The sequence below is a fragment of the Amblyraja radiata genome, chromosome 6 (genome assembly GCF_010909765.2).
Source record: "Amblyraja radiata isolate CabotCenter1 chromosome 6, sAmbRad1.1.pri, whole genome shotgun sequence".
NCBI classification, from domain to species: domain Eukaryota; kingdom Metazoa; phylum Chordata; class Chondrichthyes; order Rajiformes; family Rajidae; genus Amblyraja; species Amblyraja radiata.
Genome location: NC_045961.1, coordinates 12,265,561 through 12,337,649, shown reverse-complemented (window position 1 = coordinate 12,337,649; position 72,089 = coordinate 12,265,561).

Sequence of the window (72,089 nt, the reverse complement as noted above, 5' to 3'; positions counted from 1 at the left end):
GTGGCAGTTCACTCAGTCACCCCTCCTCCCATCAACCCCCCACTCTACTCCTTGCCATTCCCCTTACCCCCCATGCATTCAATCCATCTCCCCTCAACCTCCCCACATGCACTCTTATTGGCTCTCTGACAACACAGCCATTCCTGCCCATTAGGTACCCATTGTGAAGAAGAACACGTAGGCATTGCAAGTGGAAAAAGGATTTATTAAAGTTTACAATATGAATGACTTAAAATATAACAACAATTTAAATGTTAAAGATGAGACTTATTAAGTTATTTCTTGTTGTATTTCTTGTTGTGTTCTGCTGCTCACTGCTTCTTGATTACTCTTTCCTGTTGATTAGAGAAAAAGACAATTTTGATATAGGGAGATTGAGCAGTCAAATTTTAACAAACAAATCTGAGAATTTACCTTAAAATCCATATTTCAGTGCAGGCCTGCAAATCCAATCTCACAGCACTTGAAGCGTAGTGCAGGCCGCAAATCCAATCTCACAGCACTCCAAGCAGGGTGCAGGTAGCAAGACCAACCTCACAGCAAGCAGCGTGCAGGCAGCAAATCCAGCCTCACAGCACTCCAAGCAATGTGCAGGCACCAATTCCAACCTCACAGCACTCCGAGCAGAGTGCAGGCCAGAAAATCCAATTGCACAGCATTTCAAGCAGAGTGCACACACATGCACTCACACACACATGCACTCACACACTCATTCAGGAACAGCTTCTTCCTGACAGCCATCAGGCTATTAAACATAGGGAATAAGCTCTGAACTACAAAATACTATATTATTTGTACTATTTGTTATTTATTGAACACTCACACACACCCTCCACCTCACACACTCACACACTCACACCCTCCCCCTCACACGCACACACCCTTCACCTCACACTCACACACACAGTCCACCTCACCCCCAGACATACTTACACAGATGCACTCACACAGACACTCACACACAGACACTCACACACACCACACATCACAATCACACACACGCACACACACACACCACAATCACACTCACACTCACCACAACACACACAGAGACACACACACCCACAGACACCCACAGACACACACAAACACACACACCATATACGTATATGGCAGTAAACGTTTTTGAATACTATACCAGCTCAGCGCGGCATCTCCACTATGGGCCTTCCACAGTCAGCAACACTTCCGCATTCAGCACAACCTCTGCTCTCACCGGAAATTACGGCCGGAGCCTCCGAAGCTCTGAAGTAGGGATGCATCCTCGTGCCACCACAGCGCTTCCTGTTCCGAAGACGTCCAGCTCTGCAAAGTCAGGTCCGCAGGCTCCGCGACTGGAGGCCTCAGGTTGGTTCCGGCTGGAGGCCGCCGCCGGCTCCACAATGTTAGGCCCAATGACACCGGAGACCCGACAGGGAAAAAGTCGGGTCCCCGAACGGAATAATAATAATAATAATAATAATAACTTTATTTATAAAGCACTTTAAACAACTACAGTTGCCACAAAGTGCTGTACATGAGAAATCATGAACGAAAAGCTATTACAAACAATTAAAAATAGGTGACATTTCTTCTGAAGAAGGGTCTCAACCCAAAACGTGACCTATTCCTTTTCTCCAGAGATTCTGTCTCACCCGCTGAGTTACTCCAGCTTTTTGTGTCTATCTTCACGATAGATTTTAGTACAGTCACATGATATGTTTAATAAATTTCATCCAGACCAGGAGTAAAATCAAGCTCAGTTGGAAACGAATTGCCGCAACTTAGCAAAACAAGAAATCTCTCATATAAATGTTATCCATTGTTGTGGTCTTGTTTTATATTTGATCAAAGAAGATGGTTTGTAACAATGTTTGTTGTGGAAAATAAAGTCATGCAGGACAGAATCAGTTTGCATTGATGGTGCCGAAGTAGAGATGGTTAAAATCTTCTAATTCCAAGGCGTCAATATCACCAACAACTTCTCCTGGACCACCCATATTGAAGCAACAACCAAGAAAGCACAACAACGCCTCTACTTCCTAAGAAGTCTTAGGAAGTTTGGCATGTCCCCAGATGCACCATAGAATGCATTTTATCAGGATGCATCACAGTTTAGTTGGGAACAGCTCAATCCAAGACAGCAAGGAATTGCAACGAATTGTGGACACAGCCCAGTCCATCACACAAACCAACCTCCCTTCCATTGACTCCATTTATACCTCACGCTGCCTCGGCAAGACCAGCAGCATAATCAAGGTTGAGTCACACCCTGGCCACTCCCTCTTCTCCCCTCTCCCATCAGGAAAAATGGTACAGAAGTGTGAAAGCGCACACCTCCAGATTCAGGTACAGTTTCTTCCCAGCTGTTATCAGACAACTGAACCATCCTACCACAACCAGAGAGCAGTGTTGGACTACTATCTACCTCTTTGATTGGACCCCACTGGCTTTACCTTACACTAAATGCTATTCCCTTATCATATATCTATACATTATAAATGGATCGATTGTAATCATGTATTGTCTTTCTGCTGACTGTATATCATGCAAAAAAGAAATTTAGCTTCCATAATAGAGTTAACAGATTTTCTTCATAAATGCAGCGCCCCTTTAAAGGATAATCTGAAGTCTAATCATATAGAATAACTTCCAACCAGCATTAGGTGAGCTCAGCTGAAACTGACATTATCTGAACTCATGCAGAGAATTTGGTTCTTGCCTTTATTGGTACAGATTTGAGCCGATGGTCTCATTTGAGTCAACATTAATTTCACTGCAACGTTAGCCAGGTATATCTTCAAAGACAGATGTAAATGTCTGTTCTTTTCAAGCTCCACATTGTAATTCTTATCCTTCTGTATTAGTGGAGACTCTTTCATGAATGCTTGAAGCAATGCAGATAATTAACAAGAACATAGCAGTGATCGCAGTATTATTAACAGCATCTGTTACCATGATCATTATCAGTGTAAGAATACCACCGAATGCACCGTGTATATCGACTATGTTCTGCTACACTTTCAGCTTTGCAGGTACTAATGAAACAGAAGAAAAATCTTTCCTTGGAAGCTGCATATGAAGCTATAAATATAACTAGGTAATCAGAATCCATACAAGATTCAATTGGATCTTCAGCATTTCTGCAAGAAATACTATATTTAAAATGAACCTGTAATGAACCTGCTTGAGTGGATTGTCTGTCTGTTTCAGAATGTTTACTTTAGTTTAGTTTAGAGATACAGAGCGGAAACAGGCCCTTCGTCCCAACGTGTCCGCACCGACCAGCGATCTCCACAAACTAACGCTAACCGACACACACAGGGGACAATTTACAATTGTAGCAAGCCAATTAGCATACAAACCTGTGTGTCTTTGGAGTGTAGGAGGAAACCAGAGCTCCCGGAGAAAACCCACGCAGGTCAGGGGGAGAACGTACAAACTCCGTACTGAGAGCAACCGCAGTCAGGATCGAACCCAGATCTCAGGCACTGTTAGGCAGCAGTCTCTACCACTTTGTTATTTAAAAGCAAGGAAGATCAGACAAAATCCAAAGCAACTGGGAAAATGTAAGCTCATGCTCCATTTAAATGGACAAAGATAGATAGATAGATAGATAGATAGATAGATAGATAGATAGATAGATAGATAGATAGATAGATAGATAGATAGATAGATAGATAGATAGATAGATAGATAGATAGATAGATAGATAGATAGATAGATAGATAGATAGATAGATATAATTTAATTGCCACACAACCAAGGTCGGTGGAATTTGGGTTGCCAGCAGCGGTACAGTAATAAAGAACACAACCACAATAAAAAATTTACACAAACATCCACCACAGCATTCATCACTGTGGTGGAAGGCACAGAGCTTGTCCAGTCCTCCTCCAATTCCCCCCGTGGTCGGGACCACCACCCTCCACAGCCGTTGCTGCGGGCGTCCAGATGGTAAGGGACAAAGTCAAAGTCAAGGTGAGTCCAGGATCGGCTCTTCCCAACCAGAGACCGCGGCTTCAGGCTGGTGTAGGCCGCAGGCCGGCGGTCAAAGTTTTAAAGTGCCTGCCGTGCCGCAGCCGGAAGCACCACAGTCTGCAGGGCCGGCGGTCGAAGCTCCCCTCCAGGGGAGATGGTAAGTCCATGCCACACCCGCAGTAGAAGACGGCCGCGGGCCGGCGGTGGAAGCTTCTTCTTCCCCCCGGGTCCTCCACGAGGGATCCCGGGCTGTAGACGCCGCACCAGCTGGAGTTCTGCAGACTGCGGCTTCAGACTGCCGGCTGCCGGCTGCCGCGGGCCAGCGTAACGGAGCGCTCCCCTCCAGCGAGGTCTCACCCGCTCCGCGCCGAGAGTCCACGCTGCGCCCGCCGCTGAAGCTCCGGGCGCGTCTCCGGGAAAGTCCGCGCCGATCCTTGCTGTTAGGCCACGGGGAAGGCGACCTGAAAAAGTCGCCTCTCCATGGAAGAGGCGGCCGAAACGGTTTCCCCCTTACCCCCCCCCCCACACCACCCCCCACACATAACACACAAAGAAACATTAAAAACAGACTTTTAAACATACTAAAAAAATAAAAAAAGTTGGAAAAAAACGGACACGCTGCCGACAGGCTGCTGCCAGTGCAGCGCCCCCCTTATGAGTTATAGATTGGACTCAGTGTGAGTGAAGCCCTTGACAAAAAATGAGTAAAAAGGTTAGAAGCTATATTATGTAATGAATGGCGCAGGTCGTTTTAAACGTACCACCATTTGGATCATTTTGATATTCCACATAAGGAATCAAGAAATAGTACCTTTAAATAATTATCTACAATAAATTATTGGTATCAAAAAATTTCTGACATTTAAACACTGACCAATGGAGGGAACTGATGTCTACTTCTATATGGGCAGCCAGGTTTGTTGGATAGTCACAGTTTAATTAGTATTAAGGAAGAGGGGCCTACATCGTAGGAATGAAGTGAAAGGCTTACTGACATTATAAATATCAGTATGTGGCTATAAATGGCTGAGGTGCTTTGTGGGGGTTGTTTATTTTTTAATGTGTTGAAGGAGTCATTCCACTATTATAAAAATCTTTCATTGAAAGGTGCACAAACAGTTTAATCTCGTAGACCAATCGCTACAGACCATGATGTCTTGTACCCACTTGACTTTAGCAAACTTGACTTTAGTTACCACGTTGTGTACATCCATTTATAAACTTGTACGATAAGAATGAAGGGGCAGAGGTCAGTGATACCATCATCCCATCTGTTTGTGCATGACATGCATTGGCAGACTTGAAAGAAGAGAGACAAGGAGAGTCTGTCTGACAGAGACACTGCATACCATCTAAGTATCACAGATGTGAGTTAATAGTGTTCTCTGTATCACCTCCTGTGGATTTAGTTGGGCAGTAGAAGTTCCAGATTCTTCAGTTGTGCATATCTTTTTATTCCACTGTCAGAGTGAGTGTTGTTTCTGAAACAATAACCATGCCTCTTGCTCATCTTGTACAAAATATAGCCTGTAACTATCATGGTCTAATTGGGTGCTTGCAAAGAATGAACACAGACCTATGTCAGCAAACAAAAGAATTAGTCCAGAAAGCTTAACCCTATCGCCCATCAATTTCAATATGTCGGATAACTGCATACCTTGCCGTTCTGATTCATCTATTTGCTTACTCAAGAAGCAATTCTGTTCAGACTTCAGGGATCAGATCATTTAAACAGATTGAAACTCTGTGTGGAAATTATAAACCCTCCCTAAAGCCAAAGCTTTAAGAGAAGCATGTGACCCAAAACCAAAACTCAATTGCAGTTGCAAATTGCCTCAAATTTCACCTTTTCGTTAAAATGTTTGGTTGCTGTATCTAAAGTGTAAGCAGTTCAGTCTTTCAACTCCTTAATTGTCAGGAAAATCAAAATGCAGCTCATTGGAAGGCATGTAAGATAAGATAAGATAGAATTTATTTGCCACACAACCAGGGTCGGTGGAATTTGGGTTGTCAGCAGCGATACAATAATAAAGAACACACAACCACAATAAAAATATAACACAAACATCCACCACAGCATTCATCACTGTGGTGGAAGGCACAGAACATTTGGCCAGTCCTCCTCCATTTCCCCCCCGTGGTCAGGACCAGAATCCAGAGTCAGTCCAGGATCGGCTCTTCCACACCAGAGACCGCGGCTTTAGATTGTTGTAGGCCGCAGGCCGGCGGTCGAGATTTAAAGTCTCCGCCGCAGCCAGAAGCACCGTAGACTGCAGGGCCGGCGGTCGAAGCTCCCCTCCAGGGGTGATGGTAAGTCCATGCCGGCCCCACGGTAGAAGTCGGCCGCGGGCCGGCAGTGATGGCTTCTTGTTCCCCCGGGTCCCCCACGAGGGATCCCGGGCTGTAGACGCCGCACCAGCTGGAGCTCTGCAGACCGCGGCTTCAGGCTGCGACTTCAGGCTGCCGGCTGCCCCGGGCCAGCGAAACGGAGCGCTCCCCTCCAGCGAGCCCCAGCGAGGGCTCACCCGCTCCACATCGAGAGTCCACGCTGCGCCCGCCGCTGAAGCCCCGGGCGCGTCTCCGGGAAAGGCCGCGCCGATCCTTGATGTTAGGCCACGGGGGAGGCGACCTGGAAAAAGTCGCCTCTCCATGGAGGAGGCGACCGAAGCGGTTTCCCCCTCACCCCCCCACACCACCCCCCACACAAGACACACCAAGAAACACAAAACACAGAGTGTAATGTACTTGACGTGTAATCCTCTTCCTTTAATGGAGTATTAAAAACAACAGAAACTTCTCCACAACTTTCTTTATGCAGTCAAAAAACCTTCTTGTGATCTCACTGGGACATTATCAATTGAAAAGTTCAGACCAAGGACTAAAATACATAACAGGGTAGACTAAGGTCTTGTCACTGCCAGTTTTTACAAAGTGACACGGAGGTGGAAGACATTTGGGTTGGGGGAAGGAAATTCAAACATGGTGATGCAATTACATTTGGTGATGCTCAAGACATGAAGTAAGAGGATTGCAGATGCCTTCGCACAAGCTTGGAAGAAATTACCAAATTATGAGGGAGGAGAGACAGTGGGGAAGTTTGTATACATCGAGGAAGAGTGTAATGTACTTGACTGGGAGGGCAAGCGCAGACCGATGAACAGGATGGTGTAAGTAAGACCAGCTTCTTGGATGATCTTGCGTTTGCATGGGATGGAAACTGGTTGTTGTATTAATGGTGCTGGCGTAAGCGCAGTATGTAATGTGGCACTCGGGATGCTAATAGCTCACTACAGTGGTGGACAGTTGCTGGGGAGCAGGAACGAGTCAATTACAAGGAAATACAATAGTGTACCGTGACAATGACATTGAAATCTATAGAACTGAATTTCAGAAAGGGATTGCAATATAGTTCTTCCACTTTATTGCATATTTAGCGTTGGTAGTCAGCCATCAATATCTCCCTGCAAACATGTCTTCTGAGGTAAGCTGTTAGCAGATTCCTTGTGATTTTTTTCCCAGACATCTTTACAAATGGCAATACTGCCATCTACTACAATAGAGAAAGACTTGGATAGAGTGGATATGCAGAGGATGTTTCCACTATACCCTGAGGAGTCCCTTCTGTTCGATTCTGTTTGTAGTTTGTTTGGTTGTTTGTTTGTTAGTCTTTTTGCACAAAGTCCGCGAGCATTGCCATTTTTCATTTCACTGCACATCTCGTATGTGTATGTGACGAATAAACTTAACTTGACTTGACTTACATTGGGAGCGAAAGAGACACGTCCAGTCTGGCTCTGCCTCAACTGCCTCAGAACATTGGTCAGATGGAGCAAAGCCCTCATGCAGAAGTGGGGGTACAACAACAAATGTGGCTGCGGGGAGGCAACCCAAACTATGGAACACCTACATACCATATAACCATATAACCATATAACAATTACAGCACGGAAACAGGCCATCTCGGCCCTACAAGTCCGTGCCGAACAACTTTTTTCCCTTAGTCCCACCTGCCTGCACTCATACCATAACCCTCCATTCCCTTCTCATCCATATGCCTATCCATACCTGCCCCCTCCTCCCAGAGCCCTGCAAAGCAGAAGATCTCAAAGTCTTCAACCCATGTGCCAGAGCCTGTGTTATGCAGTGGCTTGGAAAAATGTAGCGACACGACAAGAGGCAGAAAGGAGAGTCTAGGACTAGAGGTCAAAACCTCAGAATTAAAGGATGTTCCTTTAGAAAAGCGATGAGGTTGAATTTCTTTAGTCAGAGGGTGGTGAATCTGTGGAATTCATTGCCACAGAAGGCTGTGGAGGCCAAATCAATGGATATTTTAAAGGTAGAGATAGATAGATTCTTGGTTAGTACGGGTGTCAGAAGTAACGGGGAGAAGGCAGGATAATGGGGTTAGGAAGGAGAGATAGATCAGCCATGATTGAATGGAGGAGTAGATTTGATGGGCCGAATGGCCTAATTCTGCTCCTATCAATAATGTCCTTATGACCTTATGACTGCTGTACTTCATTTCATCAGATGATTGCACTTTAATTAATGATTCTATATCGTAAATTCATCATAGCTTACATATTGTGGTTGCCATTAACTATCTGGGATTATTTCAACCATGTCTCTTCACATATCTGTCACTACATTTCTTCCATCATAGCTTTTCCATCATTTATGACATACATTTCTGTGGAGGGGTCAAGTTACATAACACTGGTCAACAAGTCAAGTCGAGTTTATTGTCGTATGCTTGAGTCCAATAAGGTGCAGGTACAATGAAAATCCTATTTGCAGCAGCAACATAGACACATAAGATTAGTGTTGTGTGTAGAATCTGTCCAAGAACCTGATAATTGTAGGGAAATCGCTGGTCCTGAACTTGGTGGTGTGTGACTTCAGGCTTCTGTACTTCCCACATGATGGAAGCAGTGAGAAGAGGGCATGGCCCAAATGGTGGGGATTGTTGATGCTGTCTTCTAGAGGTTCCTCACGTAAATACTTTCCATGATGGGGAGGGTTGTGCCCATGATGGACCAGGCCATGTACTTTACTCACTGCAGCCTCTTGCGTCCTGCATGTTGGCGTTTCAGTACCAGGTCATGATGCAACCAGTCAAGATACTTTCGACAGTACATCTGTTGAGCATTTCTGATCACCAGGTTATGATCAGTAGCAGTTAGCATTCCCCATAGTCACGGTCACATTTTTTAGTACCTGGCCTGACACTTACATTAAAGATTGAAAAATACCCATTGTAAATTTTGCTAAGAATGTTACAACAATAAAACAAAAAAAATGGATTATTCACACTGAAAATGTAAGAATGGACAGGATAATTCTCTCTTCATTGGAGCACCAAGTATAATTAGTTAGATGTGCAATACTCCAATATTTCTGTTACTGTGGACAATATTTCTGTCCACGTTCTTATTTCCAGCCTTCATTTCATATTAATACTAGATTTGGTTGCCTCTTTAATGTTGTCATTTGTGTAAAGCACATATATAGCTATATCCCACTAATTAATTAATTTCACCTGTTTTGCATATGAGATGGTTTCTTAGAGCAGCTTGTAGTTGAGCCTACCAGGTAAAAGGCAATTCTGAATTCAGTGCTACAGTTGATTGGATAGGGACACTAGCAGGAATGACGGTAGAACAGCAATGGCATGAATTTCTGGCAACTAATCGGTAGACACAGATTATTTTCATTTCAAAGAGAAAGAACGATTCTTACGGGAAAATAAAGGGCCTGTCCCACTTTCCCGAGCTGCTTACGTTTCTCCCGAGATTTCCTCTTTATTCAAACTCTGAGAATGTTCGTAACGGGCCCATAGGAGGCCGTAGGAGTTCGTAGATATACGGGGGAATTATGTTTCCCTAAGAGATCGATCACTTAGGGAGACATAGTTCTCCCGTGCCTTTCATCCTCAGTACATTTAAAACGCGGAGGTATGTGCTACTCACGTGCGGTCGACAATGCTTCAAGCCATCAGTGGCAACGGTCCGTAAAGGCAGCTGAAATCCTGCCTTTACACCGTGGACTGCGTGCATGTGTTGCGTTGCGCACTGCGCATGCGCAAGTTTCTTGGCGGGTTTTTCAAATAATTGAAAATGGCAGACCAATGCCGGAACTTAAAGAACTTCAACAGCGTAAAGGAACAGAAATAAATACAACATATAAAACAGCTTGGTACAACAGGAAACATTGAGAGAAGAATGGATTTTGTGTACAAATAATAGGGTAAGTAAATGTCTTTGAGCTATATGTTTTTAAATAGTTTATTAAGAGGTAGGACCTATTGAAGACAAATTACTTGATAAAAGTCGAGAGAACAATCTGCGCACGCGCGGTTTGCATGTTTTTTAAAAGCCAACTGACAGCTCGCCGGGGAGAGAATAATCTGCGCATGCGCGGTTTTCAAGATTTTTGAAAGCCACTGCCTACCCTGACTAATTACCCATGGCACGTGACTGGATGGGACTGAAGGCTGATAAATTCCCAGGGCCTGATGGTCTGCATCCCAGGGTACTCAAGGAGTTGGCTCTAGAAATTGTGGGCGCATTGGTGATCATTTTCCAATGTTCTATAGATTCAGGATCAGTTCCTGTGGATTGGAGGGTAGCTAATGTTATCGTACTTTTCAAGAAAGGAACGAGAGAGAAAACGGGGAATTATAGACCAGTTAGCCTGACATCGGTGGTGGGGAAGATGCTGGAGTCAATTATTAAAGAAGTAATAATGGGGCATTTGGATAGCAGTAAAATAATTGGTCCAAGTCAGCATGGATTTATGAAAGGGAAATTCTGCTTGACTAATCTTCTGTGATTTTTTGAGGATGTGACAAGTAAAATGGATGAAGGAGAGCCAGTGGATGTAGTGTATCTGGACTTTCAGAAAGCCTTTGATAAGGTCCCACACAGGAGATTACTGGGCAAAATTAGAGCACATGGTATTGGGGATAGGACATTGACATGGATAGAAAGTTGGTTGGCAGACAGGAAACAAAGAGGAGGCATAAACGGGTCCCTGTCAGAATGGCAGGCAGTGGCGAGTGGAGTGCCGCAAGGCTCGGTGCTGGGGCCGCAGCTACTGTATTTACAATATATATTAATGATTTAGATGATGAAATTAAAAGTAACACTAGCAGATTTGCAGATTACACAAAGCTGGGTGGCAGTGTGAACTGCGAAGAGGATGCTAGGGGTTTGCAGGGTGACTTGGACAGGTTGAGTGAGTGGGCATATGCATGGCAGATTCGGTATAATGTAGGTAAATGTGAGGTTATCCACTTTGGCGACAGAAACAAGGAGGCAGATTATTATCTCAATGGTGTCAGATTAGGAAAAAGGGAAGTGCAACGAGACCTGAGTGTCCGTGTACACCAGTCACTGAAAGTAAACATGGAGGTACAGCAGGCAGTGAAGAAAGCTAATGGCATGTTGGCCTTCATAACAAGAGGATTTGAGTATAGGAGTAAAGAGGTTCTTCTGCAGTTGTATAGGGCCCAGGTGAGACCACATCTGGAGTATTGTATGCAGTTTTGGTCTCCTAATTTGAGGAAGGACATCCTTGCTATTGAGGCACTGCAGTGTAGGTTTACAAGGTTAATCCACGGGATGGTAGGACTGTCATATGAGGAAAGATTGGGAAGACTGGGCTTGTATTCACTGGAATTTAGAACGATGAGAGGGGATCTTATAGAAACATATAACATTTTAAAAGGATTGGACAAGCTAGATGCAGGAAACATTTTCCCAATGTTGGGCGAGTCCAGAACCAGGGGCCACAGTCTTAGAATAAAGGGGAGGCCATTTGAAACTGAGATGAGAAAAAACCTTTTCACCCAGAGAGTTGTGAATTTGTGGAATTCTCTGCAACAGAAGGCAGTAGAGGCCAATTTGCTGGATGAATTTAAAAGAGAGTTAGATAGAGCTGTAGGGACTAACGGAATAAAGGGATATGGTGAGAAGGCAGGCACGGGTTACTGATTGTGGATGATTAGCCATGATCACAATGAATGGCGGTTATGGCTCGAAGCGCCAAATGGCCTCCTCCTGCACCTATTTTCTATGATTCCATGCTGTCTGAACCACTGAGTCACTCCAGCTTTTCGTGTCTATCAAAGGGACTTGGGAGCGCTGGTGCAGGATTCCCAAAAAGTTAATTTGCAAGTCGAATTGGTGGTAAGGAAGTCAAATGTAATGCATTTATTTTGTGAGGAAGACTAGAATATATAGACTGAGATGTAATGATGAGGATCTATAAAGGACTGGTCAAACTTCATTTGGACTGTGAGTGGTTTCATGACTCATACCTGAGGAAGGATGTGTTGGCTCTGGAAAGGGTCCAGAGAAGTTAACGAGAATGATCCCAGGAATGATTGGGTTAACAGATGAGGAATGTTTGATGGCACTGGGCCTGTACTTGCTGGAGTTTAGAAGGATGAGGGGACCTCATTGAAACGTGCCGAATAGTGAACGTCCTGAAGAGAGAGGAGAGGATTTTTCCACTAGTGAGAGAGTCTAGGACCAGAGGCCATGACCCTCTATGTAAAAGGCGATGTGGAGGTATTTCTTTAGTCAAAGGATGGTGATTTTGAGTAATTCATTGCCACATACAGCTGTGGGGACCAAATTTAATTGATATTTGTAAGGCAGAGGTAGAAAGATTCCTGATTAGCAAAGATGTCAGGGGTTATAGGGAGAAGGCAGAAGAATGGGGTTAAGAGGGATAGGTAGATCAGCCATGATTGAATGGTATAGTAGACTTGATGAGTCAAATGGCCTAATTCTGAACCTAGAATGTATGAACTTATGAACTTATTAATTTATTAGTGTGTTTGCTTTGGGCTTAATGGTAGTAAATTGACATTAACATTGCCAGTCCTAGACACTGGAATTCGTTGGAGTTAATGATACCCCAGGTAACAGATCTGCAATGGCTGGGTCGGCAAGGTATTCAGGAGAGTTACAAAAGCAGATTTCATACAAATACTAAAGCTGTAGCTGATCAATTCAATCACGTACAGTCTCAACCCCATGGTGCATGTTAGTTGCAGATGTCCTTATAAAGATTTCACAGCTCTGATTGTGCTGGCCTAGATTCCTTGGATGATTTTTGCAATGCTTTGCACATTTCACTGCCAAGTTAGCTCAGGCATTAATGTTGCTTGGTAGCAACTTGTTGTTGACCGTAGAAAGTTGTCAGAACAACAGTTTCAGGTTAATTGCATGGATGTACGTGGGTTTAACTGGAGTTGAATGTTAAGATGATGATGGATGTGTACATGAAGCATGAATGCAGCAAATGATAGGTATTTTGTTTTTCTTGCAGTCAAAAATGCAGAAGGGGTTGGCACTGTTAAACCTGGTTTAAGAGAAATGTTCTTAGTGACTGTGCTTAGACTGGAAGTAATAAACAGAATATGAGCTTTATTTGGACATATAAATGGGATGTTTATTGTTTGAAGTGTTTTTAAATTAAATGTATCTGTAATTTTCTTTTCAATCAATGTAAACTGCAATGTGAAATTTCACCTTATGATACAGCAGTTGGTTGATTTCAGATTAAATGAATCACATGGAGGAACTCAGTGGGTCAGACAGCATCACTGGAGAGAGGGAACAGGTGATGTTTTGGGTCAATACCATTCTTCAGAAATGTATAATACAGTCAAAGTCATAGAGTGATACAGTGTGGAAACAGGCCCTTTGTCGCAACTTGCCCACACCGGCCAACCTGCCCCATCTACGCTTGTCCCACCTGCCCGCATTTGGTCCATATCCCTCCAAACTTGTTCTATCCAAATACCTGTCTAACTGTTTTTTAAACGTTGGGATAGTCCCTGCCTCAACTACCTCCCCTAGCAGCTTGTTCCATACCTCCACCATCCTTTGTGTGAAAATGTTACCCCTCAGATGCCTATTAAATCTTTTCTCCTTCACCGTAAACCTATGTCCTCTGGTCCTCGATTCCCCAACTCTGGGCAAGAGACTCAGTGCATCTACCTGATCTATTCCTCTCATGATTTTGTACACCTCTGTAAGATCGCCCCTTATCCTCCTGCGCTTCAGGGAATAGAGTCCCAGCCTACTCAACCTCTCCCTATAGCTCAGACCCGCTAGTCCTGGCACCATCCCCGTAAATCTTCTCTGCCTTTCCAGTTTGAGAACATCTATCCTATAACATGGTGTCCAGAACTGAACACAATACTATAAATGCGGCCTCACCAACATCTCATACAACTGCAACATGACCTCCCAACTTCTATAATCTTTGGTTAATACTTCTGTAGCTTCACTGAAATAAAATAAAGTGCTTGAAAGAAGAGATTAATTCCTCCACAGTTACCTTGCACAAATTATGTTTGACTTTTTATTTTGCAGGTATAGTTCTTCATCAACATTAAATATTGTTAATACTCTGAGCCAAACTGTTCCGTTGTTGTTTATACATACGCAAAGAGATTGAAGCGCGCAAAGGCTTGCAACATATTGCTCTATATTTATAAAATTTAAGTTAAATTAAATTTGAATGATAAAAGAAGTTTGAAATTGTGACTAAATGAGTTTTGATGCTTGTTTAGATTCTTGATTATAAGATTAGATGTGGTCCAGGATGTGGAAAAAGCATTTGTTTTAAAAAGATCTTCCAAATGTCTTCTTTATAATCTGGAATAGAGTACATTTTAGGTTCAGAATGTTTGGTTCATAATGTCATAAGTGATAGGAAAAGAATTAGGCCATTCAGCCCATCAAGTCTACACCACCATTCAATCACGGTTGATCTATCTTTCAAGTTCAAGTGAGTTTATTGTCATGTGTCCCTGTATAGGACAATGAAATCCTTGCTTTGCTTAAGCACACAGAAAATAGTAGGCATTAACTACAAAACAGATAAATGTGTCCATATACCATGATATAAATATATACACACATGAATAAATAAACTGATAAAGTGCAAATAGCAGAAAGTGGTTATTAATAATCAGAGTTTTGTCCGAGCCAGGTTTAATAGCCTGATGGCTGTGGGGAAGTAGCTATTCCTGAACCTGGTTGTTGCAGTCTTCAGGCTCCTGTACCTTCTACCTGAAGGTAGCAGGGAGATGAGTGTGTGGCCAGGATGGTGTGGGTCTTTGATGATACTGCCAGCCTTTTTGAGGCAGCGACTGCGATAAATCCCCTCGATGGAAGGGTCCCTATCTCAACCCCACTCTCCTGCCTTCTCCCCATAACCCCTGACACCCGTACTAATCAAGAATCTAGAATCTGAAGAAGGAGTTCGACCCGAAACGTTGCCTATTTCCTTCGCTCCATAGATGCTGCCTTACCCGCTGAGTTTCTCCAGCATTTTTGTCTACCTTTGATTTTCCAGCATCTGCAGTTCCTTCTTAAACAATAATCTATCTATCTCTCCTTTAAAAAATATCCATAAGCTTGGCCTCCACAGCCTTTTGTAGCAAAGAATTCCACAGATTCACCACCCTCTGACTAAACAAATTCCTCCTAAACTAATGTCCTTTAATTCTGAGGCTATGACCTCTGGTCCTAGACTCTCCCACTAGTGAAAACATCCTCTCCACACCCACTCTAATTTATGGGAGTTTGCTTTTTTTGTCAAGCAGAATATGAGAGCACCTTTGTTTGTGCTTACTTGATTCATCTGATGCACAGTCGCTTGCCCAGAGTAAATTAATCGAGGACCAGAGGACATAGGTTTAAGGTGAAGGGGAAAAATTTAATAGGAATCAGGGGGGTATCTTTTTCACACAAAGGGCAGTGAGTGTATGGAACAAGTTGAGGCAGGGACTATCCCAACATTTACGAAACAGTTAGACAGATACATGGATAAGACAGGTTTGGAGGGATATGGACCAAACGCAGGCAGGTGGGACCAGTGTAGCTGGGACATGTTAGCCATGTGGGCAAATTGGGCCAAAGGGCCTGTTTCCACACTGTCTATGACTCTCTATCTGGTTGGGTTGTAATTCATGGGTTGCAATGTCATCTTATTTGAATCCTCTTTTGGCAATTGAGTGCATAACTTGAGCAATACATACAATGCAATGGATAAAATAACATTTCAATAACTCTGAAGATGGTTCTAAAATAATTAACATGTGAATTGCCGCAGGCCTAAGTCTTAATTGGTTACATGTTCTTGTATAATAAGATCAACAAAAATCAGTCTTGAAAAAGAAAATGTCAAAATCAGATGTGGTGTGTAAACATTCATCAAATTATAACTGTACACACCCACCCACAAACATCCACCTCCCCTCCATCCCTCTTCCCACTGACAATCACCGCTCCTCCAACAATACCCACTAAGCTGTACATGTCTAAATTACTTAAATACTAATATGTGGAAAATAGTAAATGGATTATCAAATCACATTTCCTCATCACAAATTAAAAACGGACTTAAATACATAAATCACTGATGTAACTGATTTCCATGCATTTGCAGGACGCATTTAAGCTTTTTTTTCAGAGGCAAACTAAGTTTAAAGATAAATGATCTTCCATTAAATCATATGTTAAGGCCATTAATGGGCCTGTCCCACTTAAGCGATTTTTTCAGCGACTGCCGGCACCCGTCACAGTTGCAGCAGGTCGCCGAAAACTTTCAACATGTTGAAAATCCAGCGGCGTCCAGAAAAAGGTACGACTCTTTGGACGACTACTCATGACATGTCACAGGGTGACGCCTGTATGGTCATGAGTAGTCGCACAAAGAGTCGTACCTTTTTCTGGTCGCCGCTGGATTTTCAACATGTTGAAATTTTTCGGCGACCTGCTGCGACTAGGACGGGTGCCGGCAAGTCGCCGAAAAAAATCGCAGTCTTGGCGAGTTTATTTTCTGAGCTATTTACTTGTGAATGAACATGAGCTTTGTGCGATCACCAACAAATGAAAGGCCGTTGTGGAAGTAGAAGGTGTGGGACTGCAAGCTTCTGTACCCTATAAGTTAGTAAGATCATAAGGAGCAGAATTAGACCATTCAATCATTACTGATCTATCTTTCCCTCTCAACTCCATTCTCCTGCCATCTACCCATAACCCCTGACACCCGTACTAATCAAGAATCTGTCAATCTCCACCTAAAAAATCTCCATTGACTTGGCCCCCACAGTCGTCAGTGGGAATGAATTCCACAGATTAACCACCCTCTGATTAAAGAAATTCCTTTCTAAAGGTACGTCCTTTTATTCTGAGGCTATGGCCTCTGGTCCTAGACTCACCCACAAGTGGAAACATCCTCTCCCCATCCACTCTATCCATGCCTATCATTGACACAAGTGCACCATAGGGCTATATGTTAACCCCCTGCCCTGCTGGTTTTATACCCATGATTGTGTGGCTAAACACAGCTTCAATGCCACACACAAATTCACCAATGACACCACTCTTGTTTTACAAGTTGATATACAGGTGGGGATGGGTCAGACTACAGGAATCACCACAACAAACACCTCTCACTCAATAGAATGCCTTTTTTATTGTCATTCAAACAAACAAAAGTTTGAACGCAATTTTGTTCCCTGCAGTCATAACAGCAAAAAACACCAAAACACACAATTAACACAGTTTCACATAAACATCCATCACAGTGAATCTCCAAACACCTCCTCACTGTGATGGAAGACAAGAGTCTTATCTCATCCTTGTTCTTCTCCCGCGGTCAGGCAGTCAAACTGCTGCATTGAGGTGATCGAGGTTCTTGATGTTAAAGCCCCCGGTGGGTGATGGTAAGTCCCGCGGCTGATTAAGCCGCGCCGGGCGATGAAAAGTCCTGTGACGGTCCGATTCAAACCCCGCAATTCGGGGCGGGTGAAGTTGCCGTTGCAAAATGAATCAAAAACACACTTCTAACAAGACAAAAAAAAACACAAAAAGACAAAGGGACTGCAGGCGAGTTGCAGCTGCTTAGGCAGCGCCGCCACTTCCTGACAAAACAAAAAAACAAATCTTTGACTTCAGGGAGGGGGGAATCGAGAGGCTGCATGTCACTTTTCATTGTTGTGTCAGTGATGGAGACATTCACCAGTTTCAAACTGCCGGGTGTTAACATCTATGTTAACCTCTCCTGGACACAGCACATTGATGAAATGACAGAGAATGTGCGACAGCACCTATACTTTCTCGGAAGTTTGGAGTATTCGGCATGCAGCAAATACTCCAAAACATGTCCACAGTAGATAATATCCTGACTGGTTGCATCATGAATGCAGAGAGCAGAGGATTCAGAGCAGAGGATTCAGACCAAATATAGAACACAAAATGCTGGAGTAACTCAGCAGTACAGGCAGAATTTCTGGAGAAAAGGAATGGGATGCTGCCTGAGTTACTCAAGCATTTTGTGACTATCTTCGGTGTAAACCAGCATCTGCAGTTCCTTCCTACACAGTGGATTCTGCCCGGTCCATCATGGGGAGGTCCATCGAGCATGGGGTTGAGAGGGAAAGATAGACCAGCCATCATTGCGATGTAAAGCGCCTTGAGTATTAGAAAGGCGCTATATAAATCCCATCCATTATTATTATTATTATTGAATGATGGAATAGACATGATGTGCCGAATTGCCTTAGTCTGTACCGGAAACATGAATTTATGATCAGTGAGGTCATTTCTGAGGTAGGTGTTTAGTTTTGGTTAGTTTAGAGAGATACAGCATGGAGTAGGCCCTTCACCCCACCGAGTCCATACTGACCAACAATCACCTGTTTCCTAGTTCTAACCTGCATTCTAAGGACAATTTACAGAAGCTAATTAACCTACAAACCTACACGTCTTTGGAATGTGGGAGGAAACCATGGCACCTGTAGAAAACCCACACGGTCACAGGGAGAATGTACAAACTCCATACAAACAGGACCCGCAGTCAGAGTGAAACCAAGGTCTCCGGTGCTGTAAGGTAGCAACTCTACCGCTGCACCACTGTGCCACCCAGCTTTTTCTAACATTGTGGTTTTGCTTTACGCCATTAAGGTGGAGGTAAGTAGTACCAGACGGTCATCGTTGAGGTAAGTCACCATGTTCATCTTGGGTACTAGGACAAGCCTGCCCTTTTGAAGCATATGGGAACCTTAGCCTACAGTTGCGAGCAGTTGAAGATGTTCTTGAACACTCAAGTTACTTGGGCCACACCCGTCTTCAGCAGTTGACTAGGTGTACAGTCTCAGCTGGACACATTTCATGGGTTCATCCCTTGAAGGATGCCCTGGCATCAGCTTCAGAGTTGGGGGATCACAGATCACAGAGTCACCACAGGGGGCTGTGGGGGCTCACAAAGATGTGTCATTGTTCTCCTCTTCAAAGTGTACATTGAGCTCACCTGGATGTGGGACGCCACGGTGGAGTTGTTGCCTTACAGCGCGAGAGACCCGGGTTCGATCCTGACTACGGGTGCTGTCTGTAAGGAGTTTGTACGTTCTCCCCGTGACCTGCATGGGTTTTCTCCGAGATCTTCAGTTTCCTCCCACACTACAAAGAGTACAGATTAGTAGGTTAATTGGCTTGCTATAATTGTAAAAATGTAAAATTGTCCCTAGTGTGCGTAAAGCAGTGTTAATGTGTGGGGATTGCTGGTCGGCACGGACTCGTTGGGCCGAAGGGCCTGTCTCCCTGATGCTTCCAGGTGCTGTAGTTGTATTCCAGAAGGGTTGGGTCTGCCGAGCCTGCTGGCTGATCATAAGATCACTAGTGCATTAAAACAGATTAAACCCCGTTAACTACTCTGTAGTTCTGGCTCCAGATTTCAACTTTAACAGATGAAAATGTGAGAACACAAGTAAGCTCCTGCATGATGCCTGCAAAATGTCACCTCTTCTCTGGCACCATCTTGAACAAAATAAATTAATCAAAGGAGACCAAAGGATGGTCCAATCTGGACCACCTATTTTGTATATGTAATGATTCAAGACGATAGATGGTTGTCCCTTTGACCCCATTGACTCAGATTTATCAGGAATCCATGATGCTGCTCTCTGTCAACTGCTATCCTAATAACAAGGTCATTCACTCTTACCCCTTCTCTGGATCTGAAGAAGGGTCTCAACCCGTAACGCGAGTCCGAAGAAGAGTCTCGACCCGAAACGTCACCCATTCCTATCCAGAGATGCTGTCTGTCCCGTTGAGTTACTTGAGCATTTTGTGTCTCCATCCCAATCAGAGGGCTTGAACATCGGGCCATCCATAGCGGCGACTACGGAGGGTCAGGGCTCTGACCACAGGTGAACAAGGGAGGAGGAGGAGGACTGTCTGAACTGTATTGCCCCCCACCACAGTGAAGAATGCTGTGGTAGGTGTCTGTGTTGAATTATGTTGTGTATTGTGTGTCCTTTTTTAATTGTAACGCTGCATGGTAAATTACATATCACTGCACCTTATGGTGCATGTGACAAATAAATTTGAACTTGAACTATCTTCTGGATTTCACCTCTTTTCTTCCAGCTTGGAACAAGACGTGATACATTTAAATATCATTAAACCTTTGTTAGAAATAAAATTATTTGTTATCTCTCGGATACATTTTTACTACCTTGTACAAAGTTAAATTACATTACTTTCTGCTTTATATCACCGTGTGCTGCTGTATCACAATGTATACATTATCTTTCCTATTACATTGCACTCAATGTGTAAGTTCACACTTCATGATATAATTCAGTCAGAATTATTTCAATCTATAATTATATAGCCCCATTTTTTTCAAATTTTCAGTTATCAATACGTAAATGAGTCGGGCTATAAATAGTTTGTAATTATATTATTGGACATGGAAACCAAAAGGTTTCAATGCTGTTTGATCAAGTAAGAGAACACAAATGTAAATCGTACTTGGTAAAAAATTCTAAATTTGTTTTCTTGGATCTGGGAATAAATAGTGTACATGCGAAGTAACTTTACTATTATCTTGAAGATAGATACAAAATGCTGGAGTAACTGAGCGGGACAGGCTGCATCTCTGGATAGAAGGAATGGTTGACGTTTCGGGTCGAGACCCTTCTTCAACCACCCATTCCTTCTCTCCAGAGATGCTGCCTGTCCCGCTGAGTTACTCCAGCATTTTGTGTCTATCTGCGGTGTAAACCAGCATCTACAGTTCCTTCCTACATATTTACTATTATCTTTTCAAGGTGACACAATTTTTAAAAGAATTCAAGTAACTCTGCCATTTCCCTTCACATAGATCATTGATTTCCCAGCAAGACTCAACACAGAAGACACACTACAGGTAGGTAGAATTGTGTTGTATTTGTATTCACCAAATACAATGATACTTTGCCTGAAGTGTCCCTGAAGTGGAACATATAAGCAACGTGTAATGGCCAGGGATATTTAGTCACTAAAGTGGAACTGGCAATGTGTAGGATGGAACTGCAGATGCTGGTTTAAACCAAAGATAGACACAAAATGTTGGAGTAACTCAGCGGGACAGGCAGCATCTATGGAGAGAAGGAATGGGTGACGTTCGGATCGAGACCCGACTTCAGATTTTATAAATGTTGTTAAAACATGGTCGCAGAGTTGGAGGGAACGAGGAATCACGGAGGGGGATCAGCGAGAGAGGATGTTGCTGAACTCTCATCGGAGAGAGGAGAACTTCTTCAACGTAGACATACCTTGAGGAGATTTCACAGTGGAGCAGACAAAATGTGTAAGAAGGAACTGCAGATGCTGTTTAAACCAAAGGAAGCACAATCTAACATATTTATATGTTATAACTTCCATTGCCTGATGAATCAGTGTTCCTCCATACTACATAAAACATATGAGAAGCACAGAAGATAGACACAAAAATGCTGAAGTAACTCAGCGGGACAAGCAGCAACTCTGGATAGAAGGAATGGGTGATGTTTTGGGTCTAGACCTTCTTCAGGCCATTGTTAAATGGTTAGAGGGCATTTAGGTTAATTTACATTTGTAGGTTGAATGGCGAGTCTGATTCGCTTTAGGTAATGGGATCTGAGGTTTGCCGCAACACAGATTTCAGGGCAGAGATCTCAGCTGCTGGAACTGCTGAGAGACTGCAATGTACTGATGTCATGAGAATTAGGTTTTGAATTGTTAGGCGCAGGTGCAAGGGTTTATTCTAAAATTAAATCCATGCAGCAATCCCTCAGGAGCGAACGCTGTCAGGTAAATGAGTCTTGCAAAAGAGGCTAATTAATACATTTAAGCACTTACCATTTCCTGTGACATAGGCCAAAACAAAAGCCTACATAAAAGTGTTGGAGCCAGCATTTCCTTGCAGATTGCAATCATTGGACTTGATTTTAAAGTCAGATATTTTATACTTTAAAATCCCAAACCAATCATTAATTTATCTCCATTGCACCACTGATTTTTTTTTTAAACAAATGGAGGAACAAAAGAAATTACAGCACAGAATGAGCCTGGATTAAGCAGATTGATCGATAACAACAAACGGTATCTTCAGTCGGAAGAAGGGTCTCGACCCAAAATGTCACCCAATCCTTCTCTCCAGAGATGCTGCCTGTCCCGTTGAGTTACTCCAGCTTTTTGTGTTTATTTTCAGATGTAAGCAAGACACAGTTATTTCAAAATGGGGATGAAGAATCTGAATAGCTGAATACATGCTCCTTTGGGCATTAGCAAATGCCAGGTCCTCACTTTTCCCCCTCATTAGACAGATATGTGTTGCAGATTGCTACCCCTAGGATGCAACTGATAGCACGTTATCATTAATGTAAACATGTCTGTAATGACAGGATCACTATTATCACCATCAAGAACCTACTGGTCAGATGCTGACATCTGACAATCGGCTCAGACCCAACACCTGGGGTTTGTCAATGTCAAAGCTGATGCACTTGCACTCAATCTAATTATCAACATCGCTGAGCCTCACGTTGTACAAAATACAGGTGCACTCCCATTGCAAAGCCAATTTAGGAAAAATATGTGTGAGCAGCATTACAATGAAGGAAAGGCACCTGAACTCTCAGGAACTTTGAGCTAGCTTTGTTACTTTAAATTCAAGTTTATTTCTATTTTCATTTAAATCACACAGATCCACATATGCACATTTCTATTTTCATTCATCACATATATCCACATATGCACAGAGTCTCTTGTCCAGAGTAGGTGAATCGAGGACCAGAGGACATAGGTTTAGGGTGAAGGGGAGGAGATTTAATAGGAATCTAAGGAGTAATCTTTTAACACAAAGGGTGGTGGGAGTATGGAACGAGCTTCCATTGTTGGGACTGGGACTATCCCATCATTTAAGAAACAGATAGACAGGTAAATGGATAGGACAGGTATGGAGGGATATGGACCAAATGTGGGCAGGTGGGAAAAGTGTAGCTGGGATATGTTGTCCGGTGTGGGCAAGTTGGGCTGAAGGGCTTGTTTCCGCACTGTATCATTCTCTCGCTCTACACTGAAACTAAAGTTATAAATAATTTGGAGCTGACTTTGGATCTATAGAGTTGTAAAGGACAGAAACATGTCCTTCAGAACACGTTGGCTTCCTGAGTTATTTGCCTGCATTTGGCCTGTATCAATCTAAACCTCTCCATTCCGTATATACATCATCTCAGTGTGTAAAACTTGTCCTCATATCAACTCTAAATCTTTTCCCTTTTATCTTAAATCCTGCAGTTTTAAACTTTCTTACCCTGTAAAAAAGACTGACAATGCATCGTATGTATCAATGCCCTTGTGATTTTATAAACCTCTATCAGACACTATTTACCATGCACAAAGTTAAGATGACTATCATAGGTTCATAGGAACAGAATTAGACCATTCGGCTCATCAAGCCTACTCTGCCATTCAACATGGCTGATCTATCTTTTCATTTCCTGTTTTCTCCCCATAACCACTGACACTCGTACTAATAAAGGAGTGGAAACAACTTTTAAGAAGACAGAGAAACACGTCTGTGAAGCTCGGCGGACATTTAACATTACCGGTCGGTTATCCTTGGTTCTGAAAACTACTGCTTACATTTTTTTTCCCAATGAGCCAATGAAATTCACCGGTCAGCACCGGCTACAACCTACGAGAACCTACGAGAACCTTCGACCTCCTGGCAACCCACTCGGACCTCGTGGCAACCCACCTACGGCTCGCAAATTCTCTCTAATCTCCATGGTGGCTTCATGCTAGTCGCCGCTAATTTTTCAACACATTGAAAAATTCACGGCGACCATAATGAAGCCGCGACTAGTTCCCAGAATGTGGGAACTACTCATGACCATGAAGGCGACTCCCCGGCAAACACCCGCGAACATGTGGCGACCATTGGCGACTGCATAGTCTCCTGCAGTCGCCTAAAAAGTCACCTAAGTGGGACAGCCTATAACTCAACGGGACAGGCAGCTTCTCTGGACAGAAGGAATGGGTGTTGTTTAGGGATGAGGCAACAGAAGATATATTTTTGCAATGGACAGAGTCAAGTGATCACAACCAATTTATCGAATCAAAGTTATATTGGATTACCGCAGCCATGAATGGTGTTGAATAACATAGTAGGATGAGGCTACTCTAAAGGCAACATCTCAGTCACGGTGGAGATGAACAGCAAGTGAAAGATACAACTCGCCTTTCTTGAGATCCCCACTATTACTGAAGGCAGTCCTCAGCAGATTTGATTCATTCCAGATGATATGAAGGATTACCTGAGAACATCAGATCAAACAAATCATTTAGGATCAGATATATGGGCTGAAAAGATGAAGTACGAAGGGAAGCTGGCCAGGAATATAAAGAAGGACAGTAAAAGCTGCTTTAGATATGTTAAGGGAAAAAGAGTAGCAAAGTCAAATGGGGGTCCCTTGAAGGCAGACACGGATGAAATTATTATGGGCAACAAGGAAATGGCAGAAGAGATTAGGTACTTCGGATCTGTCTTCACTAAGGAAGACACAAACAATCTCCCAGATGTACTGGAGGACAGAGGATTTAAGGGGGTAGAGGAACTGAAAGAAATTTTCATTAGGCGAGAAATAGTATTGGGTAGGCTAATGGGACTGAAGGATGATAAATCCCCTGGGCCTGATGGACTGCAACCCAGGGTCCTCAGGGAGGTAGCTCTAGACATAGTGGACGCATTGGTGATCATTTTCCAATGTTCAATAGATTCAAGATCAGGTCCTGTGGATTGGAGGATAGCTAATGTTATCCCACTTTTCCAGAAAGGAGCGAGAGAGAAAACGGGGAATTACAGACAGTTGGCCTGACTTCGGTTGTGGGAAAGATGCTGGAGTCAATTAAGATGCTGGGACATTTGGATAGCAGTAAAAGGATTAGTCCAAGTCAACATGGATTTATGAAAGGGAAATCATGCTTGACTAATCTTCTGGAATTTTTTGAGGATGTGACAAGTATAATGGATGAAGGGGTGCCAGTGGATGTAGTGTATCTAGACTTTCAGAAAGCCTTTGATAAGGTCCCGCACGGGAGACTGATGACTAAAATTAGAGCACATGGTATTGGGGGTAGGGTGGTGACATGGATAGAAAATAGGTTGGCAGACCAGAAGCAAAGAGTAGGAGTGAATGGGTCCTTTTCAGAATGGCAGGCAGTGGCGAGTGGAGTGCCGCAGGGCTCGGTGTTGGGGCCGCAACTGTTTACCATATATATTAATGATTTGGAAGAGAGAATTAGGAGCAACACTAGCAAGTTTGTGGATGACACAAAGCTGAGTGGCAGTGTGAACTGTGAAGAGGATGTTAGGAGGTTGCAGGGTGACCTGGACAGGTTGAGTGAGAGATGCAGTATAATATAGATAAATGTGAGGTTATCCACTTTGGCGGCAAAAACAAGGGGGCAGATTATTATCTCAATGGGGTTAGGTTAGGTAAGGGGGAGGTGCAACGATACCTGGGCGTCCTTGTACACTGGTCACTGAAAGTTGGCTTACAGGTGCAACAGGTAGTGAAGAAAGCTAATGGAATGTTGGCCTTCATAACAAGAGGATTTCAGTATAGGACTAAAGAGGTTCTTCTGCAGTTGTATAGGGCTCTAGTGAGACCACATCTGGAGTATTGTGTACAGTTTTGGTCTCCTAATTTGAGTAGGGGCATCCTTGTGATTGAGGCTGTGCAGCGTAGGTTCACGAGATTGATCCCTAGGATGGCGGGACTGTCATATGAGTAAAGATTGAAAAGACTAGGCTTGTATTCACTGAAGTTTAGAAGGATGAGGGGGATCTTATAGAAACATATACAATTATAAAGGACTGGACAAGCTAGATGCAGGAAAAATGTTCCCAATGTTGGGCGAGTCCAGAACCAGGGGCCACAGTCTTAGAATAAAGGGGAGGTCATTTAAGACAGAGATGAGAAAAAACGTTCACCCAGAGAGTTGTGAATTTATCGAATTCCCTGCCATAGAGGGCAGTGGAGGCCAAGTCACTGGATGGATTTAAGAGAGAGTTAGATAGAGCTCTAGGGGCTAGTGGGGTCAAGGGATATGGGGAGAAGGCAGGCACGGGTTATTGATACGGGACGATCAGCCATGATCACAATGAATGGCGGTGCTGACTCGAAAGGCCGAATGGCTTCCTCCTGCATCTATGTTTCTATGTTTCTATGTTTCTCTATCCTCTGTTGTCATAACAAAAACAATCTCCAGAACAACCAAAGTTTCATTCCAGTCACAAACGGGCATCTACCCTACAATTGCCTGGCTATGTCCTCCACATGAACAACAGTGTAACTCTTTTGTAGGGTAAATAATAGTGACCAATTGTAGGAGCAAAATGGAAAGGCCACGTGGAGTTGGTGTTTGAAGAAGGGCCTGTCTATGCATGCGTCTAGCGTGACCAAACGGAAGCAGAGTTCAAGCTGAGTTTGCGCTAAGTTCGCGGAAAGTACGCGCAAAGTTCGTGCGTGACGTAATTTTCGTCAAACTCACCAATCAGCTGGGAAGGAGGCGGGCCGACTGAATTTGGGCGTCGCACGGCGTCGGGAGGCGATGTTATCACGCAGCGGCACGCCGGGCGGTGACGTCATCGCGCAACGCCACGCGCTAGGCGTACGTCGTCAAGACGCTGCGTACGGCATCGAGATGCTGCGTACGGCGTCGAGACGCTGCATACGCCCGTCAAGACGTTGCGTACGGCCTCAATGCGGCTGCGGGCCGACAGGCCGTTGACGCGCGGAATTTTCAAACAATGTAAGATTTTTGGAGCCCCGCGCGATGTCGGGACCAGCCCCGCACAACTCCATACGCCTCTGCCGATCGAAGTGGGACCGGCCCCGCAAGGCCATACGCCTCAAGCGACCACGTTTTGTCATGCTAGACGCATGCAATCGCATGCTGGTGGGACAGGCCCTTTATGGTCGATTTGTTAAACTGGAGCTAACCTGTCAAGCGTGACTTTGCTAAATTTTTTATATTCTCAGATGACAAGATTACTCAGAAACTTGACTTCACACTGAACCTAGATTTTGCACAGAGATTTGATTTAACAATAAAACAAAGTCTTAATTGCAGAATGGAACTCAGAAAGACTTGACAGAATGGAACTCAATGAATTTAGAATTGTGACTTCAGACAATCAGAATGAGACGATTATCCACAAATTCATTAACAGTAGATCCATATTTCTGCTACAATGATGTGTGCAGCATAATCAATTAAATTCATGTTCGGCCTTTGTCAGCAGTTTCTTGTCACCACATTAGCACAATCCACATCCCTATTTATTAATTATTAGCCCTCACTATTGTTTACCCTACAAAAAACTCCATTCTAGGTAATTCTCACTCTAGCACACATGCATAATCCTCAGCAAAGGTAAAGATGACATATTTGAATGCCAAATAGTGCACACACATCAATGACCTGCTTTGTTGTTGTTACTTAACAATGATCTATTCAACATTTTGCTTGACCTCCATGCCCATTGCCTATTTTCACACCTTACACTTCCTTATCTATGTCTCTCCCTCTCCCCTGACATCAATCTGAAGAAGGGTCTCGACACGAAACGTCACCCATTTCTTCTCTCCAGAGATGCTGCCTGTCCAACTGAGTTACTCCAGCATTTTGTGTCCACCTGCTCACTAATGTTGGTTTGGATTTTACCAGGGTCACTCTGCTCCAGATCTCATCACAGCCTTGGTCTCACATGAGGTAGAGAAGGTATAAAAGCTATAGAAGTGTGAAAACGCACACCTCCAGATTGAGGGACAGTTTCTTCCCAGCTGTTATCAGGCAACTGAATCATCCTACCACAACCAGAGAGCAGTGCTGAACTACTATCTACCTCATTGGTGACCCTCGGACTATCCTTGATCGGATTTGCTGGCTTTACCTTGCACTAAACGTTATTCCCTTATCATGTATCTGTACACTGTGTAAATGGCTTGATTGTAACCATGTATTGTCTTTCTGCTGACTGGATAGCACGTAGCAGAAGCTTTTCATGTGACAATAAACTATACAATAAACAATAAACAATGATGAAAGAGATAAGGTGAGGTAACTTCAATATGAGATATGGTGGGAAAATCATACGTGATATGTCTGATGGTTTCAAACTACACCAAAGTGCAGGCATTCAATCTGCGGTAGGTCCGGAATGCACACTGGGACTGAATCTGTACCTACTGGCAAATGTGAGTGTTGCTCTCTGAAACTCTTGAAGTGAAAATAGTAATTTTGCTTTTGTCAATTGGTTACTCACATTCTTTAAGCCAGTGAAACAAAATGGCATGCTTCGTAAAGACAAATTAAGCAGGATGGAATTACCAAAGACCGCAAAGAACGTTAATCAAAGTTCTTTCGAATGAAACCAGGCTCATGATTGAAATTAGTATGGGTACTTTAGCAACAGATTTGGATAACCAAGGACCACTTACAATACTTGCCTCTGAATCAAAAGACAAAGTAATTCAGATTAAAAATGTTATGTACATTAGTATATTAAATGTGTTTTCCTCAATTTCAATTTAATCACGTGGAAATTAATGGAAACGCATTCAATATAATATTGTGAATGTAATAATGTGAAGTTGCAGCTTATGCTACATAGATTGTCGAAATTTCCCAGCAACAGAAAGATTGACATTTTGAAGAATATCTGAAATATTTGCTATGCTAACCTTATGCGGTATTTAAGCTCTTCTTGGGAATCTTGTTTACACTCAAATGTCATAAGGTCATAAGTGATAGGAGCAGAATTAGGCCATTTGGCCTATCATGTATAGTGAAAGTGATCCGCCATTCAATCATGGTTGATCTATCTCTCACTCCTAACCCCATTCTCCTGCCTTCTCCCCATATCCCCTGACACTCATACTAATCAAGAATCTATCTATCTCTGCCTTAAAAATATCAATTGACTTGGCTTCCACGGCCTTCTGTGGCAAAGAATTCCACAGATTCACCACCCTCTGACTAAAGAAAGAAATCCTCATCTTCCTTAAAAGGAACGTCCTTTAATTTTGAGGCTATGACATCTAGACCTAGACTCTCCCATTAGTGGAAACATCCTCTCCACTTCCTCTCTTTCTAAGCTTTTCATATTCGGTACATTTCAATGAGGTCCCCCCTCATTCTTCTAAACTCCAGTGAGTACAGGCCCAGTGCCGGCAAATGCTCACCATATGTTAACCCACTCATTCCTGGGATCATTCTTGCAAACCTCCTCTCGACCCTCTTCAGAGCCAGCACATGCTTCCTCAGATATGGTGCCCAAAATTGCTCACAATACTCCAAATGTGGCCTTATCAGAGCCTTATAGATTATCAGCTTTGTATTCTAGTCCACTTGAGATGAATGTCCTGCTCCCATGTAAAGTATTCCACTTTTTAATTTATTTTTCATCGTCTTTCTATATTATTTTTCTTGTAATACTCGGATATCATTCCATAACTATACGAAAATATCTCTTTTAATCTCTTCCTTTCCTTATCTTGCATACATATTGAAATTAAAGCTTCTTATAGAAACATAGAAACATAGAAAATAGGTGCAGGAGGAGGCCATTCGGCACTTCGAGCCAGCACCGCCATTCATTGTGATCATGTTTGATCGTCCCCTATCAATAACCCATGCCTGCATTCTCCCCATATACCTTGACTCCACTAGCCCCTAGAGATCTATCTAACCCTCTCTTAAATCCATCCAGTGACTTGGCCTCCACTGCCCTCTGTGGCAGGGAATTCCATAAATTCACAACTCTCTGGGTGAAAAAGTTTTATCTCACCTCAGTCTTAAATGACCTCCCCTTTATTCTAAGACTGTGGCCCTTGGTTCTGGACTCGCCCAACATTGGGAACATTTTTCCTGCATCTAGCTTGTCCAGTTCTTTTATAATTTTATATGTTTCTATAAGATATCCCCTGATCCTTCTAAACTCCAGTGAATACAAGCCTAGTCTTTTCAATCTTTCCTCATATGACAGTCCTGCCATCCCAGGGATCAATCTCGTGAACCTATGCTGCACTGCCTCAATCACAAGGATGTCCTTCCTCAAATTTGGAGTCCAAAACTGTACACAATACTCCAGATGTGGTCTCACCAGAGCCCTATACAACTGCAGAAGAACCTCTTTACTCCTATACTGAAATCCTCTTGTTTTCTATCTTTGTTAAAACCATAAGTAGATATAAAATATAGTCACATCTTTATTTCGTTACTCATTTGAAATGCATATGTGGCTTGGCTTCCCTTGTCATTATTTGATAAATATCTACCTGAATGCACCCTGGCAATTGCAGGAGGTCCCTCCCAAGAGGTCAAATCCATCAATCCACCAAACCCTAAGTTTACTGGAGAAGATAGAAGAGTTATACACAAAAAGCTGGAGTAACACAGCAGGACAGGCAGCATCTCTGGAGAGAAGGAATGGGTGACGTTTCAAGTCGAAACCAGTCCTTCTCTCCAGAGATGCTGCCTGTCTCATTGAGCTACTCCAGCTTTTTGTGTCTTTCTTCAGTTTAAACCAGCATCTGTAATTCCTTCCTACACAAGATAGAAGAGTTGTTTCTTGCACTATGTATGTAGGTCTTCTTCCAATTATATATATATACTAGACTAAGTGGGACCCGTTGGGTCCCAGCATCACACAGGAGGGCTGGTCATCCAACGCAATATTCCACCTCTCCACCAATTCTAATATTGGTGGCCAGTTGGGGGGGGGGGGGGGGGCTTTCTGGAGCGCTAGTATGGGTGTTGTGGGCTGAAGGGACTGGTTTCCAGATGCTAATATGCAATTTGTGCGCCAAATGGATTCTTGGGCTGGCGTCTCAGTCAATCAAGCCTGTTGTGCTGGCAACTCACTCACTCATGGCTGGTGGGCTGGTAGTTGACTCACGGCTAATCCTTGAAATTCTATTTCAAGCAGGGTATAAGGCCACCAAATTCAAGTGCAGTTTCTTACCACTTCTAGCAGGGTGCAAGGCCACCAAATTCAAGTGCAGTTTCATACCATTTGAAGTAGGGTGCAAAGCCACTATAGACAGCGAGTCGTGACCTCTCCCTCCTCCATCTTGCAGAGACTGAGCCACACCCAAATTTCCGGGTTTTATAACCCCTCCCCCCCCTCCCCCCACCGGAAAAGGTGTGGCTTTCATGGAGTGATTGACAGGAGAGAGATTCTCAACATTTTTTGCAGTAAGTAGTGCCTTTCAACTTCATGCCACCATTTGCAGTAAGTGGTGTCTTTCAACTTCAAGCCACACCCAAGCTACCATTTGCAGTAAGTAGTGCCTTTCAACTTCAAGCCAAAGCTCCCAAGCCACCATTTGCAGTAAGTGGTGTCTTTCAACTTCAAGCCACACCCAAGCCACACCCAAGCCATCATTTGCAGTAAGTGGTGTATTTCAACTTCAAGCCACACCCAAGCCACCTGGTGCAGTAAGTAGTGCCTTTCAACTTCAAGCCAAAGCAACCAAGCCACCATTTGCAGTAATAGTGCCTTTCAACTTCAAACCAAAGCACCCAAGCCACCATTTGCAGTATGTAATGCCTTTCAACTTCATGCCACCATTTGCAGTAAGTGGTGTATTTCAACTTCAAGCCACACCCAAGCTACCATTTGCAGTAAGTAGTGCCTTTCAACTTCAAGCCAAAGCAACCGAGCCACCATTTGCAGTAAGTAGTGCCTTTCAACTTCATACCACCATTTGCAGTGCCTATCAACTTAATGCAAAAGCACCCAAGCTGCAATTTGCAGTAAAGTAGTGCCTTTCAACTTAAAGCCAAAGCACCCAAGCCACCTTTTGCAGTAAGTAGTGCCTTTCAACTTCAAGCCACAATTTGCAGTAAGTAGTGCCTTTCAACTTCAAGCCACAATTTGCAGTGTCTTTCAACTTCAAGCCAATGCACCCACGCCCCCATTTGCAGTAAGTAATGCATTTTAACTTCAAGCCATTGCACCCAAGGAGCGCTAGTATGAACCATTTTAGAACCAATAGACATTTTATTTGCAAGCTTTAGAACCAATATACATTTTTTGCAAGCTTTAGAACCAATAGTCTTTTTTGTTGTTGCAAGCTTTAGAACCAATAGTCATTTTTCTGCAAGCTTTAGAACCAATATACAATTTTTGCAAGCTTTAGAACCAATAGTCATTTTTTGCAAGCTTTAGAACCAATAGTCATTTTTTTGCAAGCTTTAGAACCAATAGACACTTTTTGCAAGCTTTAGAACCAATAGTCATTTTTTGCAAGCTTTAGAACCAATAGAGACACCCTTTGCAAGCTTTAGAACCAATAGAGACACATTTTGAAAGCTTTAGAACCAATAGACATTTTTTTGCAAGCTTTAGAAACCAATAGACTTTTTTTGCAACCTTTAGAACCAATAGACTTTGTTTTTGCAAGCTTTAGAACCAATAGTCTTTTTTTGCAAGCTTTAGAACCAATAGTCTTTTTTTTTGCAAGCTTTAGAACCAATAGACATTTATTGCAAGCTTTAGAACCAATAGTCATTTTTTGCAAGCATTTTAGAACCAATAGACATTTTTTGCAAGCTTTAGAACCAATAGAGACACTTTTTGCAAGCTTTAGAACCAATAGTCATTTTTCTGCGAGCTTTAGAACCAATAGAGACACTTTTTGCAAGCTTTAGAACCAATAGTCTTTTTTTTTTTTTGCAAGCTTGAGAACCAATAGAGACACTTTTTGCAACCTTTAGAACCAATAGACATTTTTTGCAAGCTTTAGAACCAATAGACACTTTTTTTGCAAGCTTTAGAGCACGCTTTAGAACCAATAGACACTTTTTTTGCAAGCTTTAGAACCAATAGACACTTTTTTTGCAAGCTTTAGAACCAATAGACATTTTTTTGCAAGGTTTAGAACCAATAGATACTTTTTTTGCAAGTTTTAGAACCAATAGACACATTCTGCAAGCATTTTAGAACCACTAAGGGCATTTACGTTTGAGTAGACATGTGTTCAATGTTATTCACAGCTCAGAGAAACGTGACCCTCTGCCTTCCTCCATCTTGAAGAGACTGTGTGGCACACCACTTCCTGGTTTTATAGTCCCTCCCCCCTGCCGCCAGCGGGGGCAGCAGAGAGAATGGGGAATTTTGTAAAAACATTAATATCTCTGTCATTTTTAATCGACGGGAAAAATCCTTGGTACACATGCGGCGGAGGGGGGCTCTGAGCAAGGTGGCCAAAAATGACGGCCGTAGGTGGTGGCGTTCTCTCGGAAATCGCAGCACAGGTGGCCAAAACCGGTCAAGAACAGACTTTTAGTAATATAGATATATATTTTTTTCACTTACATTTTTATTGATTTTTAAGAGATATATACAAAACAGTGCAACACCATCACCATAAATAAAACAAAATAAGAAAAACAGCAATCAAAATAAAAAAATAAGTAGATAGGGGGGAAAAAAAGAACTAAATAAATAAAAGATTGGAATAAGACCGTGTGGTTCACTTACCAAATTAAAAAAAGAAAAAAAATATTGCATTGATTAGTTATCTGGAGATAATTAAATATTCATACAAACATACCATCTAGTTCTATATAACGCAATCTTCCCATATCTAGCTCGGCATTTATCTAATTAGTGTCATGGCTCAAATAAATGGTCCATTTTCCCCAGATCTTCTCAAATGAATTCTCCTTGACTCTCAAGGAATATGTCAATTTCTCCATATTAATGATGTCTCGCACAATTTCTAACCACTGTTCCTGTTTTGGACTTTTTCATTAAGCCACTATCTGGTAATGGCCTTCTTGCTTGCTGCAAGCAAAACTTTAATCAAATATTCATCTTCTATTTTTACAACATCTTTAATACGCCCGAGATACATCACAGGGCAGGTATTTGGGATTTTATAACCCAAGGTATTTTTTACAGCTGCATTAACATTTTTCCAGTATGGCCTTATCTTTACACAGTTCCAGAAAATATGCGAGTGGTCTGCCTCCGTCTATTATATATATTTCTACTTTGCCTTTTAGGTACAGAGTTCCAGACTATCGGCATGGCAATGATAAAGGAACAGTGACAACTCCTTTCACATGGTGTATGAATTGGAGAGAACATTTTGAAGAGGTGTGCTTGTTCTTCCAACTGAATGAGTGCAATGAAGTGCTCTTCACACAGTCTTGGTAGACACAGGCACTGTTGTTAAAAAACAATGTGTTCACCTATTATGGAGAAAATAAATGTTTAGTGCGACAGATGGTTGATCAAGTGGTTTCTTTGTGCTGAAAGGGACTGAACTTCTTTGAAATGCAATTATTCCTAGACAGTCTTGAGGAGTGTAATTATGATCTCTTGGTTTTATACTCAATCTCTATTAACTGTTGGAGGAAACAAAACATTTTATTTAATACACACATTTAATCTTCCTGCTCCCAAAATGTATTATCCTTTTTCTCATTGCACCTGCCATTTGTCTGCCATTCTCCTGCCCTGTTTATGTCCTTCGGTAATTTTTCGCATGTGTTTACGTTTTGGTTAACAAAACTCGTTCACTGACTTAAAAGGTAGGTGGGTTGTTACACAACTAATCTGTCCAATGAAGCTCAAAGAGATGGTTTTATTGAGTCGGGACCGCTGTCTGTGAGGCTTGCCAGCTAACAGCACGTGTCAGAAGTTTGGGCATCATTCCCAAAGTAATATTTATGCATTGGAAAATTGCATGCACTCTGCTCCAGAATATTCATTATGCACAGCCAGCTGGGGAACATTTCCCTTACCTGCTCTGCAAACTGATGAAGCTGACCTTCCCATGGAATTATCAAACTTTAATTTGGGATGAAATGATTTTCAATAAAACAACCACTGTTGCAACCTGCATGGATTTGTTAAATACAGGTGGTATGATAAACTTGGTTGGTTTCTCCAACAGAATATTTCAATTGTTGTTTTGTCTGTGGATAAAGCTAAATAATAGGACAGCACAGTGGCCCAGCAGCAGAGTTGCTGCCTTACAGCGTTCGCAGCGCCGGAGACCCGGGTTCGATCCTGACCACAGGTGCTGCCTGTCGCCGTTTGTACATTCTCCCCGTGACCACGTGGGTTTTCTCCGACATCTTCGGCCTCCTCACACACTCCAAAGACCTACAGGTTTGTAGGTTAATTGGCGTGGAGTAAGCGTAAATTGTCCCTACTGTGTGTAGGATAGTGCTATTGTGCAGGGATCACTGGTCGGTGCAGACTCGGTGGGCCTGTTTCTGCGCTGTTTCTCTAAACGAAATAAAGAATTTAGTGATAAAATAATGATCCATTTGTACTGTTTAAGCAATAGTCCATTTTCTTGGATATATGACAATCTTTTCATCCATTTCCATTATGTGGCATCACTAGCAAGGCTTGCAATTATTACCAATACTGACCTCTCTAAGAAGATGATAGTATTGTACGAGTTTGGCTTGATTGCATTTGGTATTATCTGACTTGATTTGGATAACATGCAAAGCAAAGCTTTTCACTCTTCCTCTGTATACGTGACAATAATGAACCAAAACCTCCTTGGAGTGCAACAGTTCTTCGAATGAAGATAATCCCGGAATTCACCTTAAATGATTAGATGGGAAATTCCAGGATTAGGACTCAGTAAAATGAAGGAATATACTTCCATGCTAGGATGGTATGTTACTTGCAGGGGCACCCCAACACACATATTTTCCCCAATCACATATTTGTTGTTATGTCCAACTCATCTGCTTCTCATAAATATTGAAGTAATGTAATTATTTGGTATTAATCATGGGGATGAGGTTCATCGTCAAATTTGCACCAAGCTTTCTACCGGCCTTGGATCAAATGTTTCCCAGGAGCTTCATTAGCACAGTGGTGGACCCACATTGACAGCCAATATCTCAGCTGCACTGGTGCTGCTGTCGAAGCAGACCCATGTCAAGAAACTACAGATTGTTCAAAGGCTTCCAAGCAATCACATAACACTCTCATACAATCCCTGCACATTGCTATGCAAGCGCAGTCATTAGTCTGTAAATCAATGTTTCAAGTGGCATGCCCAACATCATAGTGGTACAATATTTAAGAAAGAACTGCAGATGCTGGAACAATCGAAGGTATATACAAAATGCTGGAAAAACTCAGCGGGTGAGGAGGCATCTCTGGAGAGAAGGAATAGGCGACGTTTCAGTCAGTCTGAAGAAGGGTCTCAACCCAAAACGTTGCCTATTCCTTCTCTCCCGCTGAGTTTCTCCAGCATTTTATGTCTACCGTCATAGTGGTGCAGCATTTATACCCCATACTGCCTCTGCAGGACCAGCAGCATAACCAAGGATGAGTCACACCCTGGCCACTCCCTCTTCTCCCCTCTCCCATCAGGCAAAATATACAGAAGTGTGAAAACGCACAGCACCAGATTCAGGGACAGTTTCTTCCCAGCTGTTATCAGGCAACTGAATCATCCTACCTCAACCAGAGACCAGTGCTGAACAACTAGCTAGCTACCTCTTTGATCACCATCAGACTATTCTTGATCTGACTTTGCTGGCTTTACCTTGCACTAAACATTATTCCCTTATCATGTATCTATACACTGTAAATAGATCGATTGTAATCATGTATTGTCTTTCTGCTGACTGGGTAGCACGCAACATAGGTTTTTCACTCTACCTCGGTACATGTGACAATAAACTAAACTGAACTGAAACAAGTTGTTCCCCAAAGGTAACGAGGGTGGCCGACTAGCGTTCCTGAGATTCGGGTGGTTGTATGGGTGGGGGCAGCATCACAGTCGTCACGGCACTGACTCTCTGCAGAGCAAGCAACTGCTCCCCGCCAGGATGTCCACTTTACAAATGACACCACACCATGAGTAACATGTACAGTTTTGGTATTTTTATCTAACTCGGGGTACTTCTACATTAGAGACATTTCAGTAAAAGTCCACATGGTTAATGAGTGAGAATAGAGATGAATGGGGTGAGGGCAGGTTAAGCAGGAATGTTCCTGCCTCAGCGTGTAGAAAAAATGAGAAGTGATTTGATAAGATACCAGCTCTTAATGCAAGAACATGGTACCAAGGGGCATCGTATCAGAAGAAAGAGCCTCCTATTTAAGGCAGATGTGGAAAGGAATTTCCTTCCTCAGATTGCTGGGCCTTTCAAACACTCTAATTTAGAGGGTTGGGGAGAGGGATATGTATCAGTGGATATGTTCCTGATTGAAATGGACAACCTTTTGAACTCCAGGGAGTCAAAGGTTAAGAGGGACAGGCAGCTTGGGGTTTGTGAGGCAATAAAGTATGTCATAATTCTGTTCCAATATCGCATGTCCTTACCAGAGCACACGACTGCGACTCTGTACTAGCTAGCTGCATCATTCAAGCATAGTTGGTACAGTACAAAGTCTGTTCTTCCAGGCCCAGTGCTGCTCAGGTGGAGCCACCCCTCTCAGGCCACTGGAATACCAAGGTGTCTGAGTTTTCTGCTGGATTGGGGCAAATGAGAGATGGGTTCTAGGGGAAAGGCAAGTGTGATAAGTCAACTTCGCATTCAATTTGGCAAATTTTGATTTATAAAATCGAATAAAATGTCATATAGCATTATATAGATATACATATAGCTTTTATTTTTCAATGATTCAATGGTACTTTATTTATCACATATACTGAGGTACATTGAAATTCATGTTTGTATATAATTCAGTACAAGTATCACTACACATGAGCACTTAGATACATCCTAGATAAGCAACACAGATACAGTACAAGTGTACAGCAGTAGTATACTGAGACAGTGTACAGAGTCGCCAGTTTGGTGCCATTTTCAAGTCCCACTTGTTGTAAGTGCAGGGATTTTGATCTGACCATGAAGGTCTGTTGTCCTGGCGGCGTTGCAGGATCAGCCTGGCCAAGTGTAGCCGTGGTGTCCTCCGCCGCTGCTCCACCGCTGTAGACGTGCATCTTGGAGTGGCGTCCGGTCCAGCCGAGCCTCAGGCTGCTGCAGGACCTCCAACGGCCCACTCCCCCGTCGAGACAGTACACTCCCTCCCGCAGATGGCCTGCTTACCAGCCCTCTCACCAGCCCCCTTCACTCTGGGTGAGCGAACCAACCCTCCTGAGCAGGTCCGCAGCGAGTGACTCCCTGGCGGGTGAGCTGGGCCTAGGGTTGCCAACTGTCCCATATCAGCCGGGACATCCCGTATATTGGGCTAAATTGGTTTGTCCCATACGGGACCACACTTGTACTGTATTTGATTGCTTCTACTCGGGTTGAGGGGACTGTTGGGATGGAGCGCTGAGTTCTTCCCCGCCTCACCCATCCCGACGTAGTGCAGCCGATGGGGTGCAGTGGCAGCGCCTTGCCTGTGGTGGCCTCGTCGGTCAGCAGCCCGGCCAGCTGTCCGACCTTCGGATCTTTGCTTACCGCCGACACCACCACCCCTCCTTCTCATGGCCGATCATCGGTTCATGAGTTGTCCCAGGTGCCTCAGCTCCTCAGCTGGTCCGCCGGATGGGCTTTGTGTGCAGTCCAGCACCTGGGCCAAATGTGAACCACATTTACTGCACTCCATGGAGAAGCTTTATTGTTTAATTGTTTAATTAATTGTTTAATTTACTATCGGAGTTTGGCAAGACAGAATGCTGTGTTGTTGGCTCCCTTTAAGCAGAGGATGCGAGTAGCATCATTTATGTTGCATCAAATGACAGCTATGAGATGCTGAAGTTATCTCCAGCTCTGCTTTGGAAGGATCATGATGTTTAAAATGCATTGACCTAAATAAGTACCATAAATGCAGTTGTTACCTGGCATCGAGATTCCAATTGCCATTGCAAAGGCTGGTGGCTGATTTCAACATAGTTGAACCTCCTGAAAATATTATGTCTGACACCTTGAAGATACACCTGACATGAAGAGCTGGAGTAACTCAGCGGTTCAGGCAACATCCCTGGAGAAAAGGAATAGGTGACATTTCGGGTCGAGACCCCTCTTCTTCGCTTGATGTATTCATGACTATTCATGATGTACTACATCAGCCTGAAGCCACTGACTATGGCGCTTCTGGTTGGCACGACGTCCAGAGCCTGGGATCCCTCGTTGGGGACCCCGGGGGAGAAGAGCTCAAACCGCCGGCCCGCGGCCTACGACTAACCGCGGGAGCGGCGGGGACTTACCATCCGGAGCGGGATCCCTCGCCGGGGATCCCTGGAGAGAAGCTCCGACCGCCAGCCCTGCGGTCTGCAGTGCTTCTGGTTGCGGCGCGGCGGGGACTTTAGATCTTCGACAGCCGGCCTGCAGCCTACACCATCTTGAAGCCGCGGTCTCCGGTGGGGGAAGCACCGATTCAGGACTTACCTGGACTTACCTTGTCTGCACATCTGGACGCCCGAGCGGCGACTGGGGAGGGTTGTGGTCCCACCACGGAGGAAAATGGAGGAGGACTGGCCAAACATTGTGCCTTCCACCACAGTGATGAATGCTGTGGTGGATGTTTGTGTTAAATTTTTATTGTGTATTGTGCGTTCTTTTTTTATTGTACCACTGCTGGCAAATTCATTTCACTGCACTTTATGTGCAAGTGACGAATAAAACTTGACTTCACTTGAAGGGAGGATTAGATTGAGCTCTTAGGGCTAGCGGAATCAAGGGGTATGGAAAGAAAGCCAGAACGGGGTACTGAACTTGGATGACCAGCCATAATAATAATGGATGGGATTTATATAGCGCCTTTCTAATACTCAAGGCGCTTTACATTGCATTATTCATTCACTCCTCAGTCACACTCGGTGGTGGTAAGCTACTTCTGTAGCCACAGCTGCCCTGGGGCAGACTGATGGAAGCGTGGCTGCCAATCTGCACCTACGGCCCCTCCGACCACAACCAATCACTCACACACATTCACACACAGGCAAAGGTGGGTGAAGTGTCTTGCCCAAGGACACAACGACAGTATGCACTCCAAGCGGGATTTGAACCGGCTACCTTCCGGTTGCCAGCCGAACACTTAGCCCATTGTGCCATCTGTCGTCCCAATGATCATATTGAATGGCGGTGCTGGCTCGTGGGGCTGAATGGCCTACATTTTGCACCTATTTTCTATGTTTCTATGTTTCAGACCGGCTTACACCTTGGTCCTCACTAAGTGTCAGACTGGAGAATGACCCTCTGGATATCTTGTCAAATACTGTTGCTGCTGAGATAGCTTCTTCTCCTTATCTTTCTCTCCAACAACCTGTGGCGTGCACCTTCCGCTCATTTATCCAATCATGCTCCACTTCAAAAGGAATACCTACCAGTACAGTCCCACCTGGTAGCAGCTGCTTTTCGAAGCACGTTTCGGCCCATCAAGTCTACTCCGCCATTCAATCATGGCTGTTCTCTCTCTCCCTCCTAACCTGGTTCTCCTGTCTTCTCCCCATAACCCCTGACACCTGTCAGATACTTGGTTAGTACAAGGGTCAGGGGTTATGGGGCGAAGGCAGGAGAATGGGGTTAAGAGGGAAAGATAGATCAGCCATGATTGAAAGGCGGGGTAGACTTGATGGGCCGAATGGTCTAATCCTGCTCACATCACATTTGAATATATGAATTTATGAACTTAATCCCGTTATTTATTCACCCCATAATCTCAAATTCCTCCAGATTCAACCATTCTCCAGCAAACTAGAGGCAATTTATAGTGGCAAATTAAACTACCAACCTACACATCTTTGAAATATTGGAAGAAAAAGGACCACACAAAGGAAACTAGTGGTCTCAGGGAGAGTGTGCAAATACCACACAGACAGGGTCCAAGGTCAGGGTCAAAACTGGTTGTCGGGTGACTTCCTCAGGATTTGACGGACTGAATGAGCACTCCAGCAACTGTGTTATAAGGAAAATTTGGGCAGGCTAGAATTTTATTCCTTGGAGCATAGGAGAGTGAGGGGTAATCTTACAGAGGTTTTCAAAATCATGAGGGGCATAGATAGTGGCGAGGAATTAAATTCAGAGAGGTTTCAGGTGAGAGGGGAAAGGTTTAATTGGAACTTGAGAGGCAACATTTCACATGGAGAATGGTAAGTATGTGGAACAAGCTGCTGGACGAAGTGGCATTTACTAGACATTTGGAGTTGTACATGGATAGGAAAGTGTGATATGGACCAAATACAGGAAATTGGGAGATAGACACAAAAAGCTGGAGTAACTCAGCGGGACAGGCAGCATCTCTGGAGAGAAGGAATGGGTGACGTTTCGGGTCGAGACCCTTCTTCAGCCTGAAGAAGTTACTCCAGCATTTTAAATCTTCGGTTTAAGCCAGCATCTGCAGTTACTACCTCCAGCAAAACGGGGTTAGCTTCGATAAGCACTTGGTCAACATGCATGAGTTGGACTGAAGGGCCTGTTTCTGTGCTGTATGACTCTGTGACTCTATAAAAATATAATCAGTTAGAATGCAGTCCAAGTTCAAGACACTGTTACAATATTGAAACCTGACCACGATATGGAGAAACAGCATTGATCTTAAAAAAATAAATGTCAACAGTAGTATAAAGGTTTGCTGAACTATGTCATGGATGGATCCTAAGTGAATCCATTGATGCCGAGTCCACACAGACTACACGTTTTCTCTGATGGTTCTTCATGTTGTCAGGAAGATTTTCTCTTTCTTTGTTTCTAGCGTCTGCAAAATGGTGGGTGTGGTGCTGCATGAGTGCTCTGATTCTGGCCGGCTTGCCCATTATAGCCACCTGAGTGTATGATCATGTCTCCATTGCGCCCATCCTTGCAATAGGTCCGCTTCTCATATTTCGCTTGGGCAGCTTGCAACCCAGTGGTATGATTATTGATTTCTCTAACTTCAAGTAATCCTTGCATCCCCCCTCTCTCTCCATACCTCCCCCACCCAAGACGTACCAGCTTCAAAGTCGTCTTGTTGAGTCTCATTGTCTGTAACTAATTTTCACCTAGCACACAGTTAACAATGGCCTGGTTCCTTTATTATTGTTACTTTTTTGCATATCTTTCAATCATTTGTACTGTAGCTCTCTACATCACAGATTAAATCTCTCCTTTCCCTTTCCCCTGACTCTCAGCCTGAAGAAGGGTCTCGACCTGAAACGTCACCCATTCCTTTTCTCCAAAGATGCTGCCTGACCTGCTGAGTTACTCCAACTTTTTGTGTCTATCTTGTTTAAACCAGCAACTGCAGTTCCTTCTTGCATAATACACTTGCTACGCTTAGTAGTCATTCTTTTACGAATTCCACATTGTGAATTTTCACCACACCATGCAGATACTAGAATGTTGCCTGGGTTTCAACAACTAAGTTACAGAGAAAGGTTGAATAAGTTAGGTCTTTATTCTCTGGAGCGCAGAAGGTTAAGGGGGGACATGATAGAGGTCTTTAAAATGATGAGAGGGATAGACAGAGTTGATGTGGATCAGCTTTTCCCTTTGAGAAAAGGGAAGATTCAAACAAGAGGACATGACTTCAGAATTAAGGGACAGAAGTTTAGGGGTAACATGAGGGGGAACTTATTTACTCAGAGAGTGGTAGCGGTGTGGAATGAGCTTCCAGTGGAAGTGGTGGAGGCAGGTTCGTTGGTATCATTTAAAAATAAATTGGATAGGCATATGGATGAGAAGGGAATGGAGGGTTATGGTATGAGTGCAGGCAGGTGGGACTAAGGGAAAAAGGTTGTTCGGCACGGACTTGTAGGGCCGAGATGGCCTGTTTCCGTGCTGTAATTGTTATATGGTTATATGGTTATATGGTTATAAATTAGTATTTCTTATATAAATCTTGGATTTACGATTGTTCAATTATTTTAGTTTAGTTTGGAGATACAATACGGAAACAAGGTCTTCGGCCCACAGTCTGACCAGTGATCCCCACACATTAACACTATCCTACGCACACTGGCGACAACTTTACGTTTACATCAAGCAAATTAACCGACAAACCTGTACATCTTTGGAGTGTGCGAGGAAACCGAAGACCTTGGAGAAAACCCACGAGGTTATGGGGAGAAGGGACAAACTCCGTACAGACAGACGGCAATTATGTGCACAACCACTCCAAAGGTTCTGGAATATGCCTGTGTCCATAGTTCTTTGGAATTCATTCATGTCAGAAAGTCCCTTACTCCTGCTACCTGGCAAGAACCAACTGCTCACCAGCATTTTGGGACATGTCCATTTGCATAGTAATCCCTATCCCCTTGTGTTTTACAATTTATCTGATATTAATAATAATAATGGATGGGATTTATATAGCGCCTTTCTAATACTCAAGGCGCGTTACATCGCATTATTCATTCACTCCTCAGTCACACTCGGTGGTGGTAAGCTACTTCTGTAGCCACAGCTGCCCTGGGGCAGACTGACGGAAGCGTGGCTGCCATTCTGCGCCTACGGCCCCTCCAACCACCACCAATCACTCACACACATTCACACACATTCACACACAGGCAAAGGTGGGTGAAGTGTCTTGCCCAAGGACACAACGACAGTATGCACTCCAAGCGGGATTCGAACCGGCTACCTTCCGGTTGCCAGCCGAACACTTAGCCCATTGTGCCATCTGTCAACCCAATATTCTGACGTTCCAACGTTTACTTCAGGAAGTGGACACATACCCCTGTTTGCATTGACGGAGCCAAAATAGAGATTTTGTTCAATTTAGTTTAGTTTAGTTTAGAGATTCAGCTCAGAAACAGACCCTGCAACACATTGGGTCCGCTCCGACCAGCGATCTACACATACTAAAACTATCCTCCACACGAGGGACAATTTTTACAATTACCAAGCCAATTAACCTACATTACTTGTGTACGTACTTGGAGTGTGGGAGGAACCGAAGACCTTGGAGAAAACCCACGCAGGTCACGGGGAGAACGTACAAACTCTGTACAGACAGCGCCCGTAGTCGGGATCGAACCTGGGTCTCCGGTGCTGAAAGTGCCGTAAGGCGGCAACTTTACCGCTGCGCCACCATGACTGCCCTGGTTGAAAATGTCAAATTCCTAGGAGCCAATATCCCCAACAACTTCTCCTCGACCACCCGTATTGAAGCAATGAACAAGAACAATGAACAATGAACAATTTCCGGTAGGCGGCGCGACTCTCGTCAGCAGCGGCCTCTGCAGTCCGTCTGTGTTTTTATTATTTTATGTCTATGTTTTTATGTATTTTCTGTTGGGGTATGTGTGTGGGGGGGGTGGGGGTGGTGTGGGGGGGACGGGGTAACTTTTAAATCTCTCCCTGCACGGGAGACCCGACCTTTTCTTTGTCGGGTCTCCGTTGTCGTTGGGGCTGCAACGAGGAGCGGCCTCCAACAGGAAGACCGGGGGCTGTGGTGCCGACTACTCACCTCACCGTCGCGGAGCTGGCCGAGTCCAGAGTTGGTGGAGCTGTGGTGGACGCTGCTGCGGCCCGACCACCGGAGATTCGGTGGCTGCAACTGCGGGTTTGGCGGGCGGCACCGGGAGCCCGCGGGTCCCTGGAGGGAGTCCGCTTTTCCGGGCTCCCGCAACGGCGACTTCTCCCGCCCGAGTTGCGGGGTTGAAGAGCACCTGGAGCGGGGCCTTACAGCACCGCCCCGCGTGGCTTGGAATGGTCGCGGGATTGCGAGCGCGCGCCGGGGGCTCTAACACCAAGACCCGGTGCGCGACCTTGCATCACCCGGCGTGGCTTTAATGGCCATGGGACAATTCGCCATCGCCCGCCGGGGGCTTTGACTTTGACTCTGACATCGGGGGGGGGGGGGAGAGTGCAGTGGAGAGAAAAGTTTTTTTGGCCTTCCATCACAGCAATGTGATGGATGTTTATGTAAATTATGTTGTGTCTTGGGTCTATTTGTTTGTAATGTATGGCTGCAGAAACGGCATTTCGTTTGGACCTCAAGGGGTCCAAATGACAATAAATTGAATTGTATTGTATTGTATTGTATTGTATTGTAAGAAAGCACAACAGTGCCTCTACTTCCTCAGAAGATTTAGGAAGTTCAGCATGTCCCCTACAACTCTCTGCTGACTGGATAGCACACACCAAGAGCTTTTCACTACACCTCGGTTCACGTGACAATAAACTAAGCTAAACTAAATTAAACTGTTATGATCTCAGCTGTGTTTGATATTTTACCTTCGACTGTCACTCCAAAAGATATAAGGATATTTCATATAGTATTGCAAAGTTCTACAGAAATGTAAGGAAAATCAAAAATGCATAAAAGGCGTGGATCCAATCTCTAAAAATGGAATGTTAGAACCTTTGTTAATACAAAATCCATCAAAATCCATTGTCATTATCATGGGGCAGTAGAGATGACTCTTGTACACAATAATTTATAAATTGGCAGAAGAAAGTTAAGGCACTTTTTATAAATGGTATTATGACAATAGACAATAGGTGCAGGAGTAGGCCATTCGGCTTTTCGAGCCAGCACCGCCATTCAATGTGATCATGGCTGATCATCCCCAATCAGTACCCCGTCCCTGCCTTCTCCCAATATCCCCTGACTCCGCTATCTTTAAGAGTCCTATCTAGCTCTCTGTTGAAAGTATCCAGAGAACCGGCCTCCACCACCCTCTGAGGCAGAGAATTCCACAGACTCACAACTCTCTGTGAGAAAAAGTGTTTCCTCGTCTCCGTTCTAAATGGCTTACCCCTTACTCTTAAACTGTGGCCCCTGGTTCTGGACTCCCCCAACATCGGGAACATGTTTCCTGCCTCTAGTGTGTCCAAACCCTTAACAATCTTATATGTTTCAATAAGATCCCCTCTTGGTTCTTGGTTTCTTGGTCCTCCAAAATATTCCAAATGGAATTTAAACTGGAGGTACTTCTCTCATACTTCTAAACTCCAGTGTACAAGCCCAGCTGCTCCATTCTCTCAGCATATGACAGTCCCGTCATCCCAGGAATTAACCTTGTAAACCTATGCTGCACTCCCTCGATAGCAAGAATGTCCTTCCTCAAATTAGGGGACCAAAACTGCACACAATGCTTCAGATACGGTCTCACTAGGGCCCTGTACGACTGCAGAAGGACCTCTTTGCTCCTACACTCGACTCCTCTTGTTATAAAGGACAACATGCCATTCGCTTTCTTCACTGCCTGCTGTACCTGCATGCTTACTTTCATAGACTGATGAACAAGGACCCCCAGATCCCATTGTACTTCCCCTTTTCCCAACTTGACGCCATTTAGATAGTAATCTGCCTTCCTGTTTTTGATACCAAAGTGGATAACCTCACAATTATCCATATTAAACTGCATCTGCCCACTCCCCCAACCTGTCCAAGTCACCCTGCATTCTCATAGCATCCTCCTCACAGTTCACACTGTCACCCTGCTTAGTGTCATCTGTAACTTTGCTAATTTGCTTTGAATCCCTTCATCCAAATCATTCGATTTCAAATATCCGATTTTTTCCTAAATTCTGAGTTTGTTTTGCAAGTACTTCCGAATAAACCTGTGTTGAGTTCGCTAAGAGCGATTAGTGTATTAAATTTGGCTGCATTATTCAAAGCAACCCACAACAGTAAAGTACTTTTAACTTGGACAAGTCAACATGCTGCCCTGCTGAACCTTGACATCACGTTAGTATCCTTTACGACCGAGGGTGAAACCTGCATAATACCATCCTGGGTAATATGTGTGCCAATTGCTATGCATGGAAGTGGAAGTTTGCAACCTGTCGAAATACAAGGAGATAGGGAAAGCTAATAAGTAGGGCTGACCAGAAAGGGAAAGAAAACATAAATTCTCTCTTAGGTCATGAAATTATCAATGGTAATTTTGCCTACTCCATCCTTGCTGACTGTAATGTCAATTTCTTAACTTTCCAATGTCCAACTTTTGATTGCTCGGAGATGTAGAAGAGATATCGCTTACGCACTCACAGATAGTAGAAACAAATCTTCCAGTCGTTATTTCTTGATTAATTGGTCCTTTATTAAAGTAGTACAAACAAAGAAGTGATTCATATCAAGTATTTCTTATTCCAATATAAATTGTAACTTTTCGTTCTTACTATTACTGTTTCATCCATGTCATGTTGTGTGGCGTTGTGTGGTAAAAACTGTTGTCTCTTCCATCCATCAAGGATAAACTGACTGCCCACTCTCTGTGGCTACGCCAACTTCCTCAGATGCAGACACACCCTTCTACGTCTCAAATCTCACGCACAAGCATACAAAAAAGATCCAGCTGGAAATATCTAGACATGGCTATCTATATTACTAAAAGTCTGATCTTGACCGCTTTTGGCCCACTGTGCTGCGATTTCTGAAAGAACGCCGCTGCCTACGGCCGTCATTTTTGGCCACCTTGCTCGTAGCCCCCCTCCGCCTTCCTGGACCAGAGGATTTTTCCCATCGATGACAAATCAGAGAGATCTTGATGTTTTTTAAAAATTCACCATTCTCTCTGCTGCCCCTGCTGGAGGGAGGTGGAGGGACTATAAAACGAGGAAGTGGTGTGCCTCACTCAGTCTGTGCAAGATGGATTAAGCCAAATGGTCACGTCTCTCTGAGCTCTGAATAACACTGAACACATGTCTACTCAACTGTGAGTCTCCTTAATGTAGTTTGAAAATTAAAATATGGTTTGTTTGAAGTAAAAAAGGCACTGCTTGCAAATGGTTGTTTGGGTGCTTTGGCAAAGTTAAAAGGCGCTATTTACTGCAAATGGTGGCTTGGGTGCTTTGTCTTGAAGTTAAAAGGCACTATTTACTGCAAATGGTGGTTTGGGTGCTTTGGCGAAGTTATAAGGCACTACTTACTGCAAATGGTGGCTTGGGTGCTTTGGCTTGAAGTTAAAAGGCACTACTGCAAATGCACTCACTTCCTGTTTGCACTCTATATTGATTTTAGATAAAACGCTACTACTTACGGCTGTGATTTATGGCCAACTTACTCAGTCCCCCTCTGTTCAGCAGGTGCAGAGAATTCTTCCCATCAATGAAAAATAAATGTGTTATTAGTGTTTAAAAAATGTTGAGAATCTCTCTCCTGTCAATCACGCCATGAAGGCCACACCTTTTCCGGTGGGAGGGGGAGGGGTTATAAAACTCGGAAGTGTGGGTGTGGCTCAGTCTCTGCATGATGGAGAGGGAGAGGTCACGACTGTCTGAGCTATGAATCAATGAACACACTGAATGTCTACTGAACTGAGTTTGGTGTTTTGTGTGGTTTTATGGTGGTTTCACCCTGCATGAAATGGTATGAAGCTGCATTTGAATTTGGTGGCCTTGCACCCTGCTTGAAGTGGAATGAAACTGCACTTGAATTTGGCGGCCTTACACCCTGCTTGAAGTGGTATGAAACTGCACTTGAATTTGGTGGCCTTGCACCCTGCTTGAAGTGGTTGGAAACTGCACTTGAATTCGGTGGCCTTGCACCCTGCTTGAAGTGGTAGGAAACTGCACTTGAATTTGGTGGCCTTGCACCCTGCTCAAAGTGGTAAGAAACTGCACTTGAATTTGGTGGCCTTGCACCCTGCTTGAAATGGTAGGAAAATGGATTTGAATTTGGTGGTCTTGCACCCTGCTTGAAATGGAATTTCATGGAATAGCCATGAGTCAACTGCTAGCCCACCAGCCATGAGTGAGCTGCCAGCAGATCAGGCTTGAAGGACTGAGCTGCCACCCCAAGAACCCATACCAGCGCTCCAGAAAGCCCCCCCACTGGCCACCAATATTGGAATTGGTGGAGAGATGGAATATTGCGTCGGGGGACCAGCCCTCCCGTGTGAACATGGGACCCAACGGGTCCCACTTAGTCTAGTAATATACTAACAGCAAATAACTTAAGCATAAATGGCTCCTACACCGATCATCAAGGAATTTCCTTTAACGAGTTAACCTACCAACATGCAATGGTCTGGGATGTGCAGAGGAAACTAAGGCACCTGGTGGAAACTCACATTGCATCAAAAATGCATATCCTGAGTGTTATTTGTCATATGCATTTGATATGAACCTAGAACAATGAAATTATTACTTGGAAGCAATGGAAATTTGTCACATGGAACACTTGCAACATCCTGGCAGCATGCGAGACAGATGGAGAAATATATGAATAAACACATATGAAATACGGCCAGTGAGAAATTTGAGTGGTGTTTGGAGCAGGGCGATGGAGCTTAGGATTGTCAGAGCTAGTGGGGGTAAAAGTTTTTTTAAATCAGAGTTCAGGGATGATCACATAATGATTTAATTTCATGTGCATTGCTGGATTACATTATTACTGAAGATAGACACAAAAAGCTGGAGTAACTTCGCCTAATGAAGGGTCTCGACCCGAAACGTCACCCATTCCTTCTCTCCAGAGATGCCGCTTGATCCGCTGAGTTACTCCAGCTTTTTGTGTCTACCTTTGGTTTAAACCAGCATCTGCAGTTTCTTCCCATGCATTACATTATTGCTGGGTTAGACATTCTAAAAACGTCCTGCTTTAGGGACTCACAACCCAACCAAATTCCCATCACATTGTTTGCTGTGCAGCTATAGAATTGAAAGGGAACCTTTTTGAGAAGATGCAAGTCCAGCATTGGGAGTCTATCTCAGATGGACATCCTTTAATCATTTGCATTGTCCACCATCGCGTCCCCACCGTGGTACTAACTCCACACTTACCCTAAGCCCACGGATCTTGCCCTATACCCCCAACCAGGATCACCCAGCCACTGACAAGACCTAATCACTCAGAGGTGCTCACCTGAACCCCACAATTCTATCCATTACTTACACCCCCCAACTCACTACACCTGCTCCCGCCCGACACCTGCCCCATCCCCAACACCTGCCCCCTCCCCTACACCTGCTCTCTTCCCACACCTGTCCCATCCCCATACCTGCCCCATCACTACACCTGCCCCCGCCCCCTACACCTGCCCCCGCCCAACACCTGCCCCGTCCTCTAAACCTGCCTCCTCCCCTACACCTGTCCCCTCCTCTACACCTGCCCCCTCCCTACACCTGCCCCCTCCCCTACACCTACCTCCTCCCCTACACTTGCCCCATCCCCTACACCTGCCCCCTCACCTACGCCTGCCCCTTCCCTACACCCTCCCTACACCTGCCCCGTCCCCTACACCTGCCCCGTCCTCCAGACCTGCCCTCTCCCCACACCTGTCCCATCCCTACACCAGCCCCATCCCTACACCTGCCCCATCCCCTACACCTGCTCTCTCTGTACATCACCCAACCAAGGCCATACCTATTTCTTTTAGCAGGCTGACACTTGTGTAAAGGGTGAACGAGGACCTTTTCCGTGTACATGCGAGTTTATTGGAGCTCGGGATCTGCTGCAGTTTTAGATGGTACATGTTATGGTGCAACATGTAGCGGTCGATTGTGGTGCCTCTGCAGGTCATAAGGTCATAAGTGATGGGAGCATAATTAGCCATTCGGCCCATCAGGGTTATTGTGCCATTCAATCATGGATGATCCATTTCTCCCTCCTAACCCCATTATCTTCCTTTCTCCCCATAACCCCTGACACCTATATTAATCAAGAATCTATCTATATCTGCTTTAAAAAATATCCATTGACGGCCTCCACAGCATTCTGTAGCAAGGAATTCCACAGATTCACCACCCTCTGATGGAAGAAATTCCTCCTCATCTCCTTCCTAAAAGAACGTCCTTTCTGAGGCTATGACCTCTAGTCCTAGACTCTCCCACTAGTGGAAATATCTTCACGACATCCACTGTATCCAAGCCTGTCACTATCGGTACGTTTCAATGAGGTCTCCCCTCATTCTTCTAAACTCCAGCGAATACAGGGCCAGTGCCATCAAATGCTCATCGTATGTTAACTCACTCATTCCTGGGATCATTCTGGTAAAGCTCCAATGGATCCTCTCCAGAGCCAGCACACCCTTCCTCAGATTTGGGGCCCAAAATTGCTCATAATAGCCCAAATGCGGCCTAACTAGGTGGTGCCAGATAGGGCTGCCTCGCCAGCAGTCTGTCACGTCCCTTCTCTGTTTTTATTATTTTAAGTATGTTTTAAATGTGTGTTTCAATGTTTCTTGGTTAGTTTATGTGGGGAGATGGGGTGGGGGGGGGGGGGATTGGGGGACATTTTTTTCAGTCACTTACCTCAATGGAGTTGCGACTTTCTCAGTGTCTCATCTCTGCCGCCCTGTGTCCTAACAACTGGATTGGTGTGGTCTTTCCTGGAGACCGGCCTAGAGCTTCAAACCGCAGGCGCGGCGCGGACTTTAACATCGCGGAGCTGCGATCCTTTGCTGAGGATCGCCAGAAGAAGTGTTCCGACCATGGGGCCTGTGGACTTTGTATTCTAGTCCCCTCTAAATAAATGCGATTTTGCAAAGGGCACTGGGCTCTGAGGGTTCACTGACTTAACAATGTTCACCATGAATAATCCTCCTGTTGTGAATTGTACTTACACCTACATCATATTCTGAGAGCTCAAGGTCAGGCAGTTTTAGCTTCGACAAACATAAAGTTTAACAATGCGTTACTGCTTTCAAGTCTTGTATCGCTGCAGGCCTGTGCTTTGTGGCACATTACTTTTACAGTAATAGCATATTGACATGACACACTTCAGGCTAATAGAGCATTTCAGATGAAAATATGTATCAAAGTATATAAAACGCTACTCAAATCATGAGGTCTCTGATTTACTGTATATATTGATCTTCCATTGCCATTGTAAAATACATAGAATTATTTTGAGATTTCAAAAGTCGATGAGCTGTCCTAGGTCCTTGTGTGTAGTTTGGATGATATTAATCTTATAGATTTCTGATAACCATCTGATTAACATTCAATTTACATCAAATTATGCTGCAGGGATTTAGCATACCTGAAGTAGTCAAAGGTAGAAAAGATTTAGTTTACTTTTGTTTAGTTTAGAGATACAGCATGGAAACAGGCCCTTCAGCCCACTGAGACTGTGTCGACCAGCGATCCCCGCATACTAACACTATCCTACACACACTAGAGACAATTTACAATTTTACCAAAGCCAATTAACTTAAAAACCTCGGGATTTCAAGATTTCAAGAGAGTTTATTGTCATGTGTCGCAGATAGGACAATTAAATTCTTGCTTTGTACGTATTTGGGATGTGCGTATTCCTGTACGTATTTGGGATGTGGGAGTAAACTGGAGCTTCCAGAGAAAACCCACGCAGGTGACGGGGAGAATGTACAACTCTGTTGAGGCAGCACCCGTAGTCAGGAACCTGGGTCTATGGCGCTGTAAGGCAGCAACTCTACCACTGCGCCACCGTGCCACCCTTTGGATTATTATTAATGTTGTGAATTATTGCAATTCACAACAATGAATCATTGTGGAGCAGTCTAAGATTTAAAAACAATGAAGTCAACAGTCATCTATGTCTTGAAGATAAACTCAAAATGCGAGAGTAACTCACCGGGACATGCAGCATCGCTGGAGAGAAGGAATGGGTGACGTTTCGGGACAGGATCCTTCTTCAGACTGGTCTATGTCTCATGTATGTCTTTCTTCATTCCGCACTAAAACCTTGCATCCCTGGCACAATCAAATTAACTCAAGATAACCAGCACCTTCCATTTCTTTTACAACCATACTGAGATGCGAGGTGAAGAAAATGAAGATATAAAGGGTGATCCATGTTTGGGGAATTATACGGGCAACATGAATGTGCATGCGTACATACGTGTGTATATTCGTGCATGCATATGTGCGTGTGTGTGTATGTGCATGCGTGCATGCTTATGTGTGCTTGTATGTTGAAGACCAGCGTGGTCCAGAAACAGGTCACAGCGCACACTGTGAAGACAGGGGAATCCAAGACATGGGATACAGTGAGGCAGAGGTGATCACGTTCCTAAAGTAGGGATCAGGAAGAGGCTGAAATCATCATGGAGGGAATCAAGGAGGAAATGAAGGGTCATGAAAAGATTGGAGGCAATGGAAGGAGACAATGGTGAGGGAGCAGAGGCATGATTGCTGGAGCAGAGGGAAATCAGTCATCATTGTTAAAAACATTAGCGACGCAGTGGTGCTGGTTTCTGACGGGAACGGTGACGGACGCACCACACATCTCTGTCCTCCAGTTCCTGTGGACTTCCACCGCTCGAAGTACAGGATTTTGGTGAGTGTGCTTTATCATCATTCCTTACAATGCCATGTACGACAGTGATCACAACTTCTACTGAAGTATGGATGGCCGTTGGCTCGCTAGGAGCTCACCCGCCCTTTGACAGATCTTGTTTTTGGTCCTGCTGGGGGTCCACAGCCCCCTCTGCACCTGGCAAACCAGGTGGGGGAGACGGTTTAGTCGCCGACTATCCGACCATGGAGCAGGTAGCACGGGATTACATGGTACTCATGGCGGGGGGAACTCCCCCCGACCTGACACAATAAGAAGTAAGAAGATGGATGGGTGTGAAAATATTGGAGGATCTAAGATAAAAAGTGGAGTCCAGTCACAGGTTGGGGCAAGGAAGTGCAAAGACTCTGATAATATTGAGAGAACATGAGCTTGAGAGAGAAAAACAGATCCCTCTTGAAACTCCCCCACTGGATCTCCTGGCAGCAATCCAGACAGGCATTATTAATTAATAATTAATTATAATAATTATAATTATAATTATAATTATAATTAATAATTTCTTTATTTATATAGCACATTTTTAGTCAACTTGCATTGACCCCAAAGTGCTTCACATAATTACATCCACACACACAGGCAAAGGTGGGTGAAGTGTCTTGCCCAAGGACACACACAGGCAAAGGTGGGTGAAGTGTCTTTCCCAAGGACACAACGACAGTATGCACTCCAAGCGGGATTCGAACCAGCTACCTTCCGGTTGCCAGCCGAACACTTAGCCCATTGTGCCATCTGTCGTCCCGTTATTCTCAAATAACATCAGAACAGGACTTCATACTCCAGTCTGAGCCTAGTTACAGTCAACAATTGTACAGGATAATTTATTGTGCATTCCATGGTTATTGATGTCACTGCACATGTCCAATCACCTCTGTGTGTATCAGATGCACAAGAATTAAGATTTAAAAATAATTTTGCAAGCCCTGAATGGACAAATAAATGCTGCATTGTTCCCGTAGCATTGCTAGATCTCTGGGATTTCTTTATTAATATTTTATGTTCTTCAAGTTGACTAAGTTGAGAGAGATGGAAGAGAACAATTTCCATTTCAAGGACCTATTGCCATCAGGCATCCAAAGGTCATACACAACAATGATAGATACAACAATATGTCTCAGCCCCAAACTCAGAAACACGTTGATTAACACAATGCCATATACCTTTTTTCTCTCTCCAATTGTCACACTATTTATCTCGAATTTCTTTTAGATAATCATCATGACTAATCTTCAAAACAACTTCATAAGCAGTAAAACACATGGAATGTCCTCAGGTCAAGAGAAATAAAAATTAAATGTCTTCATATTGTATTTTTCAGCTTTCTTGTGATTAATGTTGTTAATTCCTCCACATTGATAAAGGATCTACTTTAAGCTTTCAGTGCCTTGAAGATCCACCCAAGAGAGGAACCAAGAAACTGTCTAATTATTGGCCAATTATTGGGCAGTTTCCAATTATACCCTCTTGGTTCATCTCTTTGGTTGACTTTCAAGGCACAGAAAACTTTCATTTTATTTTTGTTTAGTTTAGAGATACAGCACAGAAACAGGCCCTTTCGGTCAACTGAGTCCACACCGACCAGCAATCCCCACACATTAACACTATCCAATGCCCATGAGGGATAATGTTTTTTACATTTACCAAGCCAATTAACCTACAAATCTGTACGTCTTTGGAGTGTGGGAGGAAACTGAAGATCTCAGAGAAAACCCACTCAGGTCATGGGGAGAACGTACAAACTCCATACAGACAGCACCCATAGTCAGGATCTAACCCGGGTCTCCAGCGCTGCATTCGCTGCAAGGCAACTACTCTACCACTGCGCCAGAGTTTTATTGATAAAAGCAGACATTTTACCAATAAGGGGAAATTAACAACACTAATCAGATGAAAGCTGCAGAAGAAAATAAGAAGACGTTGCACTTATATGTTGCCATCATTTTGATATGATAACTTTCCCAACTGCTTTTCTCTGAATTAAGTAGTTTTCAAGAACAAAAATGATTATCTAAATGACCATGTTAACAAATTCTGTAATTTCATGCCGTGCTATTACAATTATACTTGAAGAATAACGTGAGCATTTCCTCCTGAAGGACATCGTGCATTGTTCTGAGCAACCTTGGTATCTCAGATAGACACAAAAAGCTGGAGCATCTCTGGAGAAAAGGAATAGGTGACATTTTGGGTCGAGACCCTTCTTTAGACTGAGTCAGGGGAAAGGGAAACGAGAGATATAGACGGTGATGCAGAGAGATATAGAACAAATGAAAGAAAGATATGCTAAAAAGTAACGATGATACAGGAAACAGACCAATGTTAGCTGTGTGCTTGGTGAAAACGAGTTACAGACAATGAGACTCAACAAGACGACTTTGAAGCTGGTACGACTTGGGTGGGGGAGGGATGGAGAGGGAGTGAATGTGAGGGTTATTTGAAGTTAGAGAAATCAAAATTCATACCACTGGGTTGTAAGCTTCCCAAGCGAAATATCTCAGATGTGGTAGTGAAGAATGCAACAATGATTCCATTGTGCTCCAGCACCAACTAACAGCAAAAACAATGGCTCGAGCCATTGGACTATACAGCTAGGATCTGAGAGGTTAAGTTGCTCGAAAACTGTACAATAGACAATAGACAATAGGTGCCGGAGTAGGCCATTCGGCCTTTCGAGCCAGCACCACCATTCAATGTGATCATGGCTGAGTGTTCAAATTCTGTTGTGTATCTGACTAATGCTGGTTATACAAGGTATTTTGTCTCCAAACCTTTTCTTTCATGGAGCCAGGTGTATCTTAATGAAAAGATACTAGTGTAGCGGCACCAAACGTGGTGAATAAACAGTTGCTTTATTCAGACATAATAGGTTTGAAATTCATACACGTTTGGTCCTCTATCATATTGTCATTGTTGCTGCTGCTGCAGCTGAGCGAGGGTGTTGTCTCGAGCTCAGCTACCTGTCGACTGGGGTGATCTCAAGATGAGATATGCGTATGTAGCAGGACACTCCCCTTAACCCCATGACGTCACATGACAGCTCTCGTAACCACTGACGAGGGTTCGACCGCAAGTGGTCTGACTATCAGCTGATGCCACAGCAGGCACTTTGGCACAGTGGCCAGCATTTCGACATGCAGCTATGATCACTGCGCTCAGCTCTGAATCAGTTCATATAACATACACAAACATAAAATGCTCAAAATATTCAGTAGATTAGGCGACATCTCTGGAGAAAACAGAGGCTGGTGACTTTTTGTCAGTTATAAAAAAAGCTATGGCACATCTAGGGAAAAGTCTAGTTTTTGCTTGAAAGAATAAGTAGTCCGCATTACAGGAACCTTCTGTCTCATTGGTGCATTATCTTTTTGGAAAAGAGTAAGTATCGAACATTTTATTAGAGGGAGCATAGCTTATCAACAGGACTTCCATCCCTTCTCTCCGGAGATGCTGACAGTCCCGCTGAGTAACCCACCATTTTGTGTCTACGGTTTAAACTAGCATCTGCAGTTCCTTTGTACACATTGCTTATAAATACATTTGTTGATCTTTTCCAACCTGCTGAGAGTTGAAATAATGAATCCAGAGAAACACAATGCTTTCATTATTTTTGAAACATTGATGACATCAATGATCATGCTTCCCAGGCAAGGAGAATCAAATTTCTCAACCTATCTGGGTAATTAAAGGTTCTTAACAGGGAAGTACTCTTGTTAGAGTTGGGAAGGAACTGCAGATGCTGGTTTAAATCGAAGAAATACACAAAATGCTGGAGTAACTCAGCGGGACAGGCAGCATCTCTGGAGAGAAGGAATGGGTGATGTTTCGGGTCGAGACCCTTCTTCAGACTCTTGTTAGGCTGTGCACTTTCCAAAGCCTTACCTTTCTCCATCACATGTGGTGGCCTAAACTAGGTTGTATTTAAAAGTTCTTATACATGGTTCAGTTTGGTTTGTAGTGAATATAATGTTTACAACATACAATGTGGAAATTTGGAATATGATACATTAAAATATGTCTAGAGTTCTTTCTTTGCATTAATTATTTTCATTTTATAGTGTATATTTGTTTGGTGTTCGATATCCATATGAATGATGCTGTACATTCAGTATCATTTGTCAAACACAGGGCATGTCCCTCAACATATTGAGATCAGATCACTAAGCAACCTATAAAGTTCTCATTCTCAAACATATCATGGCATCATCCGTGAACGTCGTCATAGAGTCATATAGTGACACAGTGTGGAAACAGGCCCTTCGGCCCAACTTGCCCACACTGACCAACATTTCCCAGCTACACTAGTCCCATCTGCCTGTGTTTGCTCCATATCTATCCAAACCTGTCCTATCCATGTACCTGTCTAACTGTTTCTTAAACATTGGGCCAGCCTCAACTACCTCCTCTGGCAGCTCATTCCATACCCCCACCACCCTTTGTGTGAAAAAGTTACCCCTCAGATTCCTGATAAATCTTTTCCCCTTCACCTTAAACCTATGTCCTCTAGTCCTCGATTCGTCTATTCTGTGCAAGAGACTCTGCCTCTACGCGATCTATTCAAATCACTTAACGCAAATGCAATCAAACATGAATTTGTGGAATTTAAGTCAATCAATTGTATTGTATACACTAGCGTGAAAACGGCTCATGTTTGAATGCTTTATACACCTCTATAAGATCTCCCCTCATCTTCCTATCATCAGCAAACTTGCTAATCTTGCCATGTATGTTCTCATCCAAATCATTGACACCAATATAGGTAGAAAGCTGCCCGTGTTTGATTCTGATTCCTCCAAACCTGTCCTGCCCATACAATGATTCATGTAGTGATCTTGTGGATCATTTTCTCACCTTTCATTTTTAGATCATGAATGGAAGTAACAAAAACAAACCAGGATGCTGCTTGGATTTGAGGATATTAGCTGTAAGTAAGGTGAAGAACGGTCTCGATCTGAAACGTCATCCATTCCTTCTCTCCTGCTTGTCCCACTGACTTGTGTCTAACTTAGCTGTAAGTAGGGGCGGAAAACCCGGGGGGGCCAGAGCGGACACGTCCCCCCCGTGTTTTGAGAGGTGGGCGACATCCCCGCCAGGTTAACCTGCCTGGACTTGCGGGAAATATGGCCAGCGCGGAGAAGCAGTGCTGGTGTCCCGTCAGTCCAGACAGGGCTGTAGTTAACCCGGCGAGACAGGCAGTTGAGCTGCACTTAGCGCTGGATTGAGCCTCCGAAGCCTCGCACACGTGTGTGAGTGTGCGCATGCGCGTGCGGCCACCAAAAAATGGTGTCCCCCGTCCCCTCCATGATTTACATAAAGGTTGGAGTTTCTTTGGAGCTCAGTGGAGACCTGACAAAAAGGGGTTAGTTTAAAGGAGATGTGTGAGGCAAATTTTCTACTGGAAGACTGGTGTGAGCCCGGAATGCGCCGCGTGGAATGTGGTGGAAGCAAATACAATTGGTTTTTAGATAGGAATATGCGGGGATGTGGTGGGATATAGATCACATGCAGGTAGAAGGCATGGGTTTAATTTGGCATCGTGTTCAACATGGACATCATGGGCCAAGGAGCCTGTTCCTTTGTTATGCTATTCTTTGTTCTCAAGGTCTTCACACCAACTTATACAGACCATTATCAGGAATTGTTCTCCGCAAGGATTTAAGTGAAATATCAATCAATTTCTGACACAATGATGCATCAAAAATAACAATGACTAATTCTTATCAGTACCTTCAGTGAAGCTTTCTGTGAAAATAAAATAACTGTGTATCCAAAGTTACCCTAACCTATCAATGATTTTGGACAAAATATTTTATTAAAGTGGAGTTGGATGTCTCTGGTTTTGATTTTTTTCCGCATGCATTTTCATTTAAAAATCTCTCAGGCATTTTATCTGTTACAGATGGAAAGATAATAGGCCTCTAGTTACTACTTTCCTTCATGATTCGTCAGAATCAGAGCTACACTAGGCTTTTCTAAGGGATCAGCTCCTTAATGAACTGAGTAACTTCAAGCCTTCCCACATTATTTCATTCAGCCATTTTTAGACATTCAGTTGCAAATGCTCATTCACAAGCTTCGCTCCTTGTTGCAGTTTTAAGAAAGGTCACTTCCACAGTATAATAAAGAAGAAGGCGTTAGTTAGGAGTGCAATACATTTATGGAAATGTTACCAGAGATAGAAAATCACTGTAATTAAATGAGAATATAGATGTGAATATTGGTCCAGTTATATAGGTTTGCATGTCCCAAACCTGTTAATTGGGCACAACTACTCTAACTGAATGTTTCTGTACATAAACACAAATCATAGGCAAATAGTCATTCTTAAAAAGGTAAGTCAAAGTAAACTGAATTTTCTCAATTATTATATTGTTTAAGTGTACTTTGTTTACATATTCTGTTGTGCTGCTGCAAGCAAAATGTAATTGATATAATGTCTGGGACACTTTCAAGTAACTGAAAGTGAAATCAATCTAGATAGTATTTATATCTTGACCTTAATTAGGTATTTTGAGGACAGCTGTAATCTCCATGAATTGCGTTCCCTTTTAACAAGGCATTTACAGATTGCTACTGTGTTGCTCAGACCTTTAATGAGATATTTACAGGCAGCTTGGAGTCTGAAACTCTTGTCATCATTAACTCTTTCACTGCTCCAGTCAGCTTGAATCTACCACACTGACAAACCATAAATACCTTATGTAAAATATCAGCAATGAGATACAATTATGTAAAATATTTTCATCAATTCAAACATGAGCCGTTTTCACGCTAGTGTATACAATACAATTGATTGACTTAAATTCCACAAATTCATGTTTGATTGCATTTGCGTTAAGTGATTTGAATTTAAATGAGTTCATAATTAAACTCCTTGAAACTAAGCTGATTGTAATTGATGTGAACATACTCATAGACTTTCTTATTTTATGCAAATAAAAATGTAAACAGTGAAAGTATTTCCTCTTTATAATGATATGTGATGAGAAGACTTTATCAAGTTTGTATACAAAGGCCTCTACTCTGAGAGAATCGGAGATGTAATGATGTCGGAGCATTTCTAATCATTCACATGGCTGCAAATTAGTCACAGACATTACAACCAACAGAATATTTTGCAAAAAAAAATAGTTGAGATACTTAGTTTTGAAGCCATTACAATGTCTATCACCGACATTGTCATGGCAACCAGCTGGAATTTAGTCTGAAGAAGAGTCTCGACCCGAAGCATCACTCATTCCTTCTATCCAGAGATGTTGCCTGTCCTGCTAAGTTACTATCTTATTATAGATAGAAACTATCTTTAATATCTATCTTCGGTATTTAGCATCAGTTGAGAGATGGCTTTCGGTTTACTTTGGCTCACGTTTTTAAGAAAACAGAAAACATTCATTCACATGTTCCAACTGCACTTTAAAATATTCAAAGATTTTGATTTCCCATTCTGTCAAATGATTGCTCAAAGTAAGGAAGAGATTAGCTCCTGACACCATAACCTAACAAACACTCCACTTATCCTTGATCCACAGAGACACAGAGATCAAAGGCTGATTTCCAAGTGATAAGGGTGGCACTGTGGTGCAGCCTTACAGTGCCAGAGACCCAGGTTTGATCCCGACTACGGGTGCTATCTGTACGGAGTTTGTACGATCTTCCCGTGACCTGCGTGGGTTTTCTCCGGGAGCTCCGGTTTCCTCCCACACTCCAAAGCTATACTGGTTTGTAGGTTAATTGGTTTGGTATAAATGTAAATTGTCCCTGTTGTGTATAGGATAGTGTTAGTGTTCGGGAATCGCTGGTTGGCATGAAGGGCCTGTTTCCATGCTGTGTCTCTAAACTAAACTAAACTAAATTACTATTTCTTCCCTGATACTCAAGTGTGTGAAAACACATCTATATAAAACTGACCATTTTCTGTAACTGCTTCCTGCGCATCAGCACTGATTTGTTATTTGCTCTCAGAGGGGGCTGATTAGTTTCTGTCTTATTTTCTCTTCTTGACTTCACCTTCTGTTAATCAACTTAAGCTGGATCACCCTCAACCTGCCTGCAGTCCGTCCTTTCACACTTTTTTATTTTTATATTTAGTCCTGTTAAAAAAAAAATGTTCGTTGGAGGTCTTCTTTTATGTGGTGGTTGGGGGAAGGGGCGGGGGGGAAACCTTATTTCCTATTCCCTACCTGGTCGGAGAGGCAGCTTCCCTCCGAGCTGCTTCTTCGTCCCTTCCTCGCGGCCTACCATCGGACTGGAGCGGCGTCTCCTGTCAGGACCGGCCAGAACCCCAGCTTCGGCGGCGGCGCAGCACTGAAACACTAACGGAGTGGGCGATGTCTTACCGGGTCGCCGTGCGGTAAGCTCCGGAGTGCTGTGACCGCCAACATCGAGGAACTGCGGTCTGCAGAGCGTCCAGCTGCGGGCGGCACTGGATTTAAAACACCGCGGAGCCTGGGATCTCTCGCCGAGATCGTCAATGTTGGAGCTCCGACCAGCGCGGCCTGTGGACATCGGGAGCCGCGGTCTCTGGGGAGGGAGCGGCCGTTCCAGAAACTCCAAGCCGCTGAGGAATGTTTCTCCTGATGCCGGAGCTCCATCATCCGGCAAGAGGGCCTGAAAACATCGGACTGGCTGCGGAGGCCACAAATAGGCCCCGATCTCGGGTGATCACAGAGGAAGAGGACTGAACTTTCTAGTGCCTTTCCCCACAGTGGAACATTTTGATTCTGCTGTGGGGGGACGTCCTTGTTAAATTCTATAATATGTTGTGTCATTTTTCTTTTTTAAATTTTTCTATGGATGTAGGGAAACTTAATTATTCCTTCTATGTAAAGCACTTTGGTTACAACACGAGTTGATTTAAACGTGCTAGATAAATAACATTTACTTACTTACTTGCTAACCTGCCCAGCTCCTCACACTAGTTTTGTGATCACCTCTACCTGCTGTGGCTTCCAAGGTACCCTTAATGTTAAAGGTAGACACAACGTGCTGGAGTAACTCTGCAAGCCGGGTAGCATCTCCAGAGGATGACATTTTGGGTTGGGACCCTTCTCAATACAAGGGCCCAGCCATGAGGTTGTGTTGGCTGCCAGTGTCACTGATGGTTTAGGCAGTGAAACCTGGAGACCACCCTGGAGCCATCGTGGGTGGCCGTGATGGTTCACAGCTCTCAAAACCACTTTCACTTAATATTTTATTTCACTCTTAGTGAATATATTTACATCATAAAATAAAATTATTGAGTTAATACATTTAGTTAAAAGGCATTAAGCCATAAATCGTAGATTAAAAAAAAGTTAATCTCAATTTAAAGTTTGAATAAAGGCTTGGTGACACTGGTTGAAAGGTTGATTTGACACCATAGGTGCATAAAGCAGTGTGGGTCAGGAGGACCTAACATGTGCGGCATCAGCCCTTTGGTTTAGTGTGATCTTGAGCCATCGCTGGATGGGTTGAGATCTCAACCTCCTTCCAACTTCCATGTTGCAGCGCATAGATACAGCGGTTAAGGGCTTTACTGAGCATCAAAGACAGAAAGTCTACACTTGATCCATTCTCCCTCTCTCATCCACTGCTCCCACTTTCCAATCCTGTGTTTTCTGACCCATTATCCAAGCCGTCAACAGTCAAGTCAAGTCGTCACATTTATTTATATAGCACATTTAAAAAACAACTCTCGTTGGCCAAAGTGCTTTACATTTACAACAGACACAAATAGCTGTAGTAACTCAGCGGGACAGGCAGCATCTCTGCAGAGAAGGAATGGGTGACATTTCGGGTTGAGACCCTCCTCAGATTGTTCAGTTCTCATTCTTACAATGCCAGCTTCAGGTAGATCACCTCAGCGACCTTTGATTCAGAGCAGAACTTTGGGATGACACTCAAACAATATGAGACAGTCAAGGCAACCCAGATTCCTTCAACGTCCCTCTACTGACTCCATTTATACCTCACGCTGCTTCAGCAAGGCCAGCAGCATAATCAAGGATGAGTCGCACCGTGGCCACACCCTCTTCTCCCCGCTCCCATCAGGCAAAATGTACAGAAGTGTGAACACGCACACCTCCAGATTCAGGGACAGTTTCTTTCCAGCTGTTATCAGGCAACTGAATCATCCTTCCACTTCCAGAGAGCAGTGCTGAACTACTATCTATCTCTTTGGTGACCTTAGGACTATCCTGACCGGACTTTGCTGGCTTTACCTTGCACAAAACGTTATTCCCTTATCATGTATCTATACACTGTAAATGGCTTGATACTCATGTATTGTCTTTCTGCTGACTGGATGGCACTGACTTTCTGCTGACTGGACTGACACGTAACAGAAGCTCCTCACTGTACCTTTCACATGTGACAATAAACTAAACTGAACTGAACAAACCACAAAATGTGACTGAGGAACATTTGAAGCAATTTAATGACATTTCTCTACATCTTAGTCATTAAAATTATGCACTCTGCCACCTTTATACTGTTTTAAAATGGCCATAAACAGAGCTATCTTAATCTGCAGGTAGACAAAAAGTGCTGGAGAAACTCAGCGGGTGAGGCAGCATCTATGGAGCGAAGGAATAGATGACGTTTCGCGTTGAGACCCTTCTTCAGACTCCACTATCTTCCACTATCAGATGAAGATACTACACTATCTTCATCTGCAAAGCTTTTCCAGGTTTCATCACATTGAGTCAGTTTCAGTATGACACCAACTTATTGATTTGTTGCAAGCTCTCCAAGGCTGCCTGCGCTTAGCGTAACAGTTGTAATCTCTACAGCCAGGTCTTTATGGAATACAGAATGCAAGCAACTCTTCCAGCTACTGGGATGTGTTGCTACAAAATGAATGGCTACTGCAAAATTGGGAGAAGTGCCCCTAAGCAAGGGTTTAGAGTTTAGTTTTGAGATACAGCACGGAAACAGGTCCTTGCGCCCACCAAGACTGCGTCGACCAGCGATCCCCGCACACTAACCTATCCTACACACACTAGGGACAATTTACATTTATATCAAGCCAATTAACTTACAAACCTGATTGGAGTGTGGGAGCAAACCGAAGGTCTCGGAGAAAACCCTCGCAGATCACGGTGTGAACGAGACAGCACCTGTAGTCAGGATTGAACCCGGGTCTCAACTCTACCACTGCAACTCAACCGCTGCATCACCCAAGCTCAGAGGGATTGGATGGGCTGATGAACAACAATTTGTGTGTAAAGGAGCCCCCGATAGGAGGTTGCCAGAGAAATCTTTGTAAGGACATGTAGACTGACTGATTGAGTAAAGCCTCAACAATAGTAATAATAATAATGGATGGGATTTATATAGCGCCTTTCTAGATACTCAAGGCGCTTTACATCGCATTATTCATTCACTCCTCAGTCACACTCGGTGGTGGTGAGCTACTTCTGTAGCCACAGCTGCCCTGGGGCAGACTGACGGAAGCGTGCCTGCTAATCTGCGCCTATGGCCCCTCCGACCACCACCAATCACTCACACACATTCACACACAGGCAAAGGTGGGTGAAGTGTCTTGCCCAAGTACACAACGACAGTATGCACTCCAAGCGGGATTCGAACCGGCTACCTTCCGGTTGCCAGCCGAACACTTAGCCCACTGCGCCATCTGTCGTCCCTTGTGCCAATTCCTGCAGGCAGAAGGAAAAGGACAAGTAGTTTAAGTTATCTCTCAGTGTGTATGGGATACACATGCAACTTTGAGCAAGAAACAGTGAGTCTGAAGAAGGGTCTCAACCTGAAACATCACCTATTCCTTTTCTCCAGAGATGTTGGCTGACCTGCTGAGTTACTCCAGATTTTTGTGTCTATCTTCGGTTTAAACCAGCATCTGCAGTTCCTTCCTATACGGTTGCGGCAACATAGATCTGTTGCAACAGCCTGGAATGATCCTGGGGCCAGGAGGCTAACAGTGGTTAATGCTCCGGCCTCTGTGATCAAAGCAGTCCAAGCACATTTGTCAGCCTACGGCTGAGGTTGCAGGAGGTCGCAGATCTTGTTGAGAATAAAGAATGCAATTTGATTGTTGACCTTTTAAGTAGCATTACTTCAGGGAACTAGGCTTGGTAAAAACAGATAGTTCTCTGAGTAAGTACAAATATTTCAGATGAATATTCATGTTGAATATTACATGATCAACAAGTTTATCTGTTGCACTAAAGTTGAGATATTTTAGGTTAATTTAGTGCCAAAATAAATGATGTCCAAACAAATAGTTGAAAATCCCACCAAAATTTCAAGGGTTAAATTTCTCAACTGCCCAATCCCTATGATCCCTGTTATTCATATGGACCCCTGACAATGTTGTTCTATTCTGGCTTAAACCTATGTTCAACCGTTTAGCACTATATTTTTCCAAAGATGAAGTCTGCACATACAAATTGTATAATGGGTGCCTGGTACAATAACATTTCTATCACCATTTAGATTATTTCTATATGGTTTGTGACAAGGTTGTGATAGACATGATTGACCATGGAAATTATATCCCGTTATGCTTTCTAGTTAACATTATTTGTTTATTGTGTGTATAAAATAATCATTAAAAACATAAGAGATTGCTTGAAGCTTCCCTAACTAATTGTCATTATTTTTGTCAACTTGCTATAGGTTGGAGGGTACATGGATTAAGATGCCACAGGAGGTAGTTGAGCTATGTACTAATGTGGTGCTACCTGGTGGTCAGGCCACTTACGGGTCGAACCCTCGTCATCAGAACGGGGACTGTCACGTGACATGCTTTGGCAGGAACGTGATGTCATGAGTTAAGGGGATTGTCCTGCCACATGAGAAGCTCAGCTCGAGCCCAGGAGTCAACAGACGTGCCTCACAGACGCAACAATTACTTTTATGTTAGCGTACCAAACGTGCTTGTATACCTAACTTATAATGCCTGAATAAAGAAACTCTTTATTCACAATGTTTGTTTTCTCTACAACAATTATAAAGCATTTGGATAGATACATATATAGCAAAGTTGCTGAAAGCAAGATTTGGACAGGTACATGTACAGGAAAAGTTTAGGAAGACATGGGACAAACATAGGCAGGTGGGACTAGCATAGATGGGCATCTTGGTTAGCATTGAAATGTTGGGCCGATGGGCTAGATTCCCTACTGCATTGCTCTTGGACACTTTGATGCTCCATGCAATGGACCATGGGATTGGGAGTTCTACGACTAGTTTCACTATCTTCCTGATTAATTTTACTGTTCGTATGCCTCACTGACACTTTCCTCTCAGCTGACAATGAACCACTCTACATTTCCTTGAGCATTGTCTGCTTTGATCTGTCCTTTTCACACCTTACATTCTCTTTGTACACTTCCATATCTGTAGTTTCCCTCTCCCCTGAATCTCAGTGTGAAGCAGGGTCTCGATCCGAAACGTCACCCATTCCTTCTCTCCAGAGATCCTGCCTGTCCCGCTGAGTTACTCCAGCATTTTGTGTCTGTCTTAGAACGGTTCATTGTTGGCTGAGGGGAAGCTGACAAAAAGGCATACAAATAGTAAAATTAGAGGGCAGTGAAACTAGTTGGAGAACTAGACTGGGGGAGGGATGGAGAGAGAGGGATAGCAAGGGTTACTCAAAGTTAGAGCAATCAATGTTCTTACCATTAGCTTGTGAGCTGCCCGAGTGAAATATCAACTAGCAGGTATAAGTTTCTTCAGGAGGTACACAAAAATGCTGGAGGTTCTTCAGCTTTGCTTCACATGCCCTTAAATCTGAGTTGTGTGCTTGTAAGCAGAAGCACATCAGCTAATGTGAGCTGCCACTTACTCAGGTGAAGGAGAGGAAATGTCATTCAGACCACTTTCAGCGTTTAATGAAACATAAAATCAGCATGACATGTGATGTGTGCAGAAAATTGTTTTCAGGGGTGAAAAAGTAACAGTGCTGTAGAAAGCATTCCTATCATCTGAAAGTGATCCTGTTAGTAACTGGAATGCAGCTTTTCTGACTAATTTGGTATCGAGTCAAACATGATGTTTGGCTATGACTGAGGAATTCCAAGAGGATGCAATGAAGCATACGTTGCTAACATATTTTCTATGTAAGAACAACAGAATAAGTGCTGGAGGATGCACTTTGAAAGCTGAAGTGACCACGGGAGTTAAGGTGTCACCTTACAGCGATGTCAAAGGCATGTATTGGATTGCAGGAGGGTGCAATAGAAATGCTGATACTCAAGACTGCTTGACCTACTTAAGCTGTTGAGGAGCAATGCACAAGGGTCCTGGTTACGAAAATATCAAATTGTTCAGATAGCTAAAGCTATCATCCATCATATCAATCACCTGCATACACATCTGTTCCATCATTAAAACCAGCAAGGTGTGGAAATGAGAAAACCTTCACCGTAGGATCTGTCTCTCAGTAGACTTCAAGCCTGCTGAGTATATTCAGTGATTAAATTATAGGGTTCATGTTGCATTTAGGAGGAAGAAGTGAATCTGAATGCAGTATTAGCGCTACAAAATAAATTTAAATTGATAAAATTTCCTTCCGGGGATGAATAAATTTCTATCGGATCGTATCGTACCATATCGGATCGTATCGTTAAGAGGAGATAATCAACTGCCCCGTACTGGTTTCTTGCAAGAGAAATGGGCGCCCGGTAGCTGGATGGATAGTGGGGACATTTTTTCCCTGTTTGACCATCTAAATCAACTTTCAGGTGGGAGGTTATACAAATGAACATCCTACACATATTGCAGGATCCAATTGCTTCATTTGTGCAGCACAGTGGCGTGGTGGTAGACCTACTGCCTTACAGCGCCAGAGACCCGGGTTCGATCCCGACTACGGGTGCTGTCTTTATGGAGTTTGTAAATTCTCCCCGTGACCTACTTGGGGTTTTCTCCGAGATCTTTGGTTTCCTCCCACATTCGAAAGACGTGCAGTTTTGTAGGTTAATTGGGTCGGTATGAGTGTAAATTGTCCCTCGTGTGTGGAGAATAGTTTTAATGTGTGGGGATCGCTGGTCGGTGCGGACTCGGTGGGCCGAAGGACATGTTTCCATACTGCACCTCTTAACTAAACTAATCTAAACTAAACTGAGCTGCCTTTACACTGTTTGTATCAGTATAATCTCGATTAATGTTTAATGGAATGCTGTCCATAATGATTCTCTTATTGGATGTTCTCAAAAGACATGTTGGTGCTTATGGCAGTCGCAGTACTTAACAGCAGTAGCATAAAGAAAACTGCTAAGTTGCCAGTTGCACTTTAGAAATGAGACTTGTTCCTCCTGACTGTAGTGAAGGGTACACATGCATTTATTTGGCACCCAATCCAAAAGTCTCATGGCTCATGTGTTTATATTTTCTTATGGTTTTAACACTGTATCTACATGTTTAGTTTTTAGTTTTAGTTTCAGAGATACACAACGGAAACAGGCCTTTTGGCCCACCGAGTCCTCACTGACCAGTGATCCTCGCACATTAACACTAACCTACACGCACTGGAGACAATTTATATTTATACCAAGCCAATTAAAACAGGCACATGCCCTGAGTAATTACTCAGGGTAGGCAATCAATCGACTTTTAAAAAATCTTAAAAGCCGTGCATGCGCAGATTGTTCTCCTCTCTGGTAGGCAGTCAGTCGACTTTTATCAAGTCATTTGTCTTCAAAAGCCTTATCTCTTAATAAAGTATTTAAAAACACGTTGCTCAAATAAATTTACTTACCACATGATTTGTACACAAACTCCATTTTTCTCTCTTTGTTTCTGAAGATACGCTTAAGATAATGACAATCCATGTTTGAAAAACCCGCCAAGAAGCTTGCGCTGCGCATGCGCAGTACGCGTTGCAGCAGATGCACGCAGTCCACGGTGCAAAGGCAGAATTTCAGCTGCCTTCAGCTCCCCTTGTTGTGAAGCGTCGACGGTTCCACATACTTTTGCATGTTACATGTACTGCGTATTAAATGCACGGGAGAATTATCTCTACCTTAGAGATCGATGGCATAATTCTCCCATGCCTTTACTATTTATATTTAATAATTACCATTTTATAATTTTAGTCAGGGTAGGCTCTACCTACCTTGCCTACCCTGATGGTACTTGCCTGCTACAAACCTGTAGATCTTTGAAGTGTGGGAGGACACCAAAGATCTCGGAGAAAACCCACGCGGGTTATGGTGACAACGAACAAACTTCGTATAGACAGCACCTGTAGTCAGGATCGAACCCGGGTCTCTGGCTCTGCAAGGCAGTAGCTCTACCACTGCGCCACCGTGCCACAATGTTGTTGAATAGAAAAGCTTCAGTAAGTTATGGCACTGCATTCATGCCTTCCATCAATGAATATGAACATCATTTGACAACCTTCAGAAAGTGGCACATACCACATTACTTTACAAAGGCATAATCAGAATAAATTGATCATCAGCCAAATAAGATGGCATCTGTACATGTGACAGAAGACTTGATAAAAGTTGAGTTTTAAGGAAGCACATTAGGGACTGGATGGAGTGGATGTGGAGAGGATGTTTCCACTAGTGGGAGAGTCTACGACCAGAGGTCACAGCCTCAGAATTAAAGGATGTTCCTTTAGGAAGGAGATGAGGATGAATATCTTTGGTCAGAGGGTGGTGAATCAGTGGAATTCTTTGCCACAAACGGCTCCGGAGGGCAAGTCAATGGACATTTTAAAGGCAGAGATAGATAGATTCTTGATTAGTACGGGTGCCAAGGGTTATGGGGAGAAGGTGGGAGAATGGGGTTAGGAGATAGAGATAGATCAGCCACGATTGAGTGCTAGAGTAGCCTTGATGGGCCAAATTGCCTAATTCTGCTCCTACCACTTATGAATTTAAGAACTTATGAAGGAGGAAGCAGAAGGGTACAGCGGTGGACAAGTGAATTCTACAGGGATGACCCAAAGGAGCTAAAAGTATGGCAGATAATGGATAAGGGCCTGTTGTTAGAGGAAACAGAGGATCGTAGCACTGAAGGAGGTTAAGGAAGTAATTAAACACAGACATGAGCGGTTTTAACATGGCTCTTAGAGACTGGAAACTAGTCCAAGTTACTAATCACGGATGCATTGGATGATATTGCCATAATGCTTGCAGTGATATGCGCAGTGACATTATAGTCACCCATAAGTTCCAGCAGGCTGCAAGATGGGAAGTCAGTCCATCACCGGCTCTGACCTCCCCACCATCAGAGGGATTTACCAGAGTCGCTGCCTCAAAAAGGCAGCCAGCATCATCGGAGACCCACACCACCCTGGCCACACACTCACTTCACCCCTGCCATCGGGGGGAAGGTACAGGAGCCTGAACACTGTAACATTAGTGACATTAGCAAATTTGCAGATGACACAAAGCTGGATGGCAGTGTGAACTGTGAGGAGGATGCTATATGAATGCAGGGTGACTTGAACAGGTTGGGTGAGTGGGCAGATACATGGCAGATGCAGTTTAATGTGGATAAATATGAGGTTATCCACTTTGGTAGCAAAAACAGGAAGGCAGATTACTATCTAAATGGTGTCAAATTGGGATTAGAGGAAGTATAATGGGATCTGGGGATCCTTGTTCACGATGAAAGTAAGCATGCAGGTACAGCAGGCAGTGAAGAAAGCAAATGGCATGTTGGTCTTTATAACAAGAGGAGTTGAGTTTAGGAGCAAAGAGATCGTTCTGCAGTTGTACAGAGCCCTAGTGAGACCACACCTGGAGTATTGTGTGCAGTTTTGGTCCCCTAATTTGAGGAAGGACATTCTTGCTATTGAGGGAGTGCAGCGTAGGTTTACAAGGTTAATTCCCGGGATGGCAGGACTGTCATATGCTGAGAGAATGGAGCAGCTGAGCTTGTATACTCTGGAGTTTAGAAGGATGAGAGGATATCTTATTGAAAAATATAAGATTATTAAGGGTTTGGGCATGCTAGAGGCAGGAAACATGTTCCCGATGTTGGGGAAGTCCAGAACCAGGGGCCACAGTTTAAGAATAAGGGGCAAGCTATTTAGAACGGAAACGAGGAAACACTTTTTCTCACAGAGAGTTGTGAGTCTGTGGAATTCTCTGCCTCAGAGGGCGGTGGAGGTCGGTTCTCTGGATACTTTCAAGAAAGAGCTAGATAGGGCTCTTAAAGATAGCGGAGTCAGGGGATATGGGGAGAAGGCAGGAACAGGGTACTGATTGGGGATGATCAGCCATGATCACATTGAATGCTGGTGCTGGCTCGAAGGGCCAAATGGCCTACTCCTGCACCTATTGTCTGTTGTCTATTGTCCAGGTTCAGGAACAGCTACTTCCCTACAGCCATCAGGCTATTAAACACTACAACCTCCAATAAGCTTGAACTACATAGACTATTATTGTTATTATTGCAGTATTATTGCTTTTTTTAATGTGTACATATTTTTGTAAGTGTGTGCGTGTATATATATATAAACCCTGAACTTTTTGTCTTTCTCATTTATCATATTGTTTACAGTGTACTATGTTTTCATATTCTGTTGTGCCGCTGCAAGTAAGAGTTTCATTATTCTATGTGGGACACAGGACAATAAAATACTCTTGACTCTCTAGTCAGGAGAATATTAACGTAAGTTCTTGAGGTTACCAAGGCACGAATTAGAGTCACAGCAACTGATA